Source organism: Humulus lupulus, chromosome 1 (genome assembly GCF_963169125.1).
Source record: "Humulus lupulus chromosome 1, drHumLupu1.1, whole genome shotgun sequence".
In the NCBI taxonomy this organism is placed as follows: Eukaryota; Viridiplantae; Streptophyta; class Magnoliopsida; order Rosales; family Cannabaceae; genus Humulus; species Humulus lupulus.
Window position 1 is genome coordinate 143,168,650 of NC_084793.1, and position 72,089 is coordinate 143,240,738.

Consider the following 72,089-nt stretch of genomic DNA (forward strand, 5'->3'; position numbering starts at 1 on the left):
CACAAGTTAACCGTGGCACACTTAGGCCGTTGGTTTACAATTTACACGGCGTAATACCATTCTTTCAGTCATATATATCAGGGAGCCCTTAGTCCCGTTCAAATATTCAACCGGGTGTAGTTTTCTTACCTCTAGCTTCTAGATGAATTAGTTACGGGTGATACTCCTTAAGCGCGATCCGATCCCCGAGCCCTAGCTAAGCACCTAGTCACAACCATGATGAAGGATACCATTAACAATCTTAAATGAGTTTCAAAACCAAGTTCTAGTCCTCGGAACATTGAACTTCACCAAATATGGTAAAAGATTCAATCCCGAGCACCCTAGGTTAAATTCCCAAGCCTAAAATCTCAAAATCCCAAAATCCCTTAAGGGCCCCGGCATAGGCCATCCATGCCGCAGCATGGCCCCAAACAGAGCCCTCCTAAGGCACAAAAACAGGTAAGGGCCGCGGCCCTACATGGACCGTGCCGCGGCCCACCCCCCTTCCTCAGCACGTCTCAGCTTCCAAGGGCCGCGACTCACCAAGAACTATGTCGCGGCCCGACCCTTCGAACCCAGAAAAAACCCACCATTTTCAACCTCTAAACCTCACTTTAGGCCATCCCAAAGCTCCCAACTCAAAACCAAGTAATAACAACATCATTAGAATAATTTAAACAACACAACCCAACCAAAAATCCAGCCTAACACTCACCAAAATCCCAATTCCAATTTCTGAGATTTCAAACCTAAAAACTCAAAACCAGCCATGGAAATTCTAGAATTCAACCATCAAACTTTGAATTGAAACTTACCTCAGCTGTTGAATCGTTCCTCCAAGAATCCCCTGACCTATCTTCAAAGTTTCAAGCCTCAAACTCCACCTTAAATATCAAAATCACAACTATTAAAAACTCAGCCATTTTTCTTAAAGTTCCTAACCACAGAATGAAATTCAATGCTTACCTTGGCTCTAATTCAGTCCTTGATTAGTTCTTGAGCTCAACCTCTAATTCAGCCCTTTAATTCCTCAAAGATTCAGCTTGATTCCAGTAATTCCTCCTCAAATTTCAGTGTTGTTCTTCCTTAAGAGAGAGAAGAGAGAGAAAGAGCTGAGAAAGGGTCGGTTTAATTTATGTGTCTAGTATTTTCTAAGTCTTTCCAAGCATATCCTTAGGTCATTAAACTAATCCCAAAGCTCGGGGTACCGGAAACATCCCCGAGGGAAAAATAGTAAAATTCCCCAATATTCCCGCCTAAACATCCTTACCTCAAATATATCTCCGATTATTTATTTTCATCACCCGATAGTCTAAATCACTACCCGATACCTAAAATATCCCTGACTTGTCCAAAGTCAATTATAATGCCCCGTTGTGACTTTTCCCGCTATCTAGCCCTAGGATCGCCTCGAGTCGCCGGCTACAGAGTTATCCACATAATAATGTGGTTCTCACATATACAACATATTTATTTCATATTATCACATAATATCATCAATTATCATATAATATCATTTAAGCACTATTAATCACATAATATCGCATTCAAATAAATACTATTCACTTTAATCCCATTTATGCCCTCCCGGCACACTAATCAAGGCCCTTAAGCCTTATTAGCGAATTTGGGTCGTTACAATTATCCCCTCCTAATGAGAATTTCGTACTCGAAATTTACCTGAATAGCTTGGGATACTGATCTCGCATCGCTATCTCTAACTCCCAGGTCGCTTCCTCGACCTTGCTATTCCTCCACAGTACTTTCACTAACGGAATTGTCTTATTCCGTAAGACTTTGTCCTTCCGATCTAAAATATAAAATGGTCGCTCCTCATAGGACAAACATGTCTGCAATTCTCAGTCCTCGTACTTCAGCACATGCGTCGCATCAGAAACATACTTCCGCAACATAGAGACATGGAACACATTATGAACTCCTGATAGCGACGGTGGCAAGGCCAACCTATAAGCCACCTGCCTAATCCTCTCTAGGATCTCAAAAGGTCCAACAAACCGAGGGCTTAACTTGCCCTTCACTCCAAATCTCCTCACTCCTCTCAGTGGTGAAACTCGCAGAAACACATGGTCCCCAATCTGGAGCTCCACATTCCTATGCTTAGGATCAGCGTAGCTTTTCTGTCTACTCTGCGAAGCTAGCATTCTAGCTCGAATCTTCTCAATAGCCTCATTAGTCCTCTGAACCATATCTGGTCCTAGGTACCTCCTCTCACCCATCTCATCCTAATGTATGGGTGATCTGCATTTTCTCCCATATAACATCTCATAAGAGGCCACTCCAATCGTGGACTGATAGTTGTTGTTATATGATAATTCGATCAACGGTAAATACTTACTCCAAGACCCCTCGAAATCAATCACACACGCCCTAAGCATGTCCTCTAACACCTGAATCGCCCTCTCAGACTGTCCATCAGTCTGAGGATGAAAAGCTGTGCTAAACTTCAGCTGAGTCCCCATAGCTCTCTACAAAGCTCCCCAGAACTTGGAGGTAAAGATAGGGTCTCGATCAGATACAATAGACTTTGGAACCCCATGGAGACGAATTATCTCCCTCACATACAGTTATGCATACTGCTCCATTGTATAGGTCGACCTCACTGGTAGAAAATGGGCTGACTTGGTGTATCTGTCCACTATCACCCACACCGAGTCATGAAGTCCAACTGTCCTGGGTAATCCTCCAATGAAATCCATCGTAATGTCCTCCCACTTCCACTCTGGGATACCCAAAGGCTGAAGCAATCCCGCTGGTCGCTGATGCTCAGCCTTAACCTGCTGACATGTCAATTATCTAGCCACATACTTTACCACATCTTTCCTCATCGTGGGCCACCAATATAATGTCCGTAGATCCTGATATATCTTCGTAGTACCCGGATGAAGTGAGTATGGCATGGTGTGAGACTCATCTAATATCTCCCGTCTAATCCCCTCATCTGCCAGAACACATATCTGTCCCTGATACCGAAGCAAACTTGTCTCAGAAATAGAATAATCCTTAGCTGTCCCCGCTAAGACATGTTGTCTAACCTCCTGCAACTACGTATCCACTAACTTAACCTCCTTGACCCACTCTAACAGGATCGACTGCAAGGTAATATTGGCTAACTTGCCTGCCACCAGTTCTATCTTTTCCCTGACCATCTCATCAGCTAATTCCCTCGAGATCTGGGTGGAACTATACAACTATCCTAGGCCTCTGCGGCTCAATGCATCTGCCACCACGTTGGCTTTCCCAGGGTGGTAAAGGATGTCACAGTCATAATCCTTAACCAACTCCAACCAGCACACTAATTGAAGCACTAAACCGTATTAACAAATTTGGGACATTACAAAGGTGTTGGTTAGAGATGGTGAAGGACTATGGCGGTAAAATATTGTATCACCCAGGAAAAGCCAACATGGTTGTAGATGGCTTAAGCCGGAAGGGGTTGGGGAAATTATACTGTACGAGACAGATATCCATGGAATTGGCAGAGGATATGACCAGAGCTAGAATAGAGTTAGTGGTGGGCTAGTTAGCCAACATCACACTACAATCTACTCTTTTGGAAAGGATATAGGAAAGCCAGTTGAGTGATCCACAACTGATGAGGATTAGAGGGGACGTCCTAGCTGGAGTGGCTAGGGACTATACAGTCTCAGAGATAGGTTTACTGAGATACAAGGGATGGATCTATGTTTCGATTGATACTGTTATCAGACGGGAGATTCTTGATGAATCTCATACTACCCCTTACTCTTTGTATCCAGGCACCACGAAGATGTATTAGGATCTGAGGACTTTGTATTGGTGGCCTGGGATGAAGGATGCAATCGAGTATGTGGCTAAGCATCTGACGTGTCAGCATGTCAAGGATGAGCACCAGAGACCAGCAGGGTTATTACAGCCTCTAGATATCCCATAGTGGAAATGGGAGGATATCACAATGGATTTTGTGGTTGGGTTACCCAGGACCATGGGTCAACATGATTCGGTGTGGGTTATCGTTGATCGATACACCAAATCAGCTCAGTTCTTACCAGTGAAAATGATTTATACAATTGACCAGTACGCAAATCTCTATGTGAGAGAGAGATAGTGCGCCATCATGGGGCTCCCAGTTTGATTGTATCTAATCGAGAACCCACATTTACTTCCAAGTTTTGGAGAAGTTTGTAGAAGGCTATGGTTATTGTAATGCTCTACTTCCTCAGAGTCGTTACTAAGTGAGTTTAAAATGTGCCATTAGCTCGCCAATCGAGATTTAGGTTAAAAGTGTGACTAAACTGAGATAAAACCCGTTAAAAGACATTAAATATAACACATTTGGTTATTTATCGAAATCTCAAAAAGTCTTATAGTTGGGATCCCAACAATTCTGTTTAGGAAATACTTTACATCTCAAAATACATTTAAGGTCGACTTAGGCGACAAAATAACTATTACAGTACATTTTCCCAAAAATAACCTTAGTCGTGGCGGCCAGGCAGGCCGAACATGTACCCATCACTCCACACTCTCCGTACTCATGGTTGGTCGATCTTTCTTTTGCCCTTACATGCACCATAGAGCACCCGTGAGCTAAAGCCGAGCAAGAAAACTCAACACAAAACAAATAACATATGCATATCTAACAACAGCACATAACAAAACAGCCAATGGGCTAAACACATAGCGGCCATACTATCCCAGGTGCTTTACCAGGGCCTGGGTTCGCGGTCTTCACCGAGAGGATGAATCCAGTATCCTAGGAGGGTCTCGCCCTAACGGCTTGCACTTCGCATGCCCAACGCCGTTCTGGCCCCTTGCCGTACTCGGCTTTGCACTCCGCGTGCTCAACGTCGTTCTCGGCCCCTTATCGTTCTCGACCTTCGACATTCCTGGCCTTCGCCGTTCATTCACAAATATGCACTACATAGCATAATATCAACGAATATTTAAACATATACTAAACATAAACAATAGGGCTACGCCCTGCAATTCAATCACATAGGGCCATGCCCTGCAATACCAGCAATAGGGCCACGCCCTGCTCTATGGGTACAAATGTTTTCTTACTTGTGTCCTAAGCTTCCTAAGCACCGCAATCCCGAGCACAGTTCTCTAACCCGAGCCTCGCGGAAAACCTATTCACAACGTATTCATAATAGTAATCCATCAAGTTCTAATCCATTAAATAACTTCAGAACATAATTCTAGCCTCCGGGACATTGGATTCTACCAATCCGGGTGGTAAAATCCTTCCCGAGCCTTAACTTTTGGGTTCCCAAGCCAAAAACCTTCAAACAGCTAATATCTTGCATTTGAGCCGCGGCGCGCCCCAAGCCAAAGGCAAAATGCCTTTGTGCTGAGAGACATGGGCCGCGACGTTCCAAACATTGGGCCGCAGCATGCCTGGGCAAACAGAGGCTTTCGGCCACTTCAACACACACAGGTCAAGGAGCCTGAAGAATAGGGTCGCGGCCTGAGCCCCCAAACCTAGAAATCCCAGCTATTTTCTGCATTTTCCTCGAGCCTAAACCCCAATTTTCATAATTCAAACATCAATTAAACTCATAATTGAATCTGGATTCCTCGTTTACATATCCTAGTTAACACAATAAGTCCATAAACAACCCAATAAACTCAGCAAGCACCCAAGATCACATTTAGAACCCATTTTCATGCAAGCATATATTTCCAAGAGAATTCAATAGCAAAACCAAGTTTAAGAGCTTACCTCTGAATTATACTCAACCCTGAGCTGATTTCCTAAGTCCTTAAGCTTCCAATCAACCAGTTCTTCAGACCAAATCCTCAAGTTTCTCCAAAATTCTCCAACACCAAAGATAGAGAGAGTAAAAACTGACTGAGAGAGAAAGTGTGAGTCTTCCTTCTGTTGCTTGTAATCCCCTCCTAGAGCCTCAGCAACCAAAGCTTAAGCCTATCCTTAAGCCAAAAATTCTAAAATACCCCTAAGCCTATCCAAACCCTCAAGTGCCACCAAGGGCAATTTCGTCAATTGCCAAGTCCCACTAATTCCTCGAGTGTTCCCATAAATCCCTGTTTAATCCCGACATTTCCAAATCATTACTAAATTACTACCTGTTACTCGGTAATTCCTGAACACATATAACATTCCCAAAATACCCCTAGGCTCCTCCTGAGCCGCGTTTTGACCCTGTTGTGACTTTCTAGTTAAATTGCTCCCTTGGATTATCTTAGATGGTGCATCACAAATAAAGCTTCACTCACTCGTGGTATCAATCACAATATACACAAATATTGCATTTATGTCGTCAACGGGTTAAAATTACAAATATGCCCCTAATAACCAAATGGGGCCCACATGCATATTTAATTCACCTAAACATGCATTCCTAATCACATACTCGTCAATTCATTTATTAACATAATTAAATCAATTATTTCCCTCCAAGCACGCTAATCAAGGCCCTAAGCCTTATTAGAAAATTTGGGACGCTACAACTATCCCCTCCTTACAGAAATTTCATCCTCGAAATTACCTGAATAACTCAGGATACCAATCCCGCATATATGTCTCAAGTTCCCAAGTCGCCTCTTCCACTTTGTTGTTCCTCCACAACACTGTTACTAAGGCAATGGTCTTGCTCTGCAAGACTTTATCCTTTCAGTCAAGAATCTAAACCGGCTTCTCCTCATACAATAAATCCTTATCCAACTCCAAGTTCTCATAACTCAACACATGCGTGGAATCTGATACATACGTCCGGAGCATGGATACATGAAACACAATGTGAACCCCTGGTAGAGCTAGAGGCATTGACAATCTGTAAGCTACCTCTCCAACCCGTTCCAGAATCTCAAAGGGGCCAACAAATTAAGGGCTCAGCTTGCCCCGAACACCAAACCATTTCACTCTTATCAAGGGAGAACCTCTGAGAAATACATGGTTACCGACTTGAAACTCTACGCTCCTGCATCTCAAGTCTAAGTAACTCTTCTTGTGACTCTGGGAGGCAAGCATTCGAGCTCTAATCTTTTCAATCGCCTCATTGGTCCTCTGAACAACCTCAGGACCCAGGTATCTCCTCTCATCTGCCTCATCCCAATGGATAGGTGATCTGCACTTCCTCCAATATAACATCTCATACGGAGCCACTCCGATAGCCTCTTGATAACTGTTATTGTACGAAAACTCAATAAAAGGGAGATACTTACTCCAAGATCCCCCGAAATCCACACACAGGCTCGTAACATATCCTCCAGTATCTGAATTGTTCTCTCAAACTGTCCATCCATCTGAGGATGATAAGCAGTACTAAATCGTAATTGTGTGCCCATAGCCTTCTGCAGGCTCTCCCAAAACTTGGAGGTGAAGGTGGGGTCTCTGTCGGATACTATCGACCTCGGAGCCCCATGAAGTCGTACAATTTTCTTCACATACAATTCAGCATACTTCTCCTCAGTATAAGTCATCCTCACAGCCAAAAAGTGGGCGGATTTGGTATACCTATCCACAATCACCCACACGAAATCATGTTGTCCCACGGTCTTCGGCAATCCAACAACGAAGTCAATGGTGATATCCTCTCATTTCCACTCTAGAATCCCTAAAGGCTGCAACAACCCTGCTAGCCTCTGATGTTCAGCATTTACTTGTTGACAAGTCAAACACTTGGCCACATAATCTACCACATCCCAAGCAACCAATACAGAGTTCTCAAGTCTTGGTACATCTTCGTCGTACCCAGATGTAAAGAATAGGGAGTGGTATGAGACTCATCCAGAATCTCTCGCCGAGTACCAGAATCCATCGAAACGCAAATTCAGTCATTATACTTCAATGGTCCCGTCTCCGAAATAGGGAAGTCCTTAGCCGCTCCGGCTACTACGCTCTCTTTGTTCTCTATCAACTCGGGATCCTTCCCTTGTGCCTCCTTGATCCTCTCAAGAAGTGTAGACTGAAGAGTGATGTTGGCTAACCGACCAACCACTAATTATATACCTGCTCTAGTCATCTCTTCAGCTAACTTATCGGATATTTGCCTCGAATTGAACAAATGTCCTGGGCCGTTCCGACTCAGTGCACTGGCCACTACATTTACCTTCCCAGGATGATATAGAATATCACAATCGTAATCCTTTACCAATTCCAGCCAACGTCTCTGGTGCATATTCAGATCCTTCTGAGTAAAGAAGTACTTCAAACTCTTATGGTCAGTGTATATTTCGCACTCCTCACCATATAAATAATGTCTCCAAACCTTAAGTGCAAATACCACTGTTGCCAATTGTAGATCATGTGTTGGATATCTCTGCTCATACTCCTTCAGCTATCTCGATGCGTAGGCTATCACCTTTATGGCTTGCATCAGTACACATCCCAAACCCTGTCTGGAAGCATCACAATAAACTACAAACTTCTCATTGTCTAACGGCAAACTCAAAACTAGAGCAATGATCAGTCACCGCTTCAATTCCTTGAAACTGTTCTCGCACCTGTCTGTCCACACATACTTAGTCTTCTTACGTGTCAACTCAGTCAATGGTGTGGCTATTCTGGAGAATCCATCGATGAACCGCCAGTAGTACCCTACCAATCCCAAAAAGCTTATAACTTCTGGTACACTGCTCATCCTAGGCCAATCTCTCACTTCCTCAATCTTGCTTGAGTCAACCAGAATCTCCTCCTTACTGACAATATGACCCATAAATATTACTTGCGGTAGCCAAAACTCACACTCGCTGAACTTAGCATATAACCTATGCACCCTTAACCGTTGTAATACCAAGCGCAGATGTTACTCATGCTCTGTCTCTGACTGAGAGTACACCAGTATGTCGTCAATGAATACGATCACAAACTTTTCCAAATAGTCCTTAAAGACCCTATTCATCAAATCCATAAAGGTTGTTGGGGCATTGGTTAATCCAAAGGACATAACCATGAATTCATAGTGTCCATACCTCGAGCGGAAAGCGATCTTCGGTATGTCCTCCTCTTTAATCCTTAACTGGTGGTAGCCTGACCGAAGGTCAATCTTAGAGAACACCATCTTCCCATGTAGCTGATGAAACAAGTCGTCGATCCTAGGTAGTGGTTACTTGTTACTAATGGTCAACTTGTGTCAACTTGTGTCAACTCCCTGTAGTCAATACACATTTTTAAAGATCCATCCTTCTTCTTGATGAACAACACTGGAGCACCCCATGGCGAGAAACTCGGTCTGATGAACCCAAAATCCAATAACTCTTGCAACTGAATCTTCAATTCCTTCAACTCTACCGGAGCCATTCTATAAGGTGTTCTAGATACTGGCTCCGCCCCTAGCGCAACTCACATACCAGTCTAGTCTCACTCGGTCCAACCGACATAACTATAGAGGCATCCACAATGTTTGCTAGGAATCCTATGGCAACCTTCTTGCATCAGGTCTCTAGCCTTCAGTGCCAAAATCATAGGTACTCGCGGTCCACTCACTGTCCCCACGAATACAAATGGTACCTCCCCTTCCGGTTCAAAGGTCACCATCCTATGCTTGCAGTCAATCGTCGCCCCGTACTTTGATAGCCAATCCATCCCTTGGATCATATCGAATTCATCCATCGCTAACTCAATCAAATCAACGAACAACTCTCTACTGTCTATCTCTACTGGCAATGCTCTAACACATCTTCTAGAGACTACCAGTTCCCCAGATGGCAACAAAGTCTGAAATCCCCTAGCATACAAATCACTAGGTCTACACAGCTGATCTATCACTCTAGCAGAAACAAATGAATGAGTAGCCCCCGAATCAGTCAGTAAAAGAAGAACCAGCACTAGCAATCTGACCTGCCATGACCGAGGGGCTAGCCTCAGCCTTAGTCTGGGTCAAGGTGAATACTCTGGCAGGAGCGAGACTGTCGCTCTGCTTCGGCTCTTCCTTCCTGGCTTGTTGAAAATCCTTCCTCAAATGACTAATACTCCCACAAGTAAAGCAAGCCCTGATCCTCCACTCTCCCTGATGTCGTTGTCTACACTGAGAACACACTGGGAAACTCCTCCAGTTGTCTCCCCCGCCTTGACGGCCACTGAAAGCACCCCATGCCCTCCTATCCGAGCTAGGAGGAACAAAAGAGTCTGGGGCCTTTCTCTTCTGCTCACTGGGGCCAGTACTCTGACTAGATCTAGTGAAAGGAGGCATCATCCTCTGTGCATCGTGCCAAGCAGTGCCCTCTCTCCATATCTGAACCTCGACCCCCTCAGCTATAAGGGCCTTGTCCACTACCTGTGTATAAGTGGCAGTCCCCGGATCCAAATTTATCTTAATGTCACGAGAGAACATAACATTCAATCCCTGCACAAACTGATCTCTTCGTGCCATGTCAGTTGGCACCAAAGCCTGCACAAACTTTGCTAACTAGTCAAATCTCAAAGCATGCTCAGTAACTGTCATTCGATTATTAGTCAAGTTAGTAAACTTATTAACCTTCGCAGCTCGGACTACGACACTGTAATATTTCTCATTAAAAATGCTCATGAACTCTTCCCAAATCATAACCGCAACATTCCTTCTCACAACATCCCACCAAATGCGGGCGTCTTCTCTCAACATGTAGCTGGTGCAAGCTACTCTCTCATTCCCTTCCACCCCCATGAAATCTAGGATGAATTAAATCATGTTCATCCACTGCTCTGCCTGCAGTGGGTCTGGTGCACCCTCGAAGGTGGGAGGATGTTGCTTCCTGAACCTCTCCTACAAAGGTTCCCACCTACTTTCCACAGCAGGCTGGGCTAGCATTGGTGCCACAACCTGTGGAACCTACAACCCTATGCCCTGAGGAGGGGCATGTTGCCTCAACTGTCGATGCTCTTCTTCTATTCTGTGAAGTGTAGCTTCCATCTCGGCAAATAACTGTTGCCAATTTGGCGGGGCAGGTGGAGGGTCATGGCCCTGGTTTTCATCCTCGGCCCTATTGCCGCGGAGTCCGATTGATCGCCGAGGCATTATCATAATATGCATGCAATCAATGACGCTAAACCACCTCCCAATTCACATCAAACAACCACAATCAGCAATCCACATAACACAGATAACATACAACAATCAATGGGCCATGCTCTAACATCATGCATATGTCAACTCATTCATCATGCTCTATTAAATATTCAGGCAAATAGAGCACTTTAGCAAGCATTTAAACATATAATTCAATATTTACCTGCCAACCCTGAGTCGAGCTTGTCACTGGCAGCAAGCGTACATGTTCGGTCGATCTCTAGGAACCATAAACCTTGGCTCGCTGTTATACCAAGTTGTAACGCCCTACTTCCTTAGAGCCATTACAAAGTGAGTTTAAAACGTGTCATTAGTTCGCTAATCGAGGTTTTAGGTTAAAAGTGTGACTAAACTGAGATAAAACCCATTAAAAGACATTAAATATAACACATTTGGTTATTTATCGAAATCTCATAAAGTTTTACAGTTGGGATCCCAACATTTCTGTTTGGGATATACTTTACATCTCAAAATACATTTAAGGTCAACTTAGGCGAGAAAATAACTATTGCAATACATTTTTCCACAAATAACCCTAGTCGTGGCGGAAAGGCAGGTCGAACATGTACCCATCTCTCCACGCTCTCCGTACTCATGGTTGGTCGACCTTTCTTTTGCCCTTACCTACACCATAGAGCACCCGTGAGCCGAAGCCCAGCAAGAAAACTCAACACAAAACAAATAACATATGCATATCCATCAACAGCATATAACAAAACAACCAACGGGCAAAACACATAGCGGCCATACCGTCCGAGGTGCTTTACCAGGCCCTGGGTTTGCGGTCTTCACTGAGAGGATGAATCCAGCATCCTAGGAGGGTCTCCTCTAACGACTTGCACTCCGCGTGTCCAACGCCATTCCCAGCCATTGCCATACGCAGCTTTGCACTCCGCGTGCTCAACACCATCCCAGTCCCTTGTCGTACTCGGCTTCCTACTGTTCTCAGCCTTCGCCGTTCCCGGCCTTCGCCATTCATTCACAAATATGCACTACATAGCATAATATCAACAAATATATAAACATATACTAAACATAAACAATAGGGCTACGCCCTGCAATTCAATCACATAGGACCATGCCTTGCAATACAAACAATAGGGCCACGCTCTGCTCTACAAGTACAACAGTTTTCTTACTTGTGTCCTAAGCTTCCTAAGCACCGCAATCCCGAGCACAGTTCTCTAACCCGAGCCTCGCATAAAACCTAGTCACAACGTATTCATAATAGTAATACATCAAGTTCTAATCCACTAAATAACTTCGGAACATAATTCCAGCCTCCGGGGCTTTGGATTCTACCAATCCGGGTGGTAAAATCCTTCACGAGCCTTAACTTTTGGGTTCCCAAGCCAAAAACCTTCAAACAGCTAATATCTTGCATTTGAGCCGCAGCGCACCCCAAGTCAAAGGCAAAATGCCTTTGTGCTGAGAGACACGGGTCGCGGCATTCCAAACATTAGGTCGCGGTGCGCCTGGGCAGACAGAGGCTTTCAACCTCTTCGACACACACTGGTCACAGTGCCTGAAGAACAGGGTCGCGGCCTGAGCCCCCAAACCCAGAAATCCCAGCTATTTTTTTGCGTTTTCCTCTAGCCTAAACCCCAATATTCATAATTCAAACATCAATTAAACTCATAATTGAACCTGGATTCCTCGTTTACATATCCTAGTTAACACAATATGTCCATAAACAACCCAATAAACTCAGCAACCACCCAATATAACACTTAGAACCCATTTTCATGCAAGCCTATATTTCCAAGAGAATTCAATAGCAAAACCAAGTTTAAAAGCTTACCTCTTAATTGTACTCGACCCTGAGCTGATTTCCTAAGTCCTTAAGCTTCCAATCAACCAGTTCTTCAGACTAAATCATAAAGTTTCTCCAAAATTCTCCAACACCAAAGATAGAGAAAGTAAAAGTGGATTGAGAGAGAATGTGTGAGAGTCTTCCTTCTGTTTCTTATAATCCCCTCCTAGAGCCTCAGCAACAAAATCTTAAGCCTATCCCTCAGCCAAAAAGTCTAAAATACCCCTAAGCCTATCCAAACCCTCAAGTGTCACCAAGGGCAATTTCGTCAATTGCCAAGTCCCACTAATTCCTCGAGTGTTCCCATAAATCCCCGTTTTATCCCGACGTTTCCAAATCATTACTAAATTACTACCTATTACTCGGTAATTTCCGAACACATATAACATTCCCAAAATACCCCTAGGCTCCTCCTGAGCCGCGTATTTGACCATGTTGTGACTTTCTAGTTAAATTGCTCCCTTGGAATGTCTTAGATGGTGCATCACAAATAAATCTCCACTCACTCGTGGTATCAATCTCAATATACACAAATATTGCATTTATGCCGTCAATAGGCTAAAATTACAAATATGCCCCTAAGAGCCAAATGGGGCCCACATGCATATTTCATTCACCTAAACATGCATTTCTAATCACATACTCACCAATTCATTTATTAACATAATTAAATCAATTATTTCCCTCCAGGCACGCTAATCAAGGCCCTAAGCCTTATTAGCAAATTTGGGACGCTACAGGTACACAGCTGAAATTTAGTATCGCTTATCACCCTCAGATAGATGGTCAATCTGAGAAGATGATTTAGATATTAGAGGACATCTTGCGAGCGTGTGTGCTAGACTTTGAAGGGTCCTGGAGTAAGTATTTTCCTTTGATAGAGTTTTCCTATAATAACAGCTATTAGTCAACCATTGGAGTAGATCCTTATGAGATGATGTATGGTAGGAGATGTAGATCACCCATTCACTAGGAAGAGACGGGAGAAAGGAAATACTTGGGTCCTGAGGAAGTTCAGAGGACCAATGAGTCTATTGAGAAGATCAAAGCTTGGATGCTCGCGTCTAAGAGTAGACAGAAAAGTTATGCAGATCTGAAGCGCGGGAAGGTGGAGTTCCAAGTGGGAGACTATGTCTTCCTTAGAATTTCACCATGTAAAAGGGTAAAGAGATTTGGAAAGAAGGGCAAGTTGAGCCCTAGGTTTGTAGGACCCTTTGAGATCCTAGAGAGGATTGGTCAAGTGGCCTATAGACCTTACCTTCGGCATTGTCGATCGTACACAATGTGTTTCATATTTTGACGCTTCGGAATTATGTATCAGATGTGACTCATGTATTGAGTTACGAAGATCTGGAGCTGCAGGAAGATCTTTCTTATGAAGTACAGCCAGTCCAGATACTAGACAGGAAGAACAATGTCGTGAGGAACAAAACCATACCTTTGGTTATGGTATTATGGAGGAACAGCAAGGTCGAGGAGGTGACCTAAGAATTATATTCCAACATGCGGGAACACTATCTCGAGTTGTTCAGGTAAAATTTTGAGGATGAAATTCCTGTAAGGATGGGATAATTGTAACGTCTCAAATTTTCTAATAAGGCTTAGTGCCTTGATTAGGGGGCCATGAGGGCAATAATTGAATATTATGTGCATGCTTGTGATTATATACATGATTATATGAATTATGTGAGTTATATTATATTATGACTACATTTTCATGTTTAGGTGTATTAAGCATGCATGTGGGCCCGTTTCTTATTAAAAGGGCATTTTCGTAGTTTTGCCGGTTGAGGGAATATTTGAATAAATATGTGTGTTTATAATTGAGACCACATTATTATGTGGATATATTTGAGTTATTCTGCACGAGGCAATCCTAGGGAGCAAGTGAGCATTTTAGTCATAACGGGGCCAAATACCCGATTGTTGGGGTGAGCCTAGGGGTATTTTGGTAATTTAGTACATTACTGGGATTTTTCTGGTAATGGGAAATTATTTAGTGATTATTGAGGATATGAGAGGTTACAGAAATTATGAGGCATTAATTGAGATTTGCGGGGAAAGTGGCAAAGAACTTATTTTTCCTAGAAAGCATTGAAGATTACATTAATGGGCAAGGGGAATTTTGGTCCTTTCCTTCCTAGTAGTGACTTAGTCACTAAGCTCCTTTAAAGGTAGAAAAACAAAGGAAAACACCAAACTCAATAGTCCTCACTCTCTCTCTCTCTCTCTCTCTCTCTCTCTCTCTCTCTCTCTCTCTCTCTCTCTCTCATTACTCTTTCTCTATCTCCCTCTCCCTTTGGTGAAGCTTGAATTTGGAGTATAATTCATGAGTTTAAAGGCTTAGGGTTGATCATAGAGCTGGGAATTGAGGAAGTACAACTAGGAAGTGAACTAACAGAGGTAAATTCAAACTTAAGTTCGGATTTTTTTGTGTGGTTTTTTTAGTTTTAGAGCCTCTCTTGAATTATGAGTTTCAGTGGTGTTTTGGCTGAGCTTTTGGGGTCTATAAGTTGTTTATGATGTTTGGAAATGCTTGTGGGGTATACTTTTGGTTTTGGTTTTGGTTTAAAGTTGTGATGAATTTTCAGTGTTGGCTTGGGGAAAATGTTGGAAAAACTAGGTTCACATGGTCGCGTTGCAACCCTGTCCTTGAGGCACCGCGACTCTCATGAACTCAGAAGCCAGGGCAGTTCCCTGAACTGCCTTTGCGTCGCGGTACTTGGTGGGCTGCGCTGCAGTGCGTGTCCAGTGAAAATGAGGGCTGGGCTCTCTGACTTGTGGAGAGCTACGGTGCATAGTGAGGGGCATCACGACTCAAATTGAGGTTATTGGCCAAAGTAGGTTTTGGGTGGTGGGAACTCAAACCTAAGGGCTCGAGAAGGATTCTGCTACCCGGTTTAGTAGAATTCGAGGTCCCGAAGACTAGGACTCGATCCGGAAGTCTTTATTTATTCGATATTGATGAATATCACTTATTATGGTTGTGACTAAGGTACTACAAGGGCTCGAGACGGGATCGTGCTCGGGGGTCGTTGTTAATTAACTTGTGCTTGGACCAGAGGTAAGAAAACAACACCTAGTACATGATATATGTGATTAGGGCTTGACCCGATTGTTAATGTAGATATGATTTGGGCTCAGGCCCCTACGAATGAGCATGATAATGATTATGCCTGTGATTGCGTGACTAAGTAAGCATGAATGCTCTGTATCTGGATAATTGTTAAATGATGTATGCTTGTTTGCATTATCCGACTGAAAAGGCTTGACTTATAAGTCAAGGACGGCAATAGCATGTTGAGCGCTGGTCAAAAGCATTGACTTATAAGTCAAGGGAGACAATAGCGTGTGGAGCATTGGTCGATATGGTTAGGGCTAATCAGGAGCGTGATATACGCTTGGCTGACCCTATAGTCGTTGGAAAATTAAAGCGCCTAGTACGTTGGGCCAGCTCTAAGGTTGGTTATACAGAGGATAGTGGAGTGCTCGAGGTGACTCTAAAGTCCCATATCCTAGTGAAACGGGCCCCAGTATGACTTATTAGTCATCTATTTAGGGCACCAGCCTCGGGGTGACTCTATGGTCACGTATTTACGGCAACGAGCCCCAGTGTGACACCGTAGTCACTTACCTGAATAGAATACATGCATGAGTAGGGTTATTACTACTATGCATACTTATTATGATCCTGTTATTAATTTCTTATGAGCATGTTTAAGTTTTCTTGCTGAGGCTCGGCTAACAGGTGCTTTGTGGTGCAAGTAAGGGGAAAGGGAAGTTGGACCAGCCATGAGTTAGATAGCTTTGGTGGCAACGTGTACATATGCGGCTACTCAACCACCACGGCTGGGTTTCTCAGAGTAACTAGGGTCAAACCTTATTTTGCTGCTTAAGTCGGTTAGTTTTAACTTTTGAATTGTAATTAGCCTTTTAATAGTTATTTTGGGATCCCTTGTATGAACGTAAACATTTTAATTAAATGGTTATTCCTTTTGACCAAAATGTTTAACCCTAAATCGTTAATCACGTTTAGTTACACATTTATGGCCAAGAGACTCGTTTAGAGAGTCTAACACTATTTAAAACACACAGTGCAACAGTCTTGGTTATCCAGGACGTTACAGTGGCCCACCCGCAAGCAAACGGTCTGGTGGAAGCAGTCAACAAGACGCTCAAAGCCACCTTGAAAAAAAAGCTTGAACAGGAAAAAAGTGCTTGGCCCAAGGAGCGGCCTAAGGTATTGTGGAGTTACCGCACTGCCGCAAGGACCTCCACTGGTCACTCACCATTCTCAATGGCCTATGGGTATGAGGCCATGTTCCTAGTTGAGGCAGCAATTTCCACTTACCGACGGGATACGTATGATCCGACCACAAACCACACATTACTTCGAGAGTCCCTGGACCTTGTGGAGGAGCTCTATGAAGCTTGTTAGCTTCGAGTATCATCCTACTGGCAGAAAGTGGCCAGGTATTTCAACTCTAAAGTGAAGGATAGAAAGTTTGGGGTCAGAGATCTGGTGTTGCGAAGAATCTTTTTAGCCACCCGAGACCCCGGTGCGGGAGTGCTAGAACCCAACTGGGTGGGCCTATACCAAGTCGAAAGTGTTGTATGTCCGGGAACATACAAGTTAGCCCAACTAAATGGGGAATTGATACCCCACACCTGGAATGTCAAGCATTTGTGTCGGTATTACCAGTGATTTGAGCAGTAAATTTATTAATTTTTGTAATCTCCTTGTAGCCCCCGGGCACAATTAATGGAAACCGTGTAGACAAAACACGGTAAATCTTTTTTGAGAGATTCTTCTTATATTTCTCTTTAGTTTCCTTTACTCTGTATGTACTACTCGTAGAGTGCCCGCTTGCTGGCCTGAACAAGTGAACGTAGACTAGTCTCCGATCACTTGGGGGCATGGAGTTAGGGCAGCCTCGCAGAGTTAAGTCTAGGAAACTAAGCTTGTCAAAAGTGGAGTAAGCCTAGTTTCAAAGTCCCAAGAATAGAAAAACATAGGAAACTAAAAATTCTTGAGTACACGGCCTAAGAAACCAAGCTCTTTCAGAGCAGAGTAGGCTTGCGTCTAGGGACTGAAGACTAAGAATCCTAGTAGCACGAGAATGGACTTAGGTCACCTCTCGTGCCCATGGCGCCCGAGAAGCACTGAACAAGTCCTTTGATCTCGAGATGTGAACGCAAGACCGGGTCCTCCTTACTTGGTCCTAAGGCATGGACTTGAGTTACCTCCCATGGACACTAGGCCCGAGGAGCACTGATCAAGTTCCCAGTAAGTCGCAAAAGAAAATAGCATTAGGAAGTTGATGACTTGGGAAGCTAAGCTAGTCGACGAGTGAAGCGTCCCTAATGCCATGAGACTCCATAGCTAATTGGCCTGGGAAGTACCCAGTGCCAAAGAGATCCAAGTAATGTGAGGCTGGATTTTGCATATTCTCCTGAGGATAGCGCTCGTCCGAGGAGTAATAACCAAATCCCAATCCTTGAGATGTGAACGGAAGCCTGAGTCGTCGGTACTAGGACACGAGCCTATGTCTCCTAAGAATAGCACGAACATGGTACTAATTTCCCCAAAATAGCGCGAGAATGGGCTTAGGGTTACCTTCTGTGGATTTCGTGCCCGAGAAGTAGCAACCAAGTCCCTTGATCTCGAGATGCGAGTTGGGGCCTAAGTCATTAGCACTGGGAGTTAGGAATCGACCTAGAAAAGAACCTAGTCTAAGGGCGGGGAACTCAATTACCTGAACCTAGGATGATGAGTTCATGACTTCCACATGATTAGGTCTCGATTTGTGTGCTCAGGGGGAAAATCGAAAGGCCTAAGTTGACCCACTGGTGACCACATTCCCAGGGGGACAAATAGGTTAGTGCAAATGAACTCCTAGGGATTTAAGCCATTGGGACTCGGTAACACAAGTAGACATTAAAGTTACTTTCAAGGACATCAAGCCTAGAAAATAGCACTAAATGTCCTAAGCGTTGAGCACTAAAGCAAAACCCTACAATGAAAAGACCTCCTCAAAGCCCAAGTCGTTGAAACTCAGGGGTGTAGGATAGTCAAGTGCCCTCACTTGACCCCACATCAAAGTTACTCTTAGGACCGCGAGCCTAAGAAGAAACACTAAATGCATAAGGGTCTCATTGGTTCGCGATTGGAAAAGTGCATTTTCAAAAAGTGCTTTCGAAAATGAGAATTTGGATTTATAGTCTTAAAACATGCTTTTGAAATTGTGATTGGTTCAAAATCCGTAAATTATTTTTTAATTTAAAAAAAAAACTATATATGTGATTAGTAGAGAATCTGAAAAATATAAAATAGTGATAGATTTGTAGGATTTTGGGTATAAATATTTGGATTAGGAGAAAACGTGAAAATAGAGTTGTCCATTTTGTAGCTTAAAGTTAAAATTAGTATTCGGATTTAGAATTTGAAAACAAGTAACCAATCAAGTATTCATGTGGGCCCTACCATTTTTCAGTTTTAGAAATCATAAAATTGAATTTGGATTGACTATCAATCATGCCCTAAGTGTCTAGACACTGGCAGGAAGATCCTCACGCTCTAAGTACTGCAGGCTGGCCCCGTCCTAAGTCGTTGGAACTCAGGAACACAGGGCGGCGTCAAGTGTCACTTAACTTCGCATTAAAGTTACTCTCGAGGACCATGAGCCTACAAAGCAACACTAAATTCCTATAAATTGTTTAAGTACTAAGAGAAGTCGATAAAGACTCAAGCTTTTGGGACTCGAGCACAAAACCTAAGTCGACGACTTGGAACTCTCGTGAGTTACGTTACGAAAAGTTAGATTAGCAAAGGTCGTGTTTCCTATTTATTAGGTGTCAATTCGATAATAATAGTGAAATCGTGGCGATAAAGTAGTGCAAGCTGCATAGTTTTCAATGGAAAAATAGTTACAGTAGTGCTCGGGGGCTCGAGCGTTGATTGTCTATACCCCAATAAACTATGGCACGCAGGCCTACTTAGCTAAAAATTTATTATACAGGACAAAATTACCGACGACCCTTGGCCTGGAGGCACCTCTGCCACAAGCTCTATCACAGGATTGACTTCGGGGATGCGACCCACTGCTGAAGCTTCCCTCTCTTCAGCTGCTTTGTCTTCCTCTGCCTCAAGGCGTGCCTCAAGCATTGTCCCCATGTTGGGCTCTTCGGTGAATAAGAGATCCATATCTATGTTGCTCTGCCACGCAAAAAAGAGTGTATCGTCGGCTATCACGTCGAGGTCCTTCTCCAGTTCGTCAGCTCGGTGATAGAGGTCTTCGACCTCTTTGGCGGCAACCTTAGCATGAGTAGTAGCCCGTGCATCATCCTCCCTGGCCTTGATCAGCTCCTCTGTGTGGGACAAAGACTCCGCTCAGATCAACCGAAAGAATCCACGAAAGGTGTACGACAGAAAGGACCTGAAATGAGATGTTTCAAGACGAAGGATTAGTTACGGGCGGAACACTGTTAGACAAAATGACACAAGGATAAAAGAACTTACCAACTCTAGAAAAGTCCAGGAGTAGAGTGGGATTAGTCCTCGTCGAGAAGCCACTTGCCCAGAAGAAGTGATCCTTGTAGTCCCGAGCGTGATTCTCATTTCCGCTCAGGGCCTTGTAACTTCTCTCATGGATTGTGTGCTTCATCTGGGTGTAGTACCCATCCTGGTCTCCCTTCTTCAGACATTGTCGAAAGCTGTAGACATATAGTATCTCAGCTGAGGAAGGGGCAGGCCAGTTGTATATCCTATACAGAATATAAAGCCTGTCCAGCACTTGATATACATTCGGGGCCAAAAATCAACACCGGAGAACACCTCCGAACTTACTTGAGATGTAGTGCCGGTAGGTGCTGAAACGAGTTCAAACGTTGAAGAATCGCTTGTCGTTCACCCAGAAGTATGACGATTCTCGCCAACCGTCCAGAATTATAGAAGAATCTCATAAGCGATTGAAAAATTGGGAAGCTTGGGAGAAGTGAGAGTTTTGGAGATTTTGAATTTTGAAGGGTAAAAGTGCTTACAGAGAGGCGGTTCTCGAGTTTTTATACTCATAGAACATGGGGTTGAAGCAACCCCACCCCGACCGTCGGATTACCTACGATGTAGGCACTTGAGAACGAACCCACGATCAGGATCCAAAATGCATGGATCGTGATCATTAACATTGGAAAAGAATACCTCGAATATGGAGCGAAAGGACACGTAAGGTACGAATTAGACATTTGGGGGAGTGGAGTGGACTCTTCTTAATTCCACGGATTGATGGGCTTAGCAATAGGGAGTCAACACGTGGCATAACTTTTCAGAGTGATGTCAGGGCAAGCTTAAACATCTCCCCCATCCCCCCTCCCTTTCTGAAGACCTTTTCGAATTACTCCTCAGTCTAAGTCTCCACTATCCGAGGACGAGTGAAGACTTGGGGGGAAAATGTTGTCCGTGTTTTTGCCACACGACACGTGGCAGTCAGGAATAATTAGCGACAAGTTATGAAGTTCCCGGAGTGTGGGCTCTTCCCGGAAAGCCAGACCGGCCAAGTCGTGGGTGTCTCCAAGTGAGGCCATGCCCCGAGGTCTGCCCCTGAGGCGAGGATGTCTCCAGGTGAGACCACGCCCCGAGACAATCTCAAAGTCATGGATGTCTCCGAGTGAAGCCGCACCCGAGGCCTGTCCTCGAGGCGAGGATGTCTCCAGGTGAGGTCATGTCCAGTGGGGCTCTTCACTCGCCCATTTCTCAAGTCCAGGATTCTGGTCCTCGGACCTGTAGTTGATGCCAGATGTCAGTCACTGTGGGTGCGAGCCACCGGAGGATCATCTGACAACTTTTTGTGAGCATCGATTAATGGTGTCGAGTTCGTACCCTCGACAATCGGTATTTCCCATAACGTCGCCTGACACGAGAAAACATGCGTTGCACCCTGACAGTCAGAGATATGTTCCCCATAAAGTTGGTATGCGACTTTCTGCAATGGGCCCCGTACAATCAACCTGGGTCGTAGCCTTTATGTAGTGCAACTCTTTTTGTATTAATTCAACATTAATACCCTCAGATGAGGGAATTTATATTAATGATAGATGATGAATGTACGCCCTGGATTTCCCACGGGCTGTTTAGCAGGACGATCCTCGGACTAAACATGATTTAGCCCGAGGCTCCCACAGGCCAGAGGCTTTATCTTCAGGACGGGCCCTTTCTAGCTCGAGGGGATGGAGTTTCCTGCTCCTTCTTGTTGTTCCAGGAGCTGGGAACAACATCCGACGACCACTGAAGGATCAGCTCGGGTTATGGATTGCTCCGGTAGCGAGCTTCTCAGGAAGCTCTGACCCTATGGGAGGTCAACACGCAAGATAAACGTGCATAATCCTGCCATCACGTGTCCGATATCCCCCTGACTTCTCGGACACGCCGCAAGAACGTGCGTATTCAGACACCCACGGATGGGTTGGGCCGTGCGGCCCATTATCTCCTTCCATACTGATTAGACCACACTTGTGTGTCAGGTTTAGGAAGTAATCATGAATATCACAGACTTGATATGACAAATGGTAAGGTCACGGGATGACCTCCCTACCAATTTCCAGGTGCCTTCTCCTATAAATATGGAGACCCTGGGAATTGATAGGGGTTGGAAAAAATAGTCTTGTAAGAACTATATATTTTGTAAACCAATTACCCAGAAAAGATCAATAATATTGACTAGTGGAGTAGAAGGATTTTAACCTTCGAACCACTTAAAAAACGTGTTTAGGGTCACCTAGTTCTTCTCACAAAGATTTCATATCTGCGGCGGTTCTACTTTTAAGTACTAATCTCTTTCTCTTCTTCTCTTAATTACCTGTTGCCGAAGAACCGCGTCAACAGTTTGGTGCTTTCATTGAGAGCGAATCCAATTAGTACTACCACAAACATACAACTATGGTGACCACTCGATCCAAACATGGCAACGAGACAGAACAGCATGATGGGCAGGAGGCCCGCCATGTTGCCCTCCCCGAGGAGCAAGTTCCTGAAGTCCAGCAAAGGCCAGGAAAGCAGCCGGCCGGCCAAGACGATACTGGTAGTTCGACGCCCCGGCCGCCTAATCTGAATCCAGGTTATTATACTGCAGTGGAGATGGAGAATGCTCAACTGAGGAGCCAGCTAGCAGCAGCTGGTCAGCAAATCCAGGATATTCTGAGTCGACTACCCCTCTCACAACCAACGGTAACGTTGGAGAGAGGCAAGGCGAGGCTCCTAAGTCTCGCCGGAGTAATCGATCCAGGTGTAGCCGTTCGGGTAGACTCCCTGCAGCCAACTCCACCCCTTCATCACGCCATCAAGAGGCGAACTTCAGGGAAATGCCTCAGACCGAACCGCAGCAGTACAGCCGTTCGGTTAGGACATCAACCCCTAGCTCTCAGCCTTCCTCGAGGACACCCAGAAGAGATAGGGGAAATTCCCAAAGGAGGGCCGAGGAGATCCGGAGACGTCAGCCCGTCCCCGAAGAGCGTCCAGTTCCTCGTCCAGATCGCCCAGCGCGAAACCATCAAGCTGGCAGGGCCGAGAGGCCCCCACCAAATTTAGTCCGTCCAGACGGCACTAGGATTGCCTCTCCGGTCAGACATCCTCCCTCTCCCATCAGATATCCGTCTCCTCAAACCATCCGAGACATCCCGGCCTACATAAATAGTAGGAGAGACCCGCCATCGGCCGGGCCTTCCCGGCGCAGCAGGGTGCCGGGGGAAGGATCAGGTCGGAGCCGCCAAAGATGCACATCGAGCCTGTCCAGCAGGAGTCACAGGACCGGTAGTGCACGGAGTGATCTTTCGGGAGGAGACCTGCGACAGCGACTAAGTTCAGCACAAAGTCACCATAATACCCAGGGAGGCGACCTTCGAGATCGCCTCAACTCTCACAGAGAGGATCGAGTTAGGGATGGTAGCCAGGCCCGCTCAGTTGGGGTCCGATCCGAAGTACGTAATGACGGGAATGCCCCAAATGACCTATCTCCAGATAGGAGGGGCAATAACCCGCTTAATATGTACAACGGGTCCGGAGCTGTTGAACAGCCCCGGAATAACCCAGGATCTCAGGACAAAACCTTAGAGCGCTTAACTCAAATGGAGGAGCTGATGAAGAAGCTCCTGTCAGAGAAAGAAAAAGACGAATATGATTCAGGGGATGAGATGGAGCTCTTCGCCCCCAACATAGCAGCAACGGCATACCCTTCTGGCTTTCGTATGCCTCACTTGTCAAAGTTCAACGGGGATGGAGACCCATCTGACCACTTAGGGATGTTCAACACCCTAATGATGGCTCATAACATCGGGCCAGAGCTTCGTTGCTTGATCTTTCCTTCCACCCTAACTGGACCTGCCAGGCAGTGGTTCAAACAAAGTAAAAGGCAGTCAATCAGCTCCTGGAAGACCTTTTCGGCTGACTTCAAGAGGGCATTCCGCGCCTCTCAGGCCGCCAGGGTCCAGGCCGACTCCCTAGCTAACGTGAGACAGCAACCTGGAGAAACGCTAAAAGCCTACTTGAGCAGATTTGCAAATGTCGCTGCTCGAGCCAGAGATGCCGACGACAGCTCCAAACTCATGGCTATGAGGACCGGGATCCTAGTAGGCGGAGATCTGTGGAAGGATATTCAAAGGAGGGGGGTCAACTCAGTTAGTGAATTCCTTAACAGAGCCCAAGAATGGATAAACTTGGAGGAAGCTGAAGCTTCAGCCGCGGGGACCAGCCAGGTCCTCGAGAAGCCCGCTGGGGCGGGAACAGAGATCGTAGTAGCGACTCCCGACGTCACGCAGAGCAACCAGCCCGGTGGCGGCAAAAGAAAAGGAAATGGTGAAAACGTCCAGCACGGTCAAAAGAAGAATAAGTCCGTGGATAAATTCAAGCCCGTGTTCACAGCGTATACCGAGCTCACCCAAACCAGAGAGAATATTTTCCTGGCCAACGCTACGCGAGTCCCCTGGAAAAGACCGGAGCCAATAAAGCACCCTAAGGGAAAGAGAGACGCTTCCAAATTCTGCCGTTTTCATAACGATGTCGGGCACAATACCGACGACTGCAGGCACCTCAAAGATGAAATCGAGACTCTCATCCGAGCAGGTCCGTTGGCGCAATACTCGCGGAACAGGGTCCCCACAGGTCGACCCGCTCCGGAGATCCCAGCCAGTCAACCTGGACCTCGAGTAGATCAGGACGTCCCTCCCCCCGTGGTCGAGGGAGAGATTTCCACCATCTCTGGAGGGCCACACATGGCTGGCACGAGCAGAGGCGCCCAGAAGAGGTACATAAATGAGTTGAAGGCCCACAATGGAGGGGAGTTCGTCCCGGAACAGCGTCAATCAAAACAACAAAGGTTAGAGAAACAACCAGTCACTTTCACGGAGGAGGACGCGGGCCATGTCCAATTCCCTCATAACGATCCCTTGGTCGTAGCAGTCCAGCTCGCCAACCGGAGAGTAAGGAGGGTGTTAGTGGACAATGGGAGCTCGGTGAATCTCCTATTCCGTTCAACCTTAGAAAAAATGGGTCTGACCGTCTCCGAGCTAAAGGCAACCTCGATGATGCTATATGGTTTTTCAGGCGAAGGGTCAGCAGCGATAGGAACGATCGAGCTGGTGATCACCCTAGGCGACGAGTCCCGAACAGTGTCCAAACTGCTTGAATTCGTAGTCATTGACTGCTCCGCTGCCTACAATGCAATTTTGGGCCGACCAACGCTCGTTGCTTTCGAAGCCATCACATCCGTCCGGCACCTCGCCATGAAGTTCCCTACTTCGACAGGGGTCTGCACTATCAAGGGCGATCAGCTCGCTGCCAGGGAATGCTACAGCATTTCCATGAAGGGAAAATCTAAACCCGGGCAGGTGGCGATGGCCATTCAGGATGAAGAGGAATCGCAGGGACCCAAGGCGGCCCCTGAGATTGAAAAACCTCGGGTTTCCGAAGACGAAAAGCTCGCCTTAAGCGAGGACATTGACCCCCGAGTAGGCGAGGACAGGTCCGAGCTCCAAGCTATTGAAGATCTCGAGGAGGTAGGCATCGATGAACAAAACCCTTCACGGACGGTGAAGCTCGGAAAGAACCTCTGCGATAGAAGAAAGGCGGATCTGACCGCGTTTCTGAAAAAGAACCTAGACGTATTCGCATGGTCGCACGAGGACATGATAGGGATCAATCCGAGCGTAATCATGCACACGCTCCACCTAGACAAAAGCGTCCCTGCAAAGTCTCAAAAGCAGAGGCGTTTAGGGACAACCCGAGCCGAGGCCCTTGAAGAAGAAGTGGCCCGGCTCAAGAAATGTGGCTTTATTCGCGAAGCCAGATTTCCCATTTGGGTTGCCAATCCCGTGTTAGTTCCAAAGCCCAATGGCAAGTGGCGGACCTGTATTGATTTTTCCGACCTGAATAAAGCCTGCCCCAAGGATTGCTTTCCGTTGCCGAGGATCGATCAACTGGTGGATGCCACGGCGGGGCACGAGCTCATGTCCTTCATGGACGCGTACTCGGGCTACAATCAGATCGCGATGAATCCAGCAGACCAGGATCACACCAGCTTCATGACCCCGACTAATGTCTATTGCTATAAGGTCATGCCGTTCGGTCTAAAGAACGCCGGAGCTACCTACCAAAGGCTGGTAAATAGAATGTTCGCGGATCAGATCGAGAAGAACATGGAAGTGTACGTCGATGATATGCTTGTCAAGTCAAAGACTGCCACCAACCACGTTGCCGACCTGGAAGAATGTTTTAACATACTGCGAGAATATGGCATGAGGCTCAATCCTCAGAAATGCACTTTCGGTGTCGCATCGGGGAAGTTCTTGGGTTTCATAGTCAATACCCGAGGAATCGAGGCAAATCCCGACAAGATCAGGTCACTGCTCGAGCTTCCATCCCCCAGGTCGCGGAAAGATGTCCAAGGACTCACAGGAAGGGTGGCGGCACTGAACCGGTTCATTTCCAAATCGACCGACAAGTGCCTGCCTTTCTACAACCTGCTCCGCGGAAACAAGAAGTTCGAATGGACAGTAGAGTGCGAGGGCGCATTCCTCGACCTAAAAACGCACCTAGCTGAGCCACCTGTGCTATCAAAGCCCAGGGTAGGAGAACCTCTTTTCCTCTACATGGCCGTGACTGAGGACGCAGCTAGTGCCGTTCTGGTGCGAGAAGAGGACCGGGCTCAGAAACCGGTTTATTACATCAGCAAGAGACTCCTCGGAGCTGAGTCAAGGTACCCGTTGATGGAAAAGCTGGCGTTCTGCCTAATCACGGCCTCGCGAAAACTCAGGCCATACTTCCAGTCCCACTCTGTACACGTCATGACCGATCAGCCTCTAAGGCAGGTTTTGCAAAAGCCTGAAGCCTCGGGACGCTTGCTAAAGTGGGCGGTCGAACTCAGTCAGTTCGAGATTTTCTATACTCCCCGAACTACCATAAAAAGTCAAGCCTTGGCCGACTTCGTGGCAGAATGCGTGGGATTCCGTGAGATCCCATCAGAAGATTCACAGCAGCTCACATCCTCAGGCTCATCGTGGAGGATCTTCGTTGATGGCTCATCTAACGAGAACGGCTCCGGGGCCGGAATTATTCTGATATCCCCAGAAGGACATAGATTCCATTCGGCGCTGAGATTCGGGTTCAAGGCGTCCAACAACGAGGCAGAGTACGAGGCCTTGTTAGCCGGACTTAGGATAGCTAGCGAGCTAAAGGCAAGCTCTGTCCAGTGCTTCAGCGACTCCTAGCTCGTGGTGAATCAGGTCTTAGGCGAGTATCAGGCGCGGGGTCCCAAGATGGCCTCTTATTTGGCTAAGGTAAAATCCGAATTATCTACGTTTGGGCAAGGGTCGATCGAGCAGATACCTCGGGAGCAGAACGCCAATGCAGATGCTCTCGCCAAGCTCGCCACCTCGGGGGAGGCAGAAACCCTGGGGTTGGTGCCAATTGAGTTCTTGGACAAACCAAGCATAGACGGAGATCGAGAGAATATTGAGATGATTGACATCAGGCCGACCTGGATGACTCCCATTGTTGAGTACCTCGTCGAGGGCAAGTTACCCGAAGGGCGCAACGACGTACGGCGAGTCCTTTATCAAGCTCCGAGATATACGCTAGTCGAGGGGGTGTTGTACCGACGTGGGCATTCATTACCTCTCCTCCGGTGTGTTCTTCCAAGTGAGGCGAAGGCCATCCTGCAGGAAGTTCATGACGGATTCTGCGGAGATCACACTGGGGGGCAAAGCCTGGCCTTGAAGATCCTTCGGCAGGGTTTTTACTGGCCGACTCTGTCCAAAGACTCGATCTCATACGTAAAAAAGTGCGACAAATGTCAGCGGTTCGCCGCGGTTGCACGAGCACCCCCGACCGAGCTAAAAATGATATCGTCTCCCTGGCCCTTCGCCATTTGGGGCATAGATCTAATAGGCGCCCTGCCCACCGGAAAGGGCGGGGTCCGTTACGCCGTGGTAGCCATTGACTACTTCACAAAGTGGGCCGAACCAGAGCCGTTGGCGACAATAACATCGAAAAAGGTGCTAGACTTCGTGGTTAAAAGCATCGTTTGTCGCTTCGGCCTACCCAAAAAGATCGTTTCCGACAATGGCACTCAATTTGACAGCGACCTGTTCACCGAATTTTGCGAAAAGAACGGAATTGTGAAAAGTTTCTCATCCGTGGCCTATCCCCAGGCGAACGGCCAGGTCGAAGCTGTCAATAAAACTCTGAAGGCAAGCCTCAAGAAGAGGCTAGATGAGGCAAAGGGGATCTGGCCAGAACATCTCCCCCAAGTTCTGTGGGCCTATAGGACCTCACATCGGACTCCCACGGGTCACACTCCTTTCTCCCTAACCTTTGGAAGTGAAGCGGTCCTCCCCGTGGAGGTAAAGGTCCTATCGCACAGGGTCCGGTCCTACGAACAGAACAAGAACCACGAGCTCCTATGCCACTCCTTAGACTTGATGGATGAGAGGCGAGAGGATTCACAACTCCAGCTCGCCCATTATCAACAGAAAATCACTCGCTACTTCAACGCTAAGGTCAAAAGACGTGCCTTTAGCGTCGGCGATTTGGTCTTGAGGAGAGTTTTCCTGGCCGGGAAAGATCCCAAAGATGGGGTTCTGGGACCAAGCTGGGAAGGACCATACCAGGTCATCGAAGTCATCAAAGAAGGGACGTATAAATTAGCTCGACTTGGTGGAGGGGCGGTCCCGCGGACTTGGAATGCAATCCACCTAAAGAAATATTATCAATAAACATGTGTAAGACCTAGAAGGTCACCTCCCATGTATAAATAAAAATCAAATGTTTCTCGTTATTTGCAAGGGTAATTTTAAAGTAACAACGAAAGACCCTTTCCCAGTTACTTGGGGGGCATATGGTACCCGGATATATCCAAGTCTCCTTAACGACTTAGGTGTTAATTTTTATCTATGGATAAGAGTTATCACAAACTAAGTCCTATCCTGGTCTTAACCAGGTCATAAAACTTAGAAGTTAGCTAAAATTTGTTGACCGAGGTTCTTCTTTAAAGAGCCCGGGATACGGATAAAAGTTGACACAAACTAAGTTTTTTCAAAATAAGTTCCTGGTCTTAACCAGGTCATAAAACTTAGAAGTTAGCTAAAATTTGTTGACCGAGGTTCTTCTTTAAAGAGCCCGGGATACGGATAAAAGTTGACACGAACTAAGTTTTTTCAAAATAAGTTCCTGGTCTTAACCAGGTCATAAAACTTAGAAGTTAGCTAAAATTTGTTGACCGAGGTTCTTCTTTAAAGAGCCCGGGATACGGATAAAAGTTGACACGAACTAAGTTTTTTCAAAATAAGCTCCTGGTCTTAACCAGGTCATAAAACTTAGAAGTTAGCTAAAATTTGTTGACCGAGGTTCTTCTTTAAAGATCCCGGGATATGGATAAAAGTTGACGCGATCTGAGTTTTTTCAAAATAAGCTCCTGGTCTTAACCAGGTCAGAAAACTTAGGAGTGAACTAGAAAATTGTTGAACGCGGATCTTATTTAAAGAGCCCGGGATACGGATAAAGTTAACTCGAACTACGTTCATAAAAATAAAGAGATAAATTATGACCAAATACATGAAAATATATATGTAAGACTGGTTGAGCAAATTGTCTCGAGGCGGAAACGCCTCACATAAAAAAGAGAATTACAATAAAAAAAAAAAAAAGAGTTCAAAATACGAAAACAAGAAGCATCCTAAGCCCCATCAGCTGGCCCTTTGGAGGTCGCGGTCTCACCCTGCTCCGCCGCGGCAGAGTCCTCTCCAGTCTCCGATGGAGGAGCCTCCTTATTCAGGCGGGCTTGAAGCCGCGGCAACAGGAATGCCCAGAGGTCCGGCGGCATGAAGGAGAAGTCCGCGTCCGGATTGTGGGACCAGCAGTGATAGAATAGGTCCTGTAAGGACTGCTCCGACACGACCCGCTCGTCTTTCAGGGCGGTCTGGGAGGTCTGGACTTCGGCCTTCGCCACCTCAAGGTCTGCCCGCGATGCGGCCAGGGAGTTTTTAAGCTCTAGGTTCTCGGAGCGAAGCTTCTCTAGCTCGGATGCGGCCAGGGAGCGTTTAAGCTCTTGGTTCTCCGAGTGGACCTTCTCTAGCTCGGCTTTTGAGGCCGCCAGGGCGTCTCTCGCCTCCTGAGACTCCTGGAGGGCAGTCTGGCGATCTGCTTCCAAACCCTCGAGCTGGGCCTTGGTCCTAACGACGCCTCTATAGGCGGCAGCCATGCCCTGCAAGAAAAGAGTGATAAATTAGCAAACTGGAAGGAGAAAGGCGGCGTGTGAGTGTCAAAGCCTTAAAAGAAGGGGGCACTTTACCGTTAAAGTCATGTCCATAGCGGACTCTATAACTCGGACCGGGCTCGTTGTTTCGATGGCCCGGAGCTCCTTCTCCCTGATATTGTAATAGTGGCTGACGGCGTAGCTGGCCGACTCGTACACCGTACCCCGGAATGCTTCGGGCATCTTCTCCAGAGCCCGGGGGTCGACCGGGATACGCACGTCCGGGGCTACCGCGGCCAGATTCCCGACCTCTATTACCCCGTCCTGGGCAGCCAGTGGAGATCGTTGGGGTGGCGGATGCATGAGTCCTGTCCTGGCGACAGGGAGGTTCGCCCCCGCGACCTGGGATGACGGGTCTCTCCCCTTCTCCGTAGCTGGGGATTTGGTGGAGACCCCGGTCGAGCTCTTGGACTCGCGAAGCCTCTTTAACCTCGGCCCCGCTGGGGGATTCCCACCAAACACAACGCCCCGCAGACTATTCCCGGGCTGAGACATCTCTTCTGCCAAAGAGCAAAAAACACGGTTATCAGCAATCATACAGAAATAAAGGCAATAAGAAAGCAAATACTAAGGGAGCCCTACCCCCCGAGCTGGAAGAGCCTAGGACGATTATCTCACGAACTGGCGAAGGTTCTAGGTCCGGTTCTGAATCAGGGCTGGACTCTTCTACGTACTGCCTAATCCCCGGAGCGTAGACGCCCCTCTGGAGCGCAGGCCACGTGCGTAAATTGGTCCCGTACTCCTCAAAAATGGCCGACCTAAAGGCTAGGGTATTATCTACTACTACGGTACCCTTGGGCCGACTCTCTTGGTTGTCCAGCACGAGCTGGTCAACGCAGTGGAGCAGAAGCGTGTCCAGGTCCGGATTCCTTGGGTGACGATGGACGAGCTGCCTAGGGTTGAACCTAACCAGCCGGGGGTCTGCAGTGGCCCTATCTACGTTCTTAAATAAGTAAAAGTTACCTTAACCGGAAGGACCCGCGGCTGCTCCGGATTGGGCCCTCTCCTCGATCATCCCCTGGGCGACCTCCAAGCTCCGCTTCCTGTTCCTCACCAGAGGAACTTCCTCACCTTCTTCCTCGCCTTCGTCATCTGCGACCTCCTCCGCGACGATCGGCCTGTTGTCGCGGGCTGGGGGAGGCCCCCGGGGCCTTTTCAAATTCAAAGTCTGATTTGGGAAAATCAGCTTGCAGAATACCATCGCCTCGTCCGTCACGAGCACGCGGTAGTCTTTCTCACTGGGAGGCAGGTTCGCCAGTGTGTCGTATTGACCCCCGAGGGTCACGGACTTTTCGGTCCTCGAGTAGATGGCTGCAAGGTTGGTCGAAATCAGAATTGGAATAAGGGACGGGCTAAAATAAGATAACCGTTAAAAGGCGAGCTAAATGGAGGATTACTTACGAGGGCGGTTGAAATAATGATGATCGCAGTTTCGGAACCCAGTAGACATAAAAAACTGGTCTTTGAAGTCGTTTGGATGGCTCGGCAGCTCGATCACTGCTGCTGTGTTAGGGAAGCGGGTTAAGTAATAGAACCCGTCGCCTCGCCCCCGCTGGTCCGGGCTGGCTTTGAGGCAGAAGAAATACAAGATATCAGCAGGAGTGGGGACCTCCCACTCATGCTTTTGGAACAAATACCTCAGTCCCGCCAGCAGACGGTAGGAATTGGGGGGGAGCTGAAATGGGGCCAACCCCACGTAGTTCAGAAAATCAGCAAAATACTGATCCAGGGGGAGGAAGGCCCCTGCCTTGAAGTGTTCCCCGCTCCAGGCCGCGAACGACTCGTCGAGCGGCGTGCAGCTCCTCTCCCCATCCGCAGCAGGTCGGGCGATCACGGAGGTCTTCCCCAGAGGAATGTTGTGGTTAAGGAAGATTTTGGTGATCTTTGCCTGGCTGGTTATCTTCGAGACGATTCTCTCCGCCTCGAAAAACGCGTCAGGAGCCACCTCGGCCTGCTTCTCCACCGCCGGTCCAAAGTGAGGAATTGGCGAGCTGGTCACCACCGCCTTTCCTTTATCCTTCTGGGAGGCCGAACTTCCCACATTCTTCTGTGGCAGATTTCTCTTTGGAGCCATCTGGTCGCCTATCGAACAAAAGAAAACACTTTAGAAAAGGCGACCCAAGCAGGAGAGTGAGGCAAGCATTAAGTACACGAGCTGGGGTAAGCCCAGCCCGTGGAGAGTGGTGCCACGCGTTCCAAGGAACACGCGCCTATGCCCTCAACAGATCCCAGATTACTCGGAATTCGTGTGTCAGATGGCTCAGAGTAAGAAAAAAAAATTTTGCCTTGGGGGGAAAGTTTCAACAGGCAAGGCGTGGCAAAACCGCTTTTAAGGCGTATTCCCTAAGCTACCCGGTTTTTGCACCCAAAGTTCCTACGGATCCTACTAGAAATTGTTCCTAAGAAAGAATCATGGAACCCATGTTCTAAGGCGATGTCCCATGGCAAATGTGCCCTAATCAAAGAAGGGCCATCACCCTCCATATCCGCGCGACCCAGAAAACCTCTGCATGTGGCTACAGTAAAATTTTTTACCTAGGCTACAGTGGCATGCTTTCAAAAATAAATGGGGACAGAAGACTTACAGTATAGGGTTGGATGGTGAGCGAGGTTGCTGCGCGGGTAGGGGCTTCGTTGGCACGGTAGTCTCCAAGGCCTTGAAGGAACTCGCACGCTTAAGCTTCGTGAACGGAGAAGATGAGAGCAATGGAAATGAGGGTTTTGCTCTTCGGAAGGTCAGAGAGAAAAGAAGGAAATTTGAGAGGTTCTGAATGGTAAGGTGGTCCGTGCGTGGGATGACCACCCCCTTTTTATACAAGGGGGGATCACGTGTAAAAGGCTCCTGGGAGACCCTCCACTCGAAATGTGAAACGACGGCTGGACAGTAGGCTAGGCCATTTAATGCGGTTCTCGTAGAATGTATCGTCGCCACCCGCGGCGTTCCACGTATCAGACGCATGCGAAAAGCATGGAATGCGAAGGGTTGTGGGAGAAGTCTAAAAGCTCCAACTGTGGTCTCCCATGTCTGACGTCATGGACCACGAGCAGGAGCTTGGGGGGCAGATGTACGCCCTGGATTTCCCACGGGCTGTTTAGCAGGACGATCCTCGGACTAAACATGATTTAGCCCGAGGCTCCCACAGGCCAGAGGCTTTATCTTCAGGACGGGCCCTTTCTAGCTCGAGGGGATGGAGTTTCCTGCTCCTTCTTGTTGTTCCAGGAGCTGGGAACAACATCCGACGACCACTGAAGGATCAGCTCGGGTTATGGATTGCTCCGGTAGCGAGCTTCTCAGGAAGCTCTGACCCTATGGGAGGTCAACACGCAAGATAAACGTGCATAATCCTGCCATCACGTGTCCGATATCCCCCTGACTTCTCGGACACGCCGCAGGAACGTGCGTATTCAGACACCCACGGATGGGTTGGGCCGTGCGGCCCATTATCTCCTTCCATACTGATTAGACCACACTTGTGTGTCAGGTTTAGGAAGTAATCATGAATATCACAGACTTGATATGACAAATGGTAAGGTCACGGGATGACCTCCCTACCAATTTCCAGGTGCCTTCTCCTATAAATATGGAGACCCTGGGAATTGATAGGGGTTGGAAAAAATAGTCTTGTAAGAACTATATATTTTGTAAACCAATTACCCAGAAAAGATCAATAATATTGACTAGTGGAGTAGAAGGATTTTAACCTTCGAACCACTTAAAAAACGTGTTTAGGGTCACCTAGTTCTTCTCACAAAGATTTCATATCTGCGGCGGTTCTACTTTTAAGTACTAATCTCTTTCTCTTCTTCTCTTAATTACCTGTTGCCGAAGAACCGCGTCAACAATGAACATTAATGACCACAGCCTCAATAAATAGGGTTGGGGTATCTCCTTGTAAAGGGTTCAAATTTTTAGAGAGAGAAATTCTGTAAACTCTGTAACTCGTTGTAATATATACACTACTTGAGAATCACCATTGAAGCTAGCAAAAACAAGCTTCAAGCTCGCTAAATATCATAGACTCGTGGACTATGGTTCTTTTATAGCCTGAACCATGTAAAACCCTGTTGCTCTTTTGTATTGTTTTCTTTATACTCTCAAATTTAGTTGATAGCGAAAAAAACAGTCAACAATATCAATTAATGGGCTACAACAACTTCCAAATTTGGCTAGTGGATCATGGCTACAATTTTTTTTTTCTTCAGAGAATCTGAAGCCAACAATTAAATGCCTGCAGAAATTCTCAAACGTTAATCACAGTTCAAAACAAAGAAAGAAAAAAAAAACTAAATAATATTAAATTTGATTAAATATTGAATGGTCACAAAAATTCTCACACATTTAGCAACAAAGGTTAAATTGTCCAAATTCAAATTTCGTTTGGTAACTTTTTTTGTTTTGAATTTGTTGGGATCGTTTTCTGATTACTTCACGAAATACAGTTGCTCGAAAGTCAGTTGCTCCGAAAATGGCTATCAACGGATCTAGAGGAGAAGATAACTCCATAATTTTTTTCAGATTGGTTCCTAGAGCACAATGTATTTTGCAAAAAAAAAAAAAAATTATATAAACCATATAATTAAATGAATATTCTATGTACCATATTTTTTAACAAGTTTCCTCTAAGCGTATGAATAAAAAAAATCTAAAAAATAAATTGTATCAAAACATGGTTTTAAAAAATATTATAATGGGGTTTAATTTGAGGCTTACATATGTACCCAACGTGAGACAAATGAAACCCTAAGCAAGGGAACAAGAGAATAACTATTTTACTAAGTTTAAGTATTTTTCTCCCGAAAAAATAAGTTTGTGTTACATTGAATACTTTTGCCATATAATATTTTACAAAAAAATTTATTATAATGTATATTTTACAATAATATTTATTTAATTTGTCCCATAAATTTAAATAATTTATTCTTATAAAATGTTATCAAGAGACTTATTGTATTCGCTCAAAAAAAAAAAAAAAAAACTCTATTCATTCACCTATATGGAGTTCAAAAATTGGTATGAACCAGGGATTCCAATGTCTCATGGGAACTCATATAAAAGAAGGTTTCTCTAAAGAAAAAAGGTAGAACTACAAGACATGAAAACCAAATTAGAAGTTCTAATTTGCATTTTCTTTTGTAAATGTTGTAATGGTTCAGATTAGATTTGTAATGGAATTGCTTCAATCAGGTCACCATTTAAAAATTCATAAGTTATTTTTATATGCTTAAGGTTCATACATCATTGGTTCCTTGTTTCAAATGAAATAATGGATAAATGCTTAAGTAGCGAACCAGCTTTCAGCATCTAATATAATGTAAATACACAAAGAACATAATAAACGAATTAACAAAATTGTTGTCAAATTTAGTCGGAGCTGCACTTTTCTTTTTCAATTTTTTTTAATAATTTAGTTATAATCTTAAATATTCTCAGTTGACAATATGTGGACGGATACAAAAAGGTCGAATAGAAACTGTACCAAAAATTAAAATAATAAATTGCTGAATAGATTAACAAGTAATAAACGACTGCGGCATCAATGAGGACACACAGAAATGCTTTAAATATATCTATATGGATTTATATATATAGCAATTAAGGAAGTGTAAATTTAGTTTGTATTAGCATAGGATGTGCGGACAGTTACTAGTAAACACCTAAAATAATGAGTAGAGAAAGGCATTTATCAGCGAAACTTCCGTCAATCAATATTGGCCTCCCATGAATCAGATAAGCACATATTTTCAGCTCAACTGGGATTATGAAGGCTCTTTCCTTTTTATTCTCAACCAATATTTCATTCTTATAATATATACATACACAAAATTGCAAGTAAAAAAACAAGGAGATAACAGAAGGACAAAACTTTAGCTTCAGTTAGTTATATACTAATGAGAACTCTCATTCTTACCTGCTCTTCTTTACTCTTCAGCAATGCCCGCTAATCGTTAGTCCCCTTGTGATCTATTTATACTTGCTTTGAATGTGTTGGTCACTCTCGATAGAGATTGAAACCCTAGTATAATCGGGCCGATTAAGCCCACCCTCTCATCTATTCATTGAATGTGCTGGTCAGAGCTGGCCCACGTAAATTAAGCCCGCGAGAGTTATATGGCCCCTCCTTTAATTAAAAATGTATCTTTATAATTATATACATATACAATATAAAATAATTATAAAAATTACCTGCAAAATTTTATTTACAAAAATATCTTGTCACCCCATCAAAAAATACTGAATTTTAAAATTAATATACCTGAATTTGAAACTTTCCCAAAATCTCAATTTTCCTGTTTTTCTTGATTTAAAAAAGTAATATTTTGGTTACTTAAAATATTAATAAGTTACCAATTAGTTGCTTTTTTCACCATTTTTTATACCACTTTTTTTTTTTTTTTTTCATGGTACGGGGTCCCCTCTCCCTCTCTCTCTCTCTCTTTAATTTCTTACATTCTCTCTTATTTTTAACTTCAAAAATTATTTTCAGCCACACTACTAGTCGGTTGAGCTCAAAGTGGTACTATCGCGACTCTTCAAGGTGATCATTTAGATATGTGAGAAGCATATATTTTTTGCTTGTCGCGCGGAGAAAATGACCAAAACAAAAAGCAACATTTTAGTTTATTTTTTATATTGTGTTGACCAAAAAGTAACTAAGTTTTAAGCTTGATCAAAATTTAATATACTAAAATTTGTATTCTTATTTTACATTTAAAAGATATTATATAATATTCTAAACAACTTAAATTTATTTAAAAATATTTCAAGTAACTTTTTTAAAATTGAATCTTTAGGATATTGTTTGGTAACTTTTAAATAGAATATAAAAAAAATTACTATATAGTTTACTAAAAGTAACGTTTCATAGTAAGCTATATAGTAATTTGTTATAGTTTATTGTAACTCATTAGTTTCTGAAAAATGACTAATCAGCAATGTAAAAGTATCTTAAGTAATAAGACACCATAATATAACTTTGTTTACCCAAAAAACGGCTCCTGATGACGTGGCAAGATTGACTTACACGTGGCGGCTTCAAGTGAATGAATCATGTTCGACCAGCGACCAAAGAGTTATTGATTTATCAAGCCTCATGCTTAGGTGCGATTAGTCTGGTCGCATACTTTCATTTGCTTTCTTTTGGATACGCAATCTTGTAATATCTGCATTAATTGTATTTTCCTTTATTACCTTGATACGCAAATCTTAATTGTAATGAAGGTCCATGAGCCCATGTAACCTTCTTGAGCCTATAAATAAGAATCATAGGGCTCAAGGAAGGGACTTTTGATTTTGGAACTTTGATCTTTATACTCGGAGAGAAGAATGTAGTGTGATTATTTGTTGAAGTTGTAATTTTCCCAAGGCTTGTGAAACTCGTAAACCCTAGTTCATTGATCATAGTGTTGGGATTCAATATCAATAAGAACAATAAGTAGACGTAGGTCATTACCATCCAATTGGGGTCGAACCATTATAAATCGTTTGTGTTGTTTGCTTTCCATTGGACTTTTCTTCTTGTTTTCATCTCATTTTCTATCGTTTATTTGACTATGTGTTGTTGATCAATTTGAGGGTCAACATTTTGGTGCTTTCATTGAGAGTATAATTCTAGACTTCAAGAAGATCAAATGTCGAAGACATCCAAGAAGACGGGACAGACTTCTGGCGCTGCATCCACCCAGTCTCCTCCACCAAATGTGGCCGAAGATGAACCAAAGTTGGATTTTGAGGAGGAGGAAATGAATTCTGAAACCCTGAGGACAACACTGAGTGTGTTGCAAGAGGAGTTGGCCAATCTGAAGGCCAATCAACAGAATGCGGCTAAGACGTTGGCGTTGCAACAGAGGGAAATCCAACGTCAACGCCAAGAACTGAATGAGCGGCAGGCAGACATGGACCGCCAGCAGAGAGATGCCACTGCCGCCCTAGAAGCACACATTCAGTTGGCTCGGGGGCAAGCTGCACCAGCTTCTCAAACAGATCAACCACCAAGCGCACCACCACAATGGGCCCCAAACCCAAGTCCTCCGCTTCAGCCAGCGAGCCCTCAAAGGCCAGAGCAATCACCTGTTGCTCAAATGGATATCCCAATTCAGGATCCTGAGCAACAGCCACCTTCTCGCGCTGGTTGGTATAATCCCCAGCGTCAAAAGCAGAATAGGGTCGGGCAGCCTCCCCGAAGCCCTAGACGCCTAATGGCTGATGAGCAAAATCCACCGAGTCAGGCTCTGCGTTCAGGGGACCCCCACGGCATGATAATGCCCGGGGACCTACCGACCAATGCAGGCCTCCCCCTAACACTCGGGAGGTGCCAGGTAGAAGGGGGAACAGCACGACCAGCCGGTCTCACCATAGTTGGTCACAGTTCAGGGACGAGCATGACTATAATGAAGCTGACTTCGGTAGAAGGAATGCTGGTCGGGGACGAGAAGAAAGAGGTGGAGAAAGGAACCCCCCACCAAGAGAAAATAGGCCTGCGAGCCAGAACGCTGGGGGGCAACCTAATGTCTTTGATCGGTTGGGCGCCAACGAGCAAAGGCGCAGAGATGATGACTTAAGGGACGTGCTCAACGACAGACGCGAAAGGCACGATGAGTACTCCCCTCCAGCACCAGTCGCCCCAACGATCCTAGACGTCGTACAGACCCAGATCGATGCATTAAACCAGGCTGTCCAACAGTTGGTAAGGAGCCGGATATCCCACATCGAGTATGATCGGAGAAAATGCACTCCATTCATACAAAGAATAGCCGTGGCGGGAAACCCCCAGCAAATTCAAGATGCCAGTATTGCCAAACTTCGATGGGTACGGGGACTAGTATCTCACTTGAACAAGTTTGATATACAGATGGACATCCAGAAGGTGTCGGATGATGCCCGTTGCAGGATCTTTCCAGCCACCCTGTCTGATACCGCCCAGGAGTGGTTTTTTAAATTCCCTCCTGCTAGCATAGTATCATGGGAAATGTTCGTGAGGGAATTCTATGGGCAATTCTACGCTGGTCGTGTACACCCAACTAAAGCCAACTAGTTGGTCGAGATACGCCAAAAGGAAGGAGAATCCCTAAAGGAGTACCTCCAGAGTTTTATGCAAGCAGCACCAGGGGCTAAAATAGTGGGCGATGAAGGGAAAATGATGGCCCTTACTGCTGGAGTAAGGCGCCATTCTCCCCTCTGGAACAACTTAAGAAAGAACGGGGTGAAGAGTACCCAGGAGTTTCTTGATCGAGTAGATCGATACATTAAGCTCGAAGATGCGATTGCCAACGAGGGGAAATCGCCTGTGAAAGACAAGGGACCAAAAGAAGATCCTGCTAAAGCCACCAATGGGTCAGATAAACCCAATGGCAACGACAAAGGCAATAGGAACGGTAAAAACGGTGGAAAAAGGGCAAACGCTGAACCATAAACATCTGAAAATAAGCGCCCTAAAAGAAACAGATACAAGCCAAGGTTCACCAACTACACGGCCCTTGTCGAGAGCAGAGCAGAGGTTTACCAGGTGACCAACACCAATGTCCCTTACAAGCGACCAGCGCCAATAAGGAAAGATATCTCCAAGAGAGATACAACAAAGTTTTGTCGTTTCCACAACGACAATGGTCATGACACTAATGAGTGTAATCAGTTGAAAGACGAGATTGAGTTCCTTATCAGACAGGGACACTTGAGGAGATATGGAGAACACCTGCGCAAGTACTACCAACAAACAATTCTTCTTAAAGAATTGGCTTGTATTGATTTTACTTTTTACAAGTTTATGAACAAGGGTTAGTCAATCTTATGACTGATCGCTTATAAGTGTAAGATCATATTTTTGATCACTCGTACAGACACGATTGTCCATTTATTACAAGAAATAAAAGGGATTGTGCGCAGCCAGTCAATCTTGCCAACTATTGTATTTATTACAAGTATTTGCTCATTACGTGTGTTGTTTTGCTATAATAATTATTTTTTATATATCCCTATTACGAGCAGAAATGTTCGAACAGGTCTTGGTCAAGGCAAGTGACTGAGGACCTAAAGCTCCTCAATCACTTGGGGGCATATAAGGTATCTAGTAAGCAAAGCATATCAACAGGTATGTAAACACACGAGCAAAATAAGTGAAAGCATGCTACGGTACTTAGAGTATTTTTAAAAACTTTGTTTAAATTTTGTTAAATCAAACCAAAGTGCTATACTAAGTTTGGTCATGCAAATAGATGTTATTATAAGAATATTATAATGTCAAAAGAAAAACTCTTTACACCGCGAGCAGTTACTGCTCGGATGTAATTGTCTGTTAAAAGGAAAGTTGCCCGTGCAACAATAAAAATATAAATTGTTTCGACATCACAAACCTTAGTTTGTGTGTCTCAAACTACAATTTAAAATTAAGTAAAAACAACAAAAAATATGAAGTAGGAGGGTTTTGAGGAGTTTGCTGGTCGACAAAGGCCTCAACTTCCTCTTCAATACCATCAATGCCCGTAGCCAAGGAGATTTCAGGGGAGGCTGGCATTTTTGCTCTCTCCTCTTCTTCAAGGCGAGCAAGGCACCTATCTATTTGAGATTGCCTCAGGCGTTCAGAGAGATAGCTGAAGTCTGCCTCGCGGTTATGCTTCCAGAACACATAGAAGCAATTGAAGGTGGCACCCTTATACCTCTCCAAGTTGCTCGCATTGGTCTCCTCGAGCTCTTTGACGCGCTCCTCTAACCCCACGGCCTCTTTTCTACTAATGACCAGGTCATCTTGGAGTTTAGAGGCTTCCTGGTAGTTAATTTTAGAAGACTCCTTGTACTTCTCTTTCGTCTCGATGACCTTGGCCAAGGTTGTCTGATGTTGTTTCAACTCTTCGACCAGTGTGGTCTTCTCCTCGAGCACGATAGCATTTTTATTCTCAACTGACTCAAGTTGCTCGGAGTATTTCCCTTTGGCTGCCTTGAGTTGCTCATTATATTTTGTCTCAACCGCCCTGAGCTCCTCAGCGTGTCTTTCCTCGAACACCTTAAGCTGCTTGTCAAGTTTCTTCTCATACTGAGCAGTTAGGGCTCCCAAGCGACGCCAGCTAGCAGTCATAGTTAGCATTCCCTGTGATCAGAGGAAAAGTTAAACTGATGGTGAAAAATGATAAGATAAACAAAGGAACCCCAACAAGAAATGGAAACTTACACTGACTATTTTGTTTAGCGCACGGTTGATTATCTAGTCGATCTCCATGGAGTCGGTGCCAATCATGGCCTTGTGGCTGCATCGATGCCTCAAAATTTTTGTCATCCTATCCTTGGCCGAGCTAAGCACGCTGCTCGTCAAGGTGTCTCCTGTTTGATCAGGAGGTGTTTGGTCGACAGGAGCAGCAGGAGGTGTCGGGTCGGCAGGAAAAGTCTGATCGATTGAAGCTGGGGGAGACGTCTGGTCGAGGGGGGCTGTAGGAGGTGTGGTTTCCTGAGAAGGAACTTTCACTGGAGGATCCCCGGTCCGAGATTTTTTCGTCGGGGGATTCTTACTGCTTTCGCCTCGATGTGCCCTACTCCCCTTTTTCTTGCTCAAGGGAGCAGCAGGTGTGGGTTCGTTGTATAAGTCGAACAAATCTTCAGTTGGCATGGCTGCAAAATAGAAACGAACAGTCAGATAATGTAAATGGAGGTATCTACTAAATCAAGAAAATAAGTTCAAAGAAATTATGAGTAAGATACCCGAGCTACTATTACTGGTCGCTACACTATTTACTGAACTACTGCTACACTCACTCTCTGGCTTGAAGAAGTCTGAATTTAAAATAGGAGTGTATTTAAAGTTGCTGTCCCCGTCAAATAAATGTCAGGGAATTGGCAAATTATCTAAGAGCGAAAGATCAGTACCGTTCTCATCTGATGATTCAAGAATAGGTTCTGGGCATTCAGAAACCTTATGTTTGCCTTTTCTTGAAGGAGCAGGGGCAGTAGCTGCTCGCATGGTGCTGGAGGGTTCCCTAATAGTCACCCCCGTTTCGCTCCTCCTTGGAGGTTGTGACATGTCGTGGTGCTACTCGGGAACTTCTCTGCAGTTGTCTCCCTCACATCCTAGTGAGGGCCCAAAAGGCCAACCAGCCTTAGATTATTCTCCGTGACTAGCTCTTTGACGCTTTTTTCTATGTCGGTCATGCTGGTCAGGGATGCTGCTCAAATCTCCATCTCTGGAGTAGGAGCTGGTCGTTGCCATGGACCTGAAGAATACTAATTTTCTAAGGAATGTGCGAAAAAGCTAAAGGGAATTAAACGACTAGAGAATAAAGAAATTACCTCCTTGAGTGAAGGCCAGATTGTTGGCGACCAAGTCTGTTGTTAAAAAGTACTCCTGGAAGTACTTTCCTATGTTAGACTTGTAGGTGATCTCACTCAGGAAGGTGCGAGTAGATTCCTGGTGGTAAAAATGGAAGAACCTCGTGTTGTTGTGATTGGGGTTAGACTTGAGATCAAATAAATAATTGATCTCATGCGGTGTACGCACAGGCCACTTATTGTGGTTGTACAAGATATAGAGAGCAGAGAGCACTCTATATCCATTTGGGGTGATTTGGAAGGGGGCGACCTCAAAATAGCTGGCCACCCCCTAGAAGAATGGATGAAGAGGCAAGGTTGCCCCTGCCTCAATGTGGTATCTCGACCAGGCACTGTAGGCGCACCCAGGCAGGTTTGCCTGCTAGTCAATGGAAGGTTTGTTTAGGGTAATCCCAGAAAGTATGTACTTTTTGAGATAATTCCTTACCATCCTAGCTGTAATATTTCTAGGAGGTACCACGTACCATTCAACCTCTGGTCGAAGGACGTCCCGAGGTCGGGCTTTCATTTGGATCCCTGGCTGAGGGATGTTTTCAGAATGTGGACTGGTCGAGGGATTTTCAGCCTGAGGAGTAGGCTGTTTGGCAGGGGAGAGTTTTTTCTTTTCTTTTGGGCAGTGGATTTTACTCGACCCATGTTTGATGGAATGGTTGAAGGTCTGTTAGAGGGGGTATGGGAAAAAGGAATCTCTTGGATAAGCAACGACGGCTGATCCTGATCTTCAAGCAACTGGGCGAGCAAGTAGTCGTCGATCGACCTCTCACCTCCCCATGGATCGTGCATGAAAATCTGCGAACAGAGAAGAGGAGATGAGAATCTACGACCAAAAGACCAAGAAAGTGTAAAAGTTGGAATAACGTTGCTCGTGTATAAAAGCTAAGCTTTTATATGACCATCAGCATTCTAACAAAAACACTAAGTTCTATGCGGGCAGTTTCTAAAATTGATTAAAAAGCAGAAGTGAAAATTTTTTCTGAAAAAACTTTTCGACTCTGAGTTGGGGCGAGAAAAACCCAGTTTTTCCTACACTCTTAAAAATCAAATTTTTACTTCGATTTCACGCCCTAAATTAATAATCCTAACTCCCAAGCCGATTCCTAAGTCCCGTATAGTTTTTTTTCCTTATCCTATCATGCTCAGACTTACGTACCCCTCTATCCCAAAAACAATTTCATTCAAGAACATTCAAGAAATCAAGGTCTGAAACAGATATATAATCGATGTAGCATGGCATCTCAACGACTAAAAAATTCGAGAAACTTACTTGAATGAAGATTGGAGTAAATCTCTGAGACGCTAAGTCAGGTGGCTAGGCAGGAACTTCGTGGATCGTCAAGATCGTCTGAGTTTTTGGGTTTTCTGCGCCTTGTTCTTCAGTGTTCTTCAGGAGAAAGTGAAAAATAAAAAGTGAAAGATGATTCTGAGGGGTTATTTATATTGATCGAGGAGCAGTTACCAAGGTAATCATAAGGGGTAATTTCCAAGGCTTGGCCACTTTTGGGAAACCGCAAAGATATGATTGGTTGCCTTTTTTTAGAAGGCATGGGCGGCTCTGACAGATTTGATAGGGCATACGAAAGGACGGTCGCCTAAGTTTACTTTATGCTGGTCACAGTAAAATAAACTTGGGGGCAAATGTTTACCCAAAAAATGGCTCTTGATGACGTGACAGGATTGACTCACACGTGACTGGCACGTGGTGGTTTTAAGTGAATGAATCATGTTCGACCAGCGACCAAAGAGTTATTGATTTATCAAGCCTCATGCTTAGGTGCGATTAGTCTGGTCGCATTGTAATGCCTTACTTCCTTAGAGTCATTACTAAGTGAGTTTGAAACATGCTAACCACTCGCTAATCGAGGTTTTAAGTTAAAATGTGTAGTTAATTAAAATGTAACTTGCATAAATAAGATTTTGGTATAAAATTTGGTTGTTCTTTTAGATCATGAAAAGGGTTACATTGGGATCCCATATATATAATATTTCAAAACATATTTACAACTCAAAAGGTTACTTTATAGTTGGCCTAAGCGACAAAATCAATGTTCATGACCAGTTCCTCAAAATACCCCAGCCGTGGCAGCCAGATAGGCCAAACATGTACGCACTGCTCCATGCCCTCTAACTCATGGTTGATTGATCTTTTCCTTGCCCTTACCTGCACCACTGAGCACCCGTGAGCCGAGGCCTAGCAAGAGAACCTTAAAGCACAACATATTATATTTTATCCTAGCAAACAAATACTTATTTAAACTGTTATTAGAATACGAAATGACACAGTAGCACAACAACATCATATCATAGCAGAACAACAATACATAGGAACATAATCATAGCATCATAGCAACATATTAACACATAAGCACAATAGCACAACATCTTAGCAGTGCAATATCATAGCAACTCAGTAATACAACAACATATAACGAAGCAGCCAATAAGCTAAACACATAGCGGCCATGCCATCCCAAGCGCTTTACCAAGCCTTGGGTCCGCAGTCCACACTGTGAGGATATCCCAGGTATCCTTTAGGGTCTCACCCTAGAAACTCGCACTCCGCATGCTAACGCTGCTCCCGGCCCCTTGCCGTACTCGGCTCTTGCCTCTCCCGGCTTCTGTCGCTCCCGACTCTTGCCGCTTCCGGCTTTTGCCAATCCCGGCTCTTGCCGATCAGTCACATTCACATATATGACATGGCAAACCACAAGCAATACACACAGTACAACACAACACATAGATCTACGGGTACAAACAGTTCTCTTACCTGTGTCCCGAGCTTTCCAAGCACCGATGTCCCAAGCATAGTCCCCTGGTCTGAGCCTCGCTGATAACCTAGTCACAACACATCAACAACATCCACCCATCAAGTTCTAATCCAATAAATAACTTTGCGTTACAATTCTAATCCCCGGAACCTTGAATTCTATCAATCCGGGTGATAAAATCCATCCCGAGCCTTAGCAATTAGGTTACCAAGCCAAGAACCCACAAAGCAGCCAACACCTTGAACCAAGGCCGCGACCCAACCCCTTAAGAGCCGCGGCATGCCTCGAAACAGAGGAAAATTGCCTCCTTGGAAGGAGACACAGGTTGTAGCATGCTTAGCCAAGTGTCGTGGCACACCTCAAGAACAAAGGCCTCCCCAAGCCTCATGCGCATACGAGCCGCGGCATGCCCCTCCCAGGGCCACGGCTTGACATGCAAACCCAGAAAACCAGCCTTTCTTTCAAGTTCTTCCCCGAGCTTAATCCCATTTCTCATACCCCAAACTTCAAACAACCCTAGAATTAAGTCTAGAATACATATCCATATGGCCTAAACATCCCAACACGCTTATAAACTAATTCTTACACCCATCATACATACAAAACCAATCCATGCATGCCTAAGTTCTAGCAGTCAAACCAGCAGAATTTCAGCTTGTTCATCAAGTTTAAAAGCTTACCTTTGAGCTTGATTAAATCCATGAATTACTCCTCTAAGTTCCAGCTTCTAGCCCCCAAAGTCCAGCTTTGAATTTCTCCCTTGATCCCAAAGAAAATCAGCTTCCTTCTCCCTTCTTCTCCTAGCTTCATTTTTTCCTCTAGAGCTTTCAAAGATAACTCATATATATGCCTAAGTGAGGAAAACGTGGATGACTCCTCCTCAGCCAAGCTCATCCACCCTCAAAGCCAAATTACCCTTTTGCCCCTTAAACCTATCCTTAACCCTTAAGTAACCCCAAGGGCAATTTAGTCATTTCCCAAATCCCGTTAAGTCCCCGAGGGCAACATAGTAAATTTCCCCAATATTCCCTCCTAAACATTCTAACCTCAAATATATCTCCAAATATTTATTTTTATAACCCTATAACCCCATAAAACGTCTAATGCCCGAAATACCTCTCGACTCGCCCCGAGTCGGGTATTCGACCCCATTGTGACTTTCTAACCAAACAGCTCCCTAGGACTGTCTCGGATCGTGCAGCACAGATATATCACAATATTCACAATTATCACATTTATGCCCTCAACGGACTAAAATAACAAACATGCCCCTAATAGCCAAACGGGGCCCACATGCATATTTAATTCACCTAAACATGCATCTCTAATCACATACTCATAACAATTCACATATTATAATAATAAATCACTTATTGCCCTCCAAGCACGCTAATCAAGGACCTAAGCCTTATTAGCAAATTTGGGTCGTTACACGCATACTTTCATTTTCTGTCTTTTGGATACGCAATCTTGTAATATTTGCATTAATTGTCTTTTCTTTTATTATCTTGATACGCACATCTTAATTGTAATCAAGGCCCATGAGCCCATGTAACCTTCTTGAGCCTATAAATAAGAATCAAAGGGTTTAAGGAAGATACTTTTGATTTTTGAACTTTGATCTTTGTACTCAGGGAGAAGAATATAGTGTGATTATTCACCGAAGTTGTAATCTTCCCAAAACTTGTTAAACTCGTGAACCCTAGTTCATTGATCACAGTGCTGGGGTTCAATATCAATACGAACACTAAGTGGACGTAGGTCATTACCATCCAATTAGGGCCGAACCACTATAAATCGTTTGTGTCGTTTTCTTTCCATTAGACTTTTCTTCTTGTTTTCATCTCATTTTCTATCGTTTATCTGATTTCGTGTCATTGATCAATTTGAGGGTCAACAAACTTCAAAATGACTAATGAGTGTCTTAAGATAAAAAAGTTTTGAAAAATAAACATTGGAGGTAACCAAAATGTATATAAAATACTATGCTATAAAAATGACTAATCAGTGTCTTAAGATAAAAAGTTTCAAAAAAATAAGTATTGGAGGTAACCAAAATGTAAATAAAATAATATGCTATAAAAATAAATTTTTTCATGAAAAAAGTAACTAATTGGTAACTTATAAACATTTTAAGTAACCAAAATGTTACTTTTTTAAACCAAGAAAAACGGGAAAAACGAGATTTCGGGAAAGCTTCAAATACAGGTATATAAGTTTTAGAATTCGTTATTTTTTGATGACGTGGCAAGATATTTTTGTAAGTGATTTTTGTAATTAAATTATAAAAAACAATAAAGAATGTAAATTTCTCTAATTAAAATGCAATATGTAATTTATGCTGCGCTATTCTGGCTCATCATGTTTGATGGCAATCCCAAGTCTTCCTCACTTTTTTCCTATACAACTAAGTAAATAAAGGGATTTTTTTTCATTTCTATAGTTTTTTTAGGTTGTTTTATAAAAAATATGTACATTTAATTTTTTTTTTCATTTTTTATGACTTTTTTATTTTGAAGATCATATTTATGGGATTTTCTTTCCCATAAATTTGAAAAAATATATAATTATGCCACATTTGTAATGATAGTTATGTTTTCTTTCATTTTGAAGGTATTTTTTTTTTCAATTTTTTTTCCCTGTTTTTTTCCCTTTTTTTTTTCTTTTTTTTCTTTCTTTTTCCTTCCATTTTTTCTACTTATTCTTTTCTCCTTTCATTTTATTTTATCTTTTCTTTCTTTTTTTTTCACACATATATTTTAATATTACATAATTATTTTACTATTTCATTATTTATTATCTTTTATTATTGTAATTGTGTTTTTACAGTTATTCCACTATATGTAAAAAAAATTAAAATCAATTTTTTCAACATTTTTCGCTTTACCATAACCCTTATAAAGAAAAACAGTAAAAATATGAAAACATGAATAGGTAACTAGTTACCCTGGTGGAACATCAGAATCTGGATAAAAAAAATATATATGAAAGTGTGAATGGATAACCAGTTATCCTAATGGGAACATCAAAATCTAGAAAAAAAATAGATATGAAAACATGAATGGGTAACTAGTAAACCCTGATAGGAACATCCAAATTCAGAAAGAAAGAAAAAAATAGCTATGAAAATATGAATGGTTAACCAGTTTCCCTGATGGGAATATTCAAATCTAAAGGAAAAAAATATGATGAAAATGTGAATGGGTAACCAGTTGCCCTAGTGGGAATATTCAAATTTAGGGGAAAAAATAGATATGAAAACTTGAATGGGTAACTATTAACCCTGATAGGAACATCCAAATTTGAAAAAAAAAATAGATATAATAAACGTGAATGGGTAACCAGTTACCCTAATGTAAACATTCATTTTTTTTTTTAAAAAAAATCTAATTTAAAAATGTGAATGGGTACCCGGTTACCCTAATGGGAACTTCTAAATCTGAAAAAAAGAATCATATATGAAAACATGATTGTAATCAGTTAGTTAACCCAAACAAGGAAAAAAAAAAAGGCATGATCTTTAAAATAAATGTAAAAAAAAAAGCTAGAACAAAAAAATTGATTTGATTTTTTTTATGTATAGTAAAAAAAATAAGTACAATAATAAAATATTTTGAGTTGAAGGGGGGACGACTGAATAAGAAGCTTTCTCAAAAAATGTTTGAGAAAGAGGGAGGAGAAACAAGACGTCACAGAGAAGAGAAGTTGAAGATATGAAAACTAAAAATAGTCAAATGAAAATATATTTGTGATTTTTAAATTGTAACATTAAATTATGAAAAATAAACATTAAACAATAAAATAGATTAAGTTACCTTTTTAGAATACTAAGCCAATATTGTATAATGAAACTAATATAAAAATAATCAAATGAAAAATACTTAAATGACTAAAATAATATCCTAATTTAAATTAACTAAATTAAGAGTAAACCTATGGCACAAACCAATTTTTATACAAAAATATGGGAAATTAAATTTATAAAATTAAAAATTCTTAAGAAAAGCCATAAAAAAAAATTTAAGAAAAAAAAACCACATTGTTGATGTGGCTTTTCTCCAACAGTAGATTAAGAAATTTGGAAAAAGATGATTTGGCTTTTTAAAAAGTAGAATAAGAACACGTGAAATTTTGTGTGGTTCAGTGGTTAAAATCCACCTAGTCCACGAGTCTATAATATTATGATTATGAACTCTTGGAAACAATTTCTGCACAGTTCTTGCATACGAAATTCAATCTTTTTTACTGTCACTTCCCTATGTTATAGGGGGTTGATGAAACATTTTGGGTAATCGTACAATATTTGGTAACTTCCCAAATACATAAACTCCTCAAATATGCTAATTCCCTTGATATCAGACATTTATTAGATAACGATTAGAAGTATTATTTGCGTATAAAGAATCTCCAAGTCCGTGGGGATTCACCCTTATGTCGTGAGTTGAATGTTATTCGTTGAACTGGAGGTTATACGCCAGAGCGATCTAACCCAAGTAATGCTTGAAGACTGATGGGGCGATCTGGACGTTGTGTTATTCGATCTCTATCACAGACATTTAGGGTGATCTGGAGGATCTCATAATAGCCCAACTCGATGACTTAATCTTGAGCTTTCTAATACAGAGTTAATGAAATGTCTTCAGAGTCTTGTAATCTTCATCTATTGCTTGATAGTTGTACCTCGAGCAAGACAATTTAGCTTGTATTTTTAAGGTACAACATATATTTTTGTAAACTTATTAAAAAAGCCATAAAACATGTAATTTCCTCATAAATAAAAGAATATTTGCAGATAAAATACCAAAATTTTTACTTTTTTTTACAATTAAATACCAAAATTTTATTTTGGTATTTATCCGTAAGTAAACACAAAGTTTAAGTATTTTAACCGTAAATTTCTGGTATTTGTTTTTTAGAAGACAAAAATAAATTTTAGGATTTAATTTTTATTTTTATCTTTAATACAAAATTATATTTTATTTTAATGAGAATAGATTTCTAATATATTTTTTTTCATTTTTAAAATCAAATAACATATAGTTTTTATATTTTAATTTTAAAATTACTATAGAATTTGAAAAATAGAGAAGCCAAAATAAAAATAAATGATGTTTGATTGCGCTCAAAACGTGACATCCAAAAACAATGGTTGTAGTATAAATTGGAGGTTCAAAACATGATTACAATTATGGTTTGTTTGTTTGTTTTTTTCTATTTTTTTTTTCATAGCATGATTAAAATATATTTTAAAATAAAAAAATATTTAAAAAATGAAAATATATTAGAAATATTTTTTAATTAAAATAATTATTTTGATTATTAATTTAATCTTTTGCTTAATTTCATAAGTACATTTCTAAAAGTATCCTTATACTCTCTTTTACTCATTCTCTCACATTCAATTTAGCAAGGAAAATTTCACGATTTATACATGATAATATAGACTAATTCTAAAATATAAAAAAAATTATGTGGCATCACAAAAATAGGCTTTTTTTGAATTTTTTTTTACTATAGTGCCCCTTTCATTAACTCTCCACTCTCTCTCAACCTCTCCCTCTCTACCATGGCGCCACCACCACCGCCACCAATACCTCACCATTGAAGCTATTTTTCTCACTCAAAAATCATCTCTCTCTATCCTTTCTCCTTTGGATCTCTACCTATGACCATCCTTTTGGATTGAACACCCACCCCCATTAACACCACCATTGAAGGACTCGTCAAAATTGTGTGTTCTATATCCAAAATCTAAGGTTTTATGATATCTAAACTTGTAAATCTAAAAAAAGTACCAAAACTAAAACAAAATCACCTGAAACAGACATTTGAGTGAAAAGAAATGCATCTCCAAAGTTTTCAAAAAATTTCAGCAGAGAGCATCACATTTACATCACATATGCATTGGATTTTCATTGCAAATGCATTGGTTTTTGCCAAAAATCAAGATTTCATGAATGCATCACATACACATCGTATTTTTTTGCCAAAAATTAAGATTTCATGAATGTATCACATACACATTGCATTTGCGTCACAAATGCATCAGTGTTTTTCTTCTAAAAATTAAGATTTCATGAATGCATCGTGTATGCATCTCCAAAAACGATGCATTTATGCTGCACATGCGATGCGTATGCGATGGATGAATAAAATCTTGATTTTTTGGAAAAAAAAATGATGCATTGGCGATGCCTATGCGATGCATTCATGAAATCTTGATTTTTGGTCGAAAACAATGTATTTGTGATGCAAATGCGATGCTTTGTGCTGAAATTTGATGAAAATTTTGGAGATGCATAACTTTTCACTCAAATGTCTGTTTCAGGTGATTTTTTTTAGTTTTGGTATTTTTTCGAGATATACAAGTTTAGATTACACAAGACCTTAGATTTTGGACATAGAACATACAATTTCGACGAGTCTTTCAATGGTGGTGTTAATGGGGGTGAGTGCTTCAATGGTGCTTCAATCCAAAGAGATGGTCGTAGGTAGAGATTCGAAATAGAAAGGATAGAGAGAGCCAATTTTTGAGTGAGAGAAAGAGCTTCATGGTGAGGTAGTGGTGGTTGTAATGCCGTCGTGGTAGGGAGGGAGAGGTTCAGATTGAGGGAAGAGTTAAGAGAAGGGCACTATAGTAGAAAAAATAAATTAAAAAAAGCATATTTTTGTGATGCCACGTAATTTTGTCATATTTTATAATTAGTATGTATTATCATGCATAAAGCATGAAATTTCCCTTTAGCAATATAGAAACGATAACATAAATAACAATATAGCATCTCACCCTCTTAGTTTTCTTTCTTTCTTACTCCCTTGCTCATGTTCTTTTCTATTTTTTTCCACCATTGAAGCATATTATTCTACCATCATTAATCACTAGTGAAATCTTAAGATGGATTATAAATAGCTATAGAAAACTAGTCATAAAATGTTAATCACATCTTAAAACATGCTATGAAATATCAACTGCTAGAAAATTATTAATATGAAATGTCAATCGTGTCATAAAACTTTCTATGAAATGTCAACCATTTTATGAAGAGAATTTATTAGAATGTGGAATGTAGTTTTAAAAAGTAGAATGACGTGTATGATAAGAAGTATGGGGTTCAATCTCAAAATTAATTGGTGATGAGTGAACTAACTCGTGCTCTTATAAATGGTATAATATTCTCACACACTTTTGATGTAGGCTATTTTTTCTCACCAATCTTGAACGACTCAATTGCAAGTGACTCTTTTGGCTCATTGTTTTCTAAATCACAAATGACTCTTTTGGCTCAATGTTTGGACCGGTTTTAATTTGATACTCGTTAGAGTTTTATTTGGCTCGGATACCATGTCATAACTCATGCTCGTAAAATAAATTTTGAGATGGAACCCCATGCTTCTTATCATACACCCCATTCTACTTTCTAAACCATATTCCATATTCTAACATGGTATCCGAGCAAAAGAAAACTCTAACGAGTATCAATGTGAACCGGTCAAAACATTGAGCCAAAAAAGCCATTTGTGATTTGATAGTGGGCTAAAAGAGCTGATTGTGATCGAGCTGTTCAAGATTGATGAGAAAAAATAGCCACTATTTTGAGGGGAAAGTTAGAGAGTTCTACATCAAAAGCATGTGAGAACATTATCTCATTTATAAAAGCATGTGTTACTTCACTCATCGCCACTTTATTTTGTGATAGAACCCTATATTTCTTTGACCACAAACCCCATTCTACTTTTGAAACCACATGCTACATTCTAATAGAAATATTAAAATAAAATGTAAACCCATTAAGAAAATTAATCACACCATAAACACATGCCATGAAATGTCATCCTGTTATAAAACATGCCATAAAATGACACCTCGATGAGAAACATCAACATTAAATATCAATTGCTATAAAAAATTAATCAAAAATATTAAATGCAAGAGGAATATTCAATTCCGACTTTCTAATATCTAATCAAACACATAAATCGCGAATCATTCACACACAACAAGAACAAATTTGTAACAACCTAAAATTACTAATAAGGCTTAAGGGTCTTAATTAGTGTGCTGGGAGGGCATAACTAGATTATGTATGATTTAAATGGTTAAATGCATGATTATGTGATAAGCATGCTTATATGATTATTTGGATATATGAGATGCATGATTATGTGTCTTAGTATGCATGTAGGCCCTGATTAGATTATAAGGACATGTTCGTAATTTTGGCCCGTTGAGGGCATAAACATGATTATTTGTGATAAATTGTTGAGACTACATTATTATGTGGATATATTTTCAGCTTGGGACTTGAGGCGATCCTAATGAGTGGTTTAGCATTTTAGTTGCAGTGGGGATTTATACTCGGCTCGAGGGAGCCTGGGGGTATTTATGGGAATTTGGGAAATATATTGGAGACTATTTGACATTGAGGGAAATAATTGGTGATTAATTAGGTGATGGGATTTAAGCGGTAATGGACACTGAAGGAATTAGCGGGAATTGGGAACAAATGACTATATTGCCGTTGGAGTGTTTTAGGGTTAGATTTTAATGGGAGGGAAAAGTGGTCATTTTGTTGGTTAAGAGGTGATAAGGGTGTTTTCCTGCCTTTATGACTCAGTGGAAAGTGCAGAAACAAGTGGAAGCTGAAAGAAAAGAAAAGAAGAAGGAAAGAAAAAGGAAGAAAAATAGAGACACTCTTTTCCCTCTCCCATCGATACATTGTTCTCTTCCTCACCTTGAAGATTTTTGAGGCTGTAACTCAGGGGAAACTCAGGCTGGAGCTTGGGGCTAGGGACCTTGGTGAAGCTGGAGGATTTAGCAGGGATTAGCCACTTAATTGAGGTAAGGTTTCAAGGTTTTGGTGAGTTTTCTGAACTGTGTTAGAATTGATTTCCGAAACTTGGTTTTTGATGGAAGTTAAGGGAATTAAACTTCGGGAACTGAGGAGTTAAAAGCTGGAAAGGTTTGGAGGATAACCTAGGGTTGATTTCCCCATTAAAGGCAAGAAATTATGAGCTTGATCATCTGAGCTGCTGGGTTATTTATGGTTTTCTAATGTGTTCTTGAATTTTGAGTTCAATTCTTGTTTTCTTTGTTTGATGGTGCATGTGGCTGAAATTGAGGTTGTTGGGCCATGTGGGGTGAGATGTAGTGATTGGTATGCTTGTTTTGAAGTGTAGTTGAGGTTTGGAAGGGTTATAGGGGGTTTTGGCTCGGGGAAATTCGAAGGAGAAAACTCAGGGTATTTTGGTGCTGTAACTAGCGCTATAGCGCTAGCCCTTGGGCACTACAACGCTAGGCTTGGCTGATCTAGGAATTTTTTGCTTCTAGTTGTAGCGCTGTAGTGCCCACTTTGTGGCGCTGTAGCGCTACGCTGTTTCCAGAAGTGGGTTTTTGGGTGTTTTCTTAGGGTTTTCACCCGGGGGCTCGGGGTTTGATTCCACCACCCCATTTGGTGGAATTAGAGCTTCCCGAGGGCTCGGGATTGGTCCCGAGGTTAGGTTATGGAATTGAAGTTTAGTGATGGTTCTAATTTATGGCTGTGACAAGGTGTACGCTAGGGCTCGGACGGGATCATGCTTGAAGGTCGATTTCACTAATCAAAGCTATCGGAATCAAAGGTAAGAAACTGCACTCGGTTATGTGAATATGGTATTATGCCATGGGGAAATGTGATAAACGGCCTAAGAGTGCCGAAATCAATATTTGCGCACAGGGTGCGGCTCGGCCACTAGTAGCTGAGGTTAAATACATAATCACTAAGCTCAACCTAAGCGAGCCGGAGTCAGTGGGATAAGCAGAAGGTGCGGCCTAAGGGCGTTGACCCTGGACTTTGGTGTGTTATATTTATTGTTGTCTAAATTGTTGAGTGTGATGAGTTTGTTATTTGAATAACTGATTGTTGGCTTGTAGATTGATATCGCTATTTATGTGCGATGTATGACTTGTGTATATCTGATTGATAATTCGTAAACTGCCTATGCTATGTATTATAGTTTTCTTGCTGGGCCTTGGCTCACGGGTGCTACGTGGTGCAGGTAAAGGAAAGGGCAAGGTGGACCAGTCCTGAGTTGGAGAGCTTTGAGGCTGAATGTACATAGTCAGCTGATCGGCCGCCACGGCCGAGGAATGGTACAGGACGGGAGAAGTCTAAATGTCTGTTTTGCTCGTAGAGTGGCCAGTACATGTTTATAACCTGGAATTTTTGTAAACTGTCTTTCAAACTCTATTTCTTTTGGGATCCCATGTACAAAGTGTTTATCTAAATGAAATGCATCTTTTATTATCAAATTCTTTTAACCCTAGTTCAATTATAGTTTCAGTAACACGTTTCTAATTAAATGACTTGATTAGCAAGTCTTGCACCTTTATAAACACACAGTGTAACGGTATTGGCTACCTAGGGCGTTACAAAATTAGATAATTAAACAATAAAATAAAGAAGGAAAATATAAATCATCATAAATAACTTAAAATATTCACATGTTTGACTATATCATCACCCTAAAAATAAATTATTTCATATCAACAATCAAAGCCATATCAAATAATCATAATAAAAAAACCATAAATTAGATAAGAAAAGATGGAAAATTTTGCCATATTCTTGATCCCCCTTCTTAATAGTCTTCTTTGGCTTAAAATAGAACAAAACATATCAAATTCATTAAAATAATACATTAAATCTAATGTTAAAACTATCCTAAAATTATCCTAACATAATCATCAGGTCTTTCTCTACTACCATGGTAGTCAATCTTTTTCTTTATGAGTCTATGACCTTCTGACACCTTTAAATTATTCAGCCTAATTTTTTCTTCTTTAGCATTCTTGAGGAGCAAGTCTTTTTATCTAGAAATCTCATGTAGTTTAGACTCACTCTTAATTTCTTGATCTCTTCTTTCTCATATAGAGCATCCTCAAACCTTTTCTCCAATACATATTGGCCTTAAGAGCTTTCTTAGCATATTCTTGGGCAAATGCCAATTTCTTATGAGCATTAGACAAAGTAAAAGAACTGCAAATCTTATTCTTCTGGGCCATTTTAGCCTAATCCTAAACATCTTGCTCAAAGCTACCATCTTCTCAAGACCCTTGACTTTTTTATGAAAGAACTTTCAACTTTTCAATAAAAGCTTATTTCGTGGGCCTTAATAGTTTGTGAGTAGAAGTGGGCTTGGAACAGTCGATTAAAAGAGATAAATCACACCACAACAAAAACAAAGTTACAAAACCATTCAAAAGCATGCAAAAGACTTATCAATGCTACTGAAAAGTACATAACTTTTAGAAAGTGGTGCAAAACATTTAACAATTTCACATTATGATGATGTGAACTTTCACTTTATGTTGTAAGCATTTAAAAATTACACTTTTCGGTTTAAGCATGCCAAAAAAATTGGGAGCATTTGGAGGTGTTTAAGGTCATTTATGAGAAGCTTGGCCTGTAATAACCCGAATTACTTATTTATTTAATTTTGTGAAGATAAATTAAATGCGTGCTTTAGTTTCTAAAAACTTAAAATAATATATGAAAAATATTATTTTTAATTATAAAGAAGTATGAGTGGATCGCTGAGATTGGAGTTTGGAATGTTTAGTGTAAAATAAATATTAAGTGGAAATATTTATTTTTACTACATAGTTTGAGTAGTATAAACTGACTAAAGACCTTAGGATACTTATAGAAAACTATTGGCTATCTTAGAATTGTTTTTTGGAGGCTTGGGGCTATGCTTTTATGTGTCAGAGATACAAACTAAAATCATAGAAATACTTTGAACTTTGGTATATATGTGTGCTGAAATGTTAAAGTGTAATTGAGGTTTAAGCTATAGATTTATCAATGTGCTATTATATGGTTTGGTAACTCATGAAAGGACATAATGAGCTTATGATTAGTTAATTTCAACACATGAATGCCATGAGGGGCACTATAGGGTTCAACCAGCCCTAGTCTTGGAGTTTGATTTCCACTTATTTGAATGTTGAGGGAGTTATTATTGTTGAGATTATAGCTAAAGTTCACAAAATTAGTATGCTTTCACCTCATAAACAATGGAAGAATAACACAACTGAAGTGAAGGGAAAAAGATGACTTTTATTGAGATAAATTGTAGTTACATAAAATCATAAAGTTATGATTTTATGAGATTAAACAAGGGAAATTTGACTTTTACTGCATGTAAGGGGATTGTATTTAAAAAATACCCTATCACTTATATGAGTCTCATTTTGGTCATAATATTTACCTTAGTACCCAAAATACCCCTGCCATTTGTTCTGACTCTCTCTCTCTCTTCTCTCTCGGTCTCTCTATATTCCCTCTCACTCTCGGTCTCGAACCAAAAAAACTCTCAAAACCCACATTTGAATCCATCGCAACCCAACGAAATCGGAGAAGAGAAGTATTGTCGAAGAAGGTCTTCAGAACCAGGACTTGAACATCAGACCGGAAGCACCCAGAGGCAAACAAACAACTTCGAAGTAGGCGAAACAACTCCCAAGTACGCGAAGGTGAGGGTTTTCTTTTCAATCTGCAATGTTTGGTTTTTTGTTGATGTTTTGTTCATAGGATAGATCGGGGTTGGGTAACTGAGAAATCTAGGTTTTTTTTTTCAAAATTTTTGACCCACCTCGATAGGCCTCGATAAAACTCGATAGTATATGTTAGGTCTATTTTTGAATGTGCCTCGATTGACCTCAATAGGCCTCGATAGGACTCAATGCTATTAGATATTTCAGTTTTAGGGTGCCTCGACAGAATGAGACATAAACCATGATTTAGCACCTGCCTCGATAGGACTCGATGATATTAGACATATGGTTGATTTAGCCCCTGCCTCGATAGGCCTTGATAGACCTCGATAGGCCTTGATGATAATAGACATATGGCTAATTTTAGCATCTACTTTGATAGGCCTTGATAGAATAAGACTTATGGTTGTTTTAGCACCAACCTCGATAGAACTTGATCGGCCCCGATAGAATTAGATATATTATGATTTTGCCTTGCCTCGATAGGCCTTGATGAAAAAAAACAAAAAATTGTTCAACCATGGCTTGTGCTAGCCAAAGAGCCAAGGTTTAGACAGTTTTCTCCTATGGCTCCCCATTTTTTCAAGATTATTCTTGAAGAGAATATTGGGAACACCAGTTAGTAAGTATATTACTTCAGTAAGTTAGTCTAAACAATGCGTATTGAGATTATCAAGCCTTGGTATTAAAAAAATTCAAGCTTTCTTGACGAAGAACTTGGAGAAAACTAGTAATCCTTTTGAATTAGAGAGAGAGAGAGAGAGTGGAGAGTGATCAATTCACCAAAATCTCAAATGAGCCCGTTAAATAGTGTAGGGATTGTCATTAGTGTTAACCAATGAGATTAGGGCATTTTAAAATAAGTTTTGGAGCTAGAAACATGTAATTGTACTGGTCTGTACCGACGGCCCACGCGACATGTTGCCTGCATGCAGGCGATGTGTCGTCTGTCTGGGCTGTCTTAAGCCAGGCAATGCATCGCCTTTCAACATGCGATGTAACATAGTCATGTCTTAGACTTATGTGTCTAGACTTCCCATTGTATATTTTATTGTAAGCTCTAATCAATGTGGCTTGATTATCAAAATGTATTGAGATTGTTGATACATCAACCGCGGTTAAAGGTATCTCCATCATGAGATCTCTAAGCCACTCAACCTCTTTTTCGGTTGCTGCTAGGGATACAAACTCGGACTCCATGGTTGAGTAACATATACATATTTGTTTCTTAGATCCCCAAGAAACTGCACCCCCACCAAAGGTGAACACCCAACAAATTGTAGAGATATTATCTCCTACATTGGATATCCAACTTGCATCGGAATATCCTTCAAGTATCTTTGGAAACTTCGAATATTGGAGCTATAGCTCTTTGGTCCTTTTATGGTATCCAATAACTCTTTCTACGACCTTCCAATGTTTGATACTTGGATTGATAGTAAATCTACTTAGTTTACTAACCTCAAATGCAATATCCTCTCTTGTACAATGTGCGACATACATTAAAATCTTTCTTGCACTTGCGTACTCTAATTGAGCCACCACTCTCCTTTCATTCTTTTCAAGTTTTTTTTTACTTGAATCAAATGGCCTGTTTGCATCTTTTGATATTAAGATGACCAAATTTGTCAAGCATTTTCTCAACATAGTGAGCTTGAGCTAAGACATATCCATACTCATTTCTTTTAACTTTGATACCTAGTATGGTATAAACCTCTTCAAGGTCTTTCATCTTGAAAGTAGAAAATAGAAACCTCTTTGTTTCTATTATACCTTTCATGTCATTACTTAATATCAACGTATCATCAACATATAGGCACACTAAAATGATATAGTCATCGCAAGTCTTAGAGTATAAGCACTTGTCCACGCTATTGTGTATAAACCCATCCGAGAAAATGGTTTTATCAAACTTTTCATGCCATTGTTTAGGTGATTGTTTTAAACCATATAATGATTTAACAACTCTACATACCTTATGTTCATTTCCCTTTAGAACAAACCCTTCTGGTCGTTTCATGAAAATCTCCTCATCGAGGTTATCATTTAAGAATATTTTTTTACATATATTTGATGAGCATATATGTTTTGTATTGATGACAAGGAAAACAACATTCTTATTGAAGTTTTCCTTACCACCGGTGCATAGGTATAAAAATAGTCTATGCCTTCTTTTTATCTAAACCCTGTAGCAACCAACCTTGCCTTAAAGACTTGGATGGTCCCATTGAAGTGATATTTTCTTCAGAATACCCACTTGCAACCTGTTAGTATTGATCCTTATGGTCGATCAACAATTTCCCAAGTGTTGTTAGAAATAATTGAATCCATCTCATCATTTATTGGCTCCTTCCAAAATGTGGAGTCTCTTGAAGACATAGCTTCTTGAAAGGTTTTAGGATCATCCTCTCTACTTGAAGTACCATTGGATACTTCCAAGTGTCTCATTTGTGATTACCCTCTACTAAGTAATGAATACCCACTTGTGAGCTCTTATCTTAATATTCTACATCTTTAAGCATTTGGCTTCTTCTAGGAAATAATAATTGCTCTACAACCCTTGAAGGTAACTCCTCTTGAGTTCCTTCCAATAAGTTATGTTCTTGAGGTTCATTGCTGTGACACCACAGTTCTCTTAAATATCATGATTTCATGTTATCTCACGCCAATATTACTTGAAATGCATTTTATATCATAGAAGTGATATATATCATTACTTTTATATAATTTTGTTATCCTTACTAACTCTTTCTTCTAAGTTTTTCGCAGTGAAATGCTCATGGCTTGCTCTTTGGCAAAAGATTTAATATATAATATTTATGGATATAATTATTTCATATGCTAATTATTAATGATATATATATATGTACTAGGTAGAAGAAACGTGCAATGTACATTTGTTTAGTTTTAAAGTTGTAAACATTCTCTATAATTTTAATAAAAATTGGTTCACTGTTTTTTAATATATATAATACAATGAATTATAGTTTTATAATATATATAAATATTTATATCAATAATCTCTAGATATATATATATGATATCTAAACACAACGTTGATATAAATATATATTTACATGATTACATGACATATATATAAAAAATACAATAATATTTAAAAAGAAATTAATAATAGAAATAAAAAAAGAATAGAAAAAGTCATAGTGTAGACAGTAGTATACTGTATCTCACAATGTCCTTTGGTGAATTTGATGAAGAAAAAGAGCTCCAATCACTTGATAAAAAACAAACTATCACACAAATTTATAAAATAAAATAATTATATGTATGCCTTTATTATTTTTAAATAAATATGATTTATTTATTTACATTATTATAAAATATCTTTAAAATATCCTATTTTAATTAATTAATTTTTGTTTAAGTTTATGTTTGTTTTAGTTTTTAAATTTGGCAACGACAACAAAATATTATATATTATATGTTTAATATAATATTAAGTTTAAATTTAATTAAATTTGATTTAAGTTAAAAATGTATGATTTTATTATTTTTAAATAATTATTTATGTAAAATATCTCAAAAATATTCTATTTAAATTTATTTAATTTTATTTAAGTTTAAGTCATGTTTATAATATATCGTTAAATATAAGAATATTTTTTTTTAAAGTTAGCGAAAAAAAATTAAAAACAGCTAAAACCAATAAGTCTATTATATACAAAGTTTCTACATAGAAGATATATATATATATATTATATAAATGCTCTACGATGTATGTGCATTTAGTTTTTTTTACTGCAGAAGAATTTAAGTAAGAGTCTATATGGTTTAGTGGTATAAATTATATACCTTTATAGCTATTAAATACAATATATATATGGGAATTCTCTTATAGGAGCTTCACTTTAAGCTCTACCGGTAGGGCTCTCAGTGTTTACAACCCGTGAACAGTTTTCGGCGCGATTTTTTTTATGACTGTGTATATTGTAGCTATTTAGAGCATCCTGCAAATTTTCAAAAAATTTCGAATAGTTTACAGTACTGAAAACTAGGTTCAAACATATTGTTGCACGCGTGACTAATTTTTTTTATGCGCATCGAAACCAACATGTTTGAACCTAGTTTTCGGTACTGTAAACTATTCGGAATTTTCTAAAAATTTGTAAGATGCTCTAAGTAGCTACAATATACACGGTCATAAAAAAAAGTCGCGCCGAAAATTGTTCACGGGTCGAGAAACACTAAGAGCCCTACCAGTAGGGCTTAAAGTGAAGCCCCTATAGAAGAATTGTCCTCTATATATATATAAGAGAATTTGGTTATTGCCTTTATTTTATTATTACAAAATAATGTATATAGGAAACTTAGCACCAGTGTTAGTATGTCGGTTGCTCAAAATTTAAAAGGGTGTATTTAGTGTAATATTAAGACAAGCTCTCATTAAGTAGGATTGTAATTGGGGCGGATCTGATCTGCTCCGGTAGTGATCCGACCCGATCTGAATAGACTCCCGCCCCGCCCCGATCCGACCCGATAGGTGTTTGGAGCAGATCGAATTTGATCCGACCCGGATACTCGATCCGACAAGGAGGTTTTTTTTTTAATATAATCACATCATAGTACTATTAGAAAATCCTAAAGTATAAATGATTTCTTTTTAAAAAAACAAAGTTTTAATGAAGTATATTGTACGCCCTGAGTATCAGCACGTACCTTGTTGAGGCAGCTCGGGAGAAGCGAACTAATAAAGAGCCATAGCCGAGGTGCCACGTGTTCACCATTCATCTGGAGAAATTTGGTGCGATCCCCTAAACAAATAGCTCGAGCTGGCGGATCGTTTAGCTATTTATCACTTGGAACCATTGTCAACATGGCTTCAAAAGACTCGAGCTAGCACTACATTAAGCTCGTGGTACATCAGAGGCCTGACATATCCCAGTGTAACGACCCAAATTCGCTAATAAGGCTTAAGGGCCTTGATTAGTGTGCTTGGAGGGCATAATGGGATTTATGTGTGTGACTTTTATGAGTAAAATGCATGATTATGATTTATAGCATGTTATATGACTATTTGACTATTTGAGATGCATGACTATGTGTATTAGTATGCATGTAGGCCTTGATTGTGTTAAAAGGGCATAATTGTAATATTGTTCATTTTGGGCACAACTGTATTGATATCTGTGATCTGTGACTCGAGACGATCTTAGAATGAGCGGATTAGCGGAAAAGTCAAAGCGGGAATTTATACCCGGCCTGGGGAGTTTAAATGGGAATTTAGAGAATATATATTGAGGTTAATTTTGACGATGAGGAATATATATATATATTTGGTGATTAATCAGGTATTGGGTAGCAAGCGGGAAATTATTAGGGACACTCGAGGAATTAGTGGGAATTAGGTAAAATAACTAAAATGGCCCTACATGGACAAAGGGGTTTAGAATTAATAGGGAGGGAATTTTGGTCATTGGACTTCTTAGAGATAGGTTAAATGAAGCTTTATACTTAGTGGGATTGGTAGAAAAGAGTTATAAGGCTGTGGAAAAGAAAGAAAAAGGAAGAAAAAGAAAAGAGAGAAAAACAGAGGGGTTTTGTTTCAAAGGAACGGTTTGTGGCTCTCCCACCATTTCCCTTCATTTTTTTTCTTGGAGCTAAGCTCAGAGAAGAGCTAGGATAGGTTGAGCATCAAGGATCCTAAGCTAGACTTGAAGATTGGCAAGGGATTAGCAAGAACACATCAAAAATTGAGGTAAGTTTTTAGAAGTTTCAGTTTTAGGATTTGACTGGTTTGAGCTATGTATCTAAGCTGAATTGATGGGGATTTTAGGGGAATTCAGGCCAAGGTTGAGAAGGAGCAAGCTAAGGAGGTCTAGGATTTAACTGAAGGTCGAATTTCCATCCACGGTATGAATTCTAAGTCTTTAACTTTGATGTTTGACTGAATTTCTAGGTTTAGGGTTAATTATGGTAGATTTTGAGATTTGGGTTGCATGAGCTTGGATTTTGAGTTCTTGGGATGCTTGGGATGAGTGGGAGGTGTTGATAAGTTTTTTTTTGGGTTTGGTAAAGATTTGGACAAGTTTGGGGTTGAATTGGTTGAAAGAAATCGCAGAAAAGGAAGTTGGGTGTTGCCTGTCTGCAACTAGCGCTACAGCGCTAGTCTTTGGGCGCTGTAGCGCTAGGCCCTGTTTCTGGGGAAGTTCAGTTCTGCTTGTAGCGCTATAGCGCCCTCTTTTGAGCGGTATAGCGCTACCCTGTTCCCAGAAAAGGGGTTTTTGGGTTATTTTTGAGGGATTTTGACCTAGGGTTCGGGGTTCGATTCCACCACCTTGTTTTGTGGATCTAGGACTTCCTAGGGGGCTCGAGATTGGTCCCGAGGCAAGGTTTTGGACTTGAGGTTTGGTGATGACTTTGACCTATGATTTGTGTTTAGGTGAGCGCTAGGGCTCGAGTGGGATCGTGCTCCAGGAGTCAAGTGATCAAAGCTATCGAATTGAAAGGTAAGAAAACTGTAACACCCGAGAACAGGGCATGGGCCCATAGTGTTATTGCAGGGCATGGCCCTAGATTGTATTACATGCTAGGGTATAACCTTAATTGAATTATTATATGTTTTAAGGATTATTTCGAGTTGTACGATATGTGTAATTATAGTGAAATGAACAGCTAAGGCCGAGAGCGGCGAAGGCCGGGAACGGCAGTGGGGCCGGAAGTAACACTTAGCACATGGAGTGGTTATAGTCAAGGTAGGACCCAATGGATACATGGGGTATCCTTACGGTGAGGACCGAGACCCAAGGCTTGGTAAGGCTTCTGGGGCGGCATGGCCGTGTTTGCTTGGTCTGATGGTTGACTTGTTTATCTGTGGATTATATGTTAACTATATAATATGCATATGCTATATACTGTTTGAGTTTTCTTACTGGGCTTCGGCTCACGGGTGCTCCGTGTTGCAGGTAAAGGCAAAGAAAAAGTCAACCAGCCATGAGTATGGAGAGCGTGGGGGCGGCGCGTACATGTTCGGCCTGCCCGACTGCTTTGGTTGGGGGCATTTTGGATATGGCTGTATTAACTTGTTCTTTTGATAGTTAACCAGGTGTAAATCTATTTTTGAGTTGTAAATATTTTGTAAACCTTATTTTTTTGGGACCCCAGATGTTTGATATTTAATGTTTTCAATGAAACTAAGCATTTTCAAAAACTACAGCTTTAACTTTTGGTTTAGTCACACTTTTTGTTTTGAAAACCTCGTAGATTCAGTTAGTTGCACAGTTTTCGTTTTAAACTCACTTAGTAACGGCTCTAAGGTAGTAGGGCGTTACACCCAGGATCTCTATAAAGTCAACCACGCAATATAAACGTGCGTGTAACAGACATCACATGTCTGTTTTATTCCCGAATTCCCGGATACGCAATATAAACGTGCATGATCAGGCATCCCACACCCGATTTAGGCCATGCGGCCCATTATCCATTTTTACCTAATGATTAGACCACACTTCAGTGTAAGGTTTAGATATTAATCATCAGTATCACAGAGATGACGTGAGAGACAAAGAGATCACGGGATGACCCCAATGCCTACTCAGAGATCATTCTCCTATAAATACCAAGACCCTGGGTAGTGCAAATGGTTGGATTCTTCTTGTAAGGCAAATACTTTGTAAAAATAGCAAGAAAAGAGAAACAATAATAATATTGACTCGTGGACTAGGGGGATTTTAACCTCCAAACCACGTAAAAAAGGAGTGATCACTTTTCTTCTCTTGATAATTCATTGCCATCATCCCTGAGTATTATCATTTTCTTATTACGGTTTACCATTCGACACTAATCCACCCTAGTTATTCATACAATTCACTGTTGGCGAGAAACTGCGTCAACAGTTTGGTGCTTTCATTGAGAGGATTTAGATTAGTGCTATCGCAAAAACTTGATCATGGTGGTCACTCGTTTGAGGCATGGTAACGAGGTGGATCAACATGGTGGGTAGGAGGCTCACCATACCGCCGTATTCGACGAACAAAACCAGGAGATCCAGCAACGATCGGAGAAACAGCCGATGGGCCATGACGACACTGGGTGTTTAGCGCCCCTACCTCCAAATCCAAACCTAGGTTACCTGACGGCGGTGGAAATGGAGAACATGCAGTTGAGGAGTCATCTAGCCAAGGAAAATAAGCAAATCGAGGAAGTCTTGGCTCGGCTACCCCCTCTTGCAACTGACATTAACGTCGGAAAGAGGCAAAGCAGGACTCACAAATCCCGCCGGGATAGTCGGCCCAGGCCCAGTCGATCGGCTAGAACCTCAACCCCGAGTTCTACACCCGTGTCGCGCCATCACCGGGAAACTATGTTTGATGATTTTCCCAGGGCCCATCAGTGAGTCAGCCAGTTAGTCAGAACTTTGACTCCAAGTTCGGCTTCACCATCGAACGCACCCAGGAGAGCTCGTGGCAACTCGCGGAGGAGGTCCGAGGAGAGTTCACGCCGACAACCTGCTCCGGCCAGCCCTTCCGTGCCGCGGTCAGATCGCCCGGTGCAGAGAGCTGGAGGCGGTGGGATAGAGCGACCACGAGCTAGTTTGGTCTGGCCAGACGGGACTAGAATTGCTTCACCAATTAGGCACCCACCTTCGCCGATAAGATATCCATCTCCTCCTCGTCTTGCTCAAGATATTCCTGCATACGGGAATAGCAGGAGGAATCCTCCTCTTGCCGTTCCTGCTCATCACCCGCGAGCGCATGGAAATGTCCCAAATCCTCTCCCTTGGCAGCAGGCTCTAAGCATTTCCAATGGGAGCTATTGGACCGAAAGCCACCGAAGTGGAAGATTTGGTGGAGACCTACAAAATCATCTATGTTCGGCACAAAGCCCTCGGACCACCTCACGGACTGACCTTCGAGATCGCCTCAACTCACAGAGGGGAGAGCTGACCAGAAACGAAAGTCATGCTCGCCAAGAGGATGGTCCTTCTGAAATATGTGACAATGGGAATGTCCCACCAAACCAAGCTCAAGCTTGGAGGGACAATAACCCACCTAACGCGTACAATGGGACAAGAGTTGTTGAACAGCCGTAGAACAATCCAGGGATAAAAGACCAAACCCTTGAAAGGTTAGCTCAGATGGAGGAGCTAATGAAGAAGCTCCTATCAGAGAAGGGAAAAGATGAATACGATTCGGGGGACGAGCTCGAGCTTTTTGCCCCCAATATCGCAGCAACGACGTACCTGCCGGGTTTCAGAATGCCCCATCTATCCAAATTCGATGGAGATGGAGATCCGTTGAATCATTTAGGGATGTTCAATACCCTGATGATGGCCCATAATATCAGCACCGAGCTGAGATGCCTGATATTCCCTTTGACTCTGGTCGGGCCAGCTAGCCAGTGGTTTAAGCAATGTAAGAAACAGTCGATCAGTTCGTGGAAGAATTTCTCTGTCGACTTCATGAGGGCATTCCGAGCCTCTCAAGCGGTTTAAGTCAAAGCGGATACCCAAGCAAACGTGAAGCAACAGCCTAGAGAACCGTTAAAAGCTGCGGCCCGAGCTAGGGACTCAGACGAAAGTTCCAGGCTCATGGCTATGAGAACTGGAATCCTTGTTTTGGGCGGGCTGTGGAAAGAAATCCAAAGGAAAGGTGTCAACACTGTGGATGAATTCTTGAGCAAGTCCCAGGAATGGATAAATTTGGAAGAAGCGAGAGCATCGGTTACGGGAACCAGCCAAGTCCCTGATCAACCCATTGGAGCGGAAACGGACGTCGCGAATATGACTCAGACCATTGCCCAGAATAACCAAAGGGGTGGAAGCAAGAGAAAGGGAAATGGCGAGGGCGGACAGCACGGTCCAAAGAAGAACAAGCCTGCGGAAAAATTCAAACCGGTCTACTCGGTTTATACCGATCTCACAAACACTAGGGAGCACATTTTCCTAGTGAATTCTGCCCGCCTTCCCTGGAAAAGGCCAGAGCCCTTGAAAAATCAGAAGGCTAAGAGAGACCCTTCAAAATTCTGTCGATTCCACAACGAAATCGGTCACAACACCGATGATTGCAGGCATCTGAAGGATGAGATCGAGACACTCATCCGGGCCAGACCCTTGGCTCAATATGCTCGGAATCGGGTCACTCCTAATCAGCCTGCCAGACAAAACGTTCAATCAGCTTCAGAAGTCCCAGCAAATCCGACCGGAGCCCAGGCGGGTCAGGACCTCCCTCCTCTAATAATAGGAGGAGAGATAACCACCATTTCTGGAGGCCCCCATCTGGCAGGCTCAAGTAGAGGTGCTCAGAAAAGATACATCAACGAGTTGAAGTCTCATAACGGAATCGAATTTATCCCAGAGCAACCCATACCCAAACAACAGCGATTGGATTGACAACCAATCAGTTTCATCGAAGAAGATGCCAGTCATGTTCAATTCCCACATAACGATCCTCTAGTTGTAACTGCCCAGCTCGCCAATCGGAGAGTCAGGAGGGTGCTAGTTGATAATGGGAGTTCGGTGAACTTGTTTTTTTGGTCCACGTTAGAAAAAATGGGGTTGTTGGTGACCGAACTGAAGGCCACTTCCATCATGCTGTATGGGTTCTCAGGCGAAAGGCCGACAGCGATAGGTACGATTGAATTAGTAATAACCTTGGGAGAGGGACCCTAAACTGTCTCCAAACTCCTCGAGTTTGTGTTCATCAACTGTCCCACCGCATACATTGCAATTTTGGGTCGGCCTACGCTGATGGCATTTGAAGCTATAACTTCTATCCACCACCTCGCAGTCAAATTCCCCTCCTCTACAGGGATATGTACGGTCCGAGGTGATCAACTCGCTGCCAGGGAATGCTATAACATTTCCATGAAGGGAAAATCATAACCCGGGCAGCAGACGATGACCATTCAGGGCGGGAGCGAGGAACCCCAGGAAATGAGAACTAGCTCTGGAATAGAGGAATCTCGGCCGGGCAATGGCATAGGCACCACCATGAGTGACGATATCGACCCTAGAATTGGCGAAGATAGATCTGAGCTCCAGGCTATCGAAGAGCTTGAAGAGGTAAATATCGACCCTAAATACCCTTCGAAGATTGTTAGGCTCGGGAAAAACCTTGAGGACGAGAAAAAGGTGGAGCTGCTGAAATTCCTGCAAGAAAATCTAGACATTTTCACCTGGTCTCATGAAGACATGGTGGGGATTAGGCTGAGCATCATCATGCATACCCTCAGCTTGGACAAAAGCATTCCTGCGAAGTCACAGAAACAAAGGCGTCTGGGCACGACCCGAGCTGTGGCCTTGGAAGAGGAAGTTGCTCGGCTTTTAAAGTGCAGTTTTATCCACGAGGCAAAATACCCGATCTGGGTCGCCAATCCTGTTCTGGCCCCGAAGCCCAACGGAAAGTGGTGGACCTGTATCGACTTTTTTGACTTGAATAAAGCATGTCACAAGGATTGCATCCCCCTACCAAGGATCGAACAGTAGGTGGATGCCACGGCAGGACACGAGCTCATGTCCTTCATGGATGAGTACTCTGGTTACAACCAGATCGCTATGAATCCTGCGAATCAGGAGCATACCAGCTTCATGACCCCAACCAATGTTTATTGTTACAAAGTCATGCCCTTCGGGCTGAAGAACGCCGGAGCTACATATCAGAGATTGGTCAACAGAATGTTCGTTAATCAGATCGGGAAAAACATGGAAGTGTATGTTGACGACATGTTGGTTAAGTCAAAAACTGACAATGACCATGTTCCCGATCTGAGGGAATGTTTCGAGATCCTAAGGAAGTACGGTATGAGGTTGAATCCCCAAAAATGTACCTTCAAGGTGGCATCAGGAAAATTTCTAGGTTTTATAGTCAACACCAAAGGAATAGAGGTGAACCCAGACAAAATTAGATCGCTACTCGAAATGCCATCGCCCTGGTCGCGAAAAGACGTCCAAAGTCTGACAGGAAGGGTGGCAACCCTTAATTGGTTCATTTCCAAATCTACCGACAAGTGTTTGCCATTCTATAACCTGCTTCGGGGGAATGAAAAGTTTGAGTGGACCTGTTGACGCGGTTCTTCGCCAACAGGTAATTAAAAGAATAAGAGGATGATTAGTGCTAAGTAATGAACCATAACGGATGAATGATCTTAAAACAAAATGGTGATATGAATACTTTTTTAGGTGGTTCAAAGGTTAAAATCCTTCTACTCCACCAGCCACTATTATTGCTATATTTATGGTATTCTTTACAGGGTATTTCTTTACACAATAGAATCCAACCCTTTGCAACTCCCAGGGTCTCCATATTTATAGGAGAGGACACCTGGGGGTTGGCAAGGGGGGTCATCCCGTGACTTTCTTACCCATCATGTCACTTCTGTGACATTCATGATTAATTCCAAAAACCTGACAAATGAAGTGTGGTCAAATCAATAGGTAAGGGGGATAATGGGCCGCACGGCCCAACCTAGTCGTGGGTGCCTGAACACGCACATTTACACTGCGTGTCCGAGAATTTAGGGATATATCAGACACGTGATGTCTGATATATGCACGTTTACATTGCGTGGTTGACTTCATATAAAGGGTCACAGCTTCCAACTCAAGCTCGTAGCTCGAACTGAATGTCTTATTAGTCTGCGGTGTCCATACTCATGACCCGACTTCTCAGTAATCTTAGTAAGCCTTTCGCTACCTCGAGCTGGCGACAGCAGCTCGGAGTTCGTGACCTCCACGTGGTTGATATAATTATGCCAAGCCTCAGCTCGCTAATAGCCCGTGGAGAATTAGGGCATACATTTTCCCCCTAAGCCCCTACTCATGGCACACGACGCCACCTGGGGCCACAGTGGGGGCTTTTAGGCTTCCTTGTGGACTCTTCACATTCCGCCCATTACGCAAGCGCCGAATACGTGGAGCATCATGGTTGGTGACGGTACGTCTTCCAAGAACCGCATTAAATGGCCTAACCTATACTCGGCCGTCGTTTCGCCTTTCGAGTAGAGAGCCTCGTATCCTACATCAAGGCAATCCAACGGCCCTCCTCACTTGGCCTTTTACGTATAAAAAGGGGTGGCCACCCTACGCACGGGCCACCTGTTCATTTGAAAATTTTCTTATTTCCCCATCTTCGCCTTCCTTCTCAGCCTCAAAAAACCCTCTTTTTCTTCCGGTTACTGTTCTTAGTGTTCCAGAAGTTCAGGCGCAAGAGCTCCTTTGAGGCTTTGGCACCAGCTACTCCGGCGAGGCTTCAACCCAGACGACCCCTTTATCCTCCCCACAACAAAACACTCTGTAAGTTTTCTGCTTATGTATGCTTTAAATTTCCTCTTCACTGTAGCTTAGGTAATTGTTCTTGTAGTCGCATGCAACATTCTGTTGGTTTTTTTGTGTGGGTATGACAGGCGTAGGTTTTTATTTTAGGGCATCGATCGTAGAAAAAACCATTTAGGAGAATGACTCATAGGGTACGCTTTCTGGGGAAATTTTCTGGGTAGGATTTTTGGTATGCCTGTTTGAAATATCCAACCGTTTGGGTGCAAAACTGGGTAGCTTAGGGGACACGCTTCACAGGTGGTTTTGCACTGTTTGCCTATTGAAACTTTCCTTCAAAGGCAAACTTTTATCCTGACCCTCCTGGCACACGGATTCCAAGTTATCGGGGATCCGTTGGGAGCACAGGCGCGTGTTCATAGAACCGCGTGGTCTCACTCTCCACGGGCTGAGATTACCTCAGCCCGTGCAAAGGAAACTCTTCGCGTTAGATTCTTTCTTATGCTTAGGTCACCTTTTCTAAAATTTCTTCTTTTGCTCGCTAGGCGACCAGATGGGACCAAAGAAGACCGCCCCTAAGAAGATTGCTGGCGGCCCGTCTTCTCAGCAAGCCAAGGGAAAAGAGGTGGTCATGGACTCTCCGATCCCCGTT

The 72,089-nt window shown here is 42.4% G+C and overlaps 1 protein-coding gene, 1 long non-coding RNA gene and 1 other non-coding gene across 3 annotated transcripts; all 3 read right to left on the reverse strand.

Moving 5' to 3' along the window:
* Positions 1-11,418: 11,418 nt before the first annotated feature.
* Positions 11,419-36,602, reverse strand: LOC133819393 (uncharacterized). Its single transcript, XR_009886333.1, has 3 exons — positions 36,512-36,602; positions 11,745-11,986; positions 11,419-11,618 (listed from the first exon to the last, which is right to left on the reverse strand). It is a non-coding gene; the product is annotated as an uncharacterized LOC133819393 (long non-coding RNA).
* Positions 36,230-36,360, reverse strand: LOC133813356 (small nucleolar RNA snoR83). The gene has a single exon (XR_009884377.1). It is a non-coding gene; the product is annotated as a small nucleolar RNA snoR83 (small nucleolar RNA).
* A 4,367-nt stretch (positions 36,603-40,969) lies between the features above and the next one.
* On the reverse strand, positions 40,970-41,668 carry LOC133822984 (uncharacterized). Its single transcript, XM_062255502.1, has one exon. The coding sequence runs from the start codon at positions 41,666-41,668 to the stop codon at positions 40,970-40,972; it is 699 nt and encodes a 232-aa protein (XP_062111486.1).
* Positions 41,669-72,089: the final 30,421 nt, after the last annotated feature.

Coding starts and splice junctions, on each gene's coding strand:
- LOC133822984 (XM_062255502.1), bottom strand. CDS start 41,668: ATGACTGCTAGCTGGCGTCGCTTGGGAGCCCTAACTGCTCAGTATGAG.